Below are 72,089 nucleotides of genomic sequence, written 5' to 3'. Positions count from 1 at the left end.
ATCACCCATTCTCCTGGCTCTAACTGTTTGAGTTGCCTGAAGATTTTCTCTAGGAATCTCAGTTAAATCCTGTTGATCAGTTTTATCCCGATTATCTTCTTCCCCTGAACTATCACCAGTTTTGAACAACCCACTACCTTCGGAGAATTTAGGACTTGAGCGCACCTCGGACGTTGAACCTCTTTTTGAGTAATATTGATCCAAGTCTACGTCCGGGTGGTCACGGTTTTCGGTGTTAGAGTCTATGTTTCCGGTGTCTGAGGGCTCCGTGTTGTCTGATCTGAGTAAGCGTCGTCTGGCTTTCCCTGGATTAGATTGAGGACTAAGCAAAGGTCTACCAGAGGCTCTTGTGTTCATCAACTACAAAGCACCTGCACAAACACCACAAGAAAAACCGTTAACCGCACCAGAAACTACAAAGTAAAACTGAAACGAAAATAAAATCTATCTATTACAGACAATTAACTTCCTCACAAATGAATGCAGGGAAGGGTCGAATCACAAAGCTAAACAACTCCTTAAATTAAGTCCCCGGCAGCGGCGCCAAAAACTTGATGTGTATTTTCTAGTCTTAAATTTATGAACACGAAATACCTAGTTACTGACTACTACACACTTGCGGGCAGTGAACCCGTTCGTATGCAATATAGTTGACTTGGTAAACCGAGGTCGAACACAAGGACTTAGTAAGCAATTGTTACAGTAAAATGATTCAGATTAAAAGGGGGGTTTTGTGACCGAATTGTCACGTTGCAAAGTTAGTGAAGAAAGTCAGTAATCCCGTAGGATTAATCACAAAGAGTATTTGATTGGTTGAATCTTAACACAGATTTAAAAATGAACACCTACTTGGATCAGCTCACATGCCAATCATCGGGTCTAGATATTACTTGCATTTGTTGAACGACTCAAAAAGTAGACAAGATGAACTCCCGTTATACTTGAAACTTTAACTGCTCAAAAGATAATTATTGCTCCCGCACTTAATTTCTCCCGTAAACACTTAAGCCTTAAGTTCCTGAGTTGATTTTATGATTTAATCTTTTGAAAGCTTTCTCCCGAACTGCTTATTCGCCTAATCAGATCCCTCTATCATAGACGTCTACACATTCAAAATGAATTTAATTGTTTTAATCTTTATCGTTGATTTCTCCCGAACTCCAACGATTTCAGGTTAATTATAGACAGATTGACCATTTCATAAATCGATTGACAATGACATAGATTTCTCCCGAACTTCTAATTACAATTATCAATCAATTAATATAAAAGTTGAAAACAATATTTAAATCCAAATAAATGTGGATCTTCGATTAAACATATAAACCTTGTTCAACATTCACAAGCAACATCAATTCGACCCTATGACATGCTTACTACCCAAGCGGGTGGTAAAGATTTAGCTATTCATATTAAAAACACAAGAACAAACATTTAGAGAGGAAATCATATTATACCAATGAATGATGATAATCCGGTAGCAATGATGATTACAATCCAAAGCTGAAAATAGGTGAAACCCTAATCACTTGTTTGCTCCCAAGTATTCCTAAGTCTATGAACAACTATGAAAATTATCCAATAAATCGTCCAAAAGTGCAGAACCCTAACTAATCCTATGTACAAAACACGCGTGTAACGGCCGTTATTGGATAACTGCCGTTACTTTTATACTTAAGGCCTAACGGGAGTTACTGGGCTAACGGCCGTTACTCTTCAGTTGATTTCTAACGGCCGTTAGTTCTCTAACTGCCAGTTACAGGAGAAACCACAAACCACCTATGTAACGGCCGTTACTGGGCTAACGACAGTTACAACTTCCAGATTTCGTTTTCTTCGTCTTTCGCTCGATTTCACCCGAATCTTTCTCCCGTTCTTCCTTAACTCATCAAAATCGACCAATTCATTCGTCTAATAACAATTTCCACCCTGAAAACACTCAACACACCTTCAAAGCATCAAAAGTTGGATATAAAACTATCAAAATGACGAATAATTGGTTCTAAAGTCACGTGGGAAATGGTATAAAATATGACACATCAGTATACTTGAGTTCAATTCTTTTGATGAGAGAGATAATTTCACCAGGTGCATCACTCTTTGATCTGATAAATATCACCCAACAAAATCTGGTGTATTCATCGACCACAACTAAAGTGTATCTCTTGCCAGCTTTAGTTTGAACATTCATTGGACCAAAGAGATCCATATGAAGCATGTGAAGAGGTTCAGTGATACTGAAATTCTGCCTGGTCTTGAAACTGGCTCTTTTCTTTTTGTCCATTTCACACCCTGGACATGGCTTCTCCTTTTTAAAGGAAAACAAAGGTATCCCATCCACCAGTTGCTTTCTTGACAACTTGTTGATATTTTTGAAATTAAGGTGGGATAGCCGTTTATGTCACAGCCAGTTGGTGTCCTCATCAGCCTTGACATAGAAACAATGCTCTTTTGGAGCAGGCTCCATGTCCATGATGTACACATTCCCTTTTCTTGGTGCAATCATAATTACCTTCCAATCCTTGTTAAAAACAGTGCCTTGAGCAATATCGAACAGTACCCTATATCCGTCATCACAAAGTTGACTGACACTTATCAGGTTATATTTCAAACCATTAACAAATGCAACTCTTGTGAACTGGATCTGCCCATTGTTAACAACACCATATCATTCAGTTTTCCCACTTCCATCATTACCAAATGTCACTGCCGGTCCATCACAGACAGTGAACTCTTCCAGCAGGGGCTTACATCTGGTCATAGTCCGGCCAACAGCGCTGTCCAGATACCAAATATTCTTTTTTCGATCGCCCTGCACACCCAAGTAAGTAATTAGTTATTTTTGTGAACCCATCTTTTCTTGATGGGTCCATTGGACTTCTTCTGAGAAGTCCCAGGAGTTTGACTTGGTGTAGAACTGGATGAAGAAACTGGAGGGTTCTCTCCAGCTTCAGGAGTAAAAACAATTGGTTTGAGTGGAACTTTATCCTCCTTTTTATTTTCAGAGTTTGCTCCTTTCTGAGCAGATTGTTTTGTCTTTTGTTTTTGAGGAGGGGTTTTGACATTTTGTTTTTCAACTGAAGAAGATGCAGCTCCTTCCAAATTTTTAATTCTGGCAGTACAACTTTGTACCTGCCTTGACAAACTTTGGAGTTGATTTTCCATTTTTAACAAAATGCTTTTCTCATCAGGATGCTGGCCTATGGACTTGGGCTTAGCGGGGGTTTTAGTCTTTTGAGTTGTGGACTCATTTGACTTGTGAGGTAGAGGATTGTCACCAGATTCCTTTTTAACTGGAGCTTTAACCTTCTTGGCTCCAGTTTTGACCTCAACAGGGTTGGTCTTAGTGGATTCAGATTTGGCAGTGTCAGAGGAATCATAAGGAGTTTCAACTCTAACAGATTCTGGCATTTGGTGAATTGTGGGTAAAACAGCTGCCATCGGAAGATCACCAGATTTCCAGGCAGTTTTTTAAGCATCAATGGTTTTTGAAAAAGCGTCATAATTTTTACCAGATGCTTGTACCCAAGAATTGATAACCATGTGTTCCTTTTCAAGATCAAATTTTAGTTTTTGGTTATCTCTTTCCAATGCCTCATTTTTCAAATCTGACTCTTTAAGAGCCAACTGGACACTTTGCAAATCATTTATTTGACCTTTCATGTTGTTAAATTCAACCAAAACTGTTTCCAAGTATCTTTCACAGTCTGTTCTCATGGTTTCAACAAATAACAAGTCATCATTCAATGATTCAGCAATATCCAGTTTTAGTTCTGAATCTAACTCGACATCGTAATCCCTTACCTTCTTTAAAATGATGTCAACCCATCTTCCAGAAACAACATCATCTTTCACCACTGGTTGTTGATTTTCTAATGCCATGAAACACACATCTCTAATCTCTTCTTCATCATGAGATGAGTCATCAGAGAGTTCCCATTTCCCTTCAGTTTGAGCCATCATGCACTTGTTCTTTTCTTTCTCTTTTTCTTGTTCAAGTGACATGAGAGCAATCTGGGCCTTAAGTTTCTTGTATTTGGCCTTATAATCATCAGTTTTAACAAAATTTGGGACAATAGGACCAGTTTGGTTGTTCATCTGACTAGATCTGCATTCCTTCATGAAATAACCTTTCTTACCACATTTGTAGCAGGTAAGATTAGCCTTATCCAGAGAAATTGAACTGGAAGCATTATTGGACCCATTAAATCGATTAGATTTATGCTTGAACCTATTAAAGGTTTTAGCAATCATGGCTACCAGATCATCATCGTCAGTTTCCTCACAACCATTACTTAGATTTGTGGTTAGGCCAGAGTTCAGTAAGTTGTTTAACATTTCCTTCATAGAATGTAACTGGACATTCTCAGTAGACATTAAAGCAGCACAAGGTTGCCCAATAAAGTTGGCAGCCTTGGAACTCTGAGCATGGTTTAAAGCATCTTGCTCAGCCAATATTCTTGCAGCATCATTATCTTCAGTGAATCTGAAGGCTCCATAGAGGGAAGCAAGAGTATGGCTGTGCAAGGTCTTACCTTGTCTTAAGACAAGAACCATGTGTGCCCATTTGGATGGCAAAACATCATAGAATTTTTCAAGAAGAATATCCTTATCCTTCTCCACTCCCAAGCCTCTAAGTTGATTAATTAGGCCAGTAAATCTGGTATAAGTACCAGTTAAGCTTTCATTGGGAAGAGCAAAGAAGGATTCATACTTCTTGTTAAGAGCAACCTTTCTAGTGACAATGGTGTCATTTCCTCCTTCAAACTGGAGAACTAATTCATCCCACATAGATTTTGCACTAGGAAATAGCACAAGTGTTGGAATTAGTTCCTCAGGAATAGCAGCAAGGATCATGTTTTTTAGTCTGGTATCAAGATCAACCAGTCTACGATCCTCATCTGACCAATGTTCCTCAGATTTTTCCCTGGTGCCTCTTCTCCTAGTAGGGTCGAGGAGAGGGCTAACACCACTGGACATGGGTATATATGGTCCATCCTTAAGGATTTTCAACATATACCTCTCTATCCCACCAAAATGCAAGAGCATTCTAGCCTTCCATGTACCAAATGTCTCACCATTCCCATCGAATTTGGGAACAGGAGTGTTGGAGTAATGTACATGAACATGGTTGGCTCCAGGAGTAGGAGGAGGAGGAGGAGGAGGGTTAGTATTTAAAGGAGTTGTAACATTAGGATTAGATTCATTTGGACCAGAACCATTCTCACCTTCAGCAGCCATCGAAGCAGACCTAGGTTATAGAATTGAAACAATTCAACCTGCCTGCTCTGATACCACTTGTAAGTCCCAACTATTACTAGATGGGTGCTGAAGACACCTCTATGTCAATGTTGAGTGAACTTTGCAACACAATCAATTAATCTGGATATGACCAGTTTAGATTGATTGTGTACCAGGTTAACTGGAGTTAATATATTAAGGTGACAGAATGTGTAAGTCAATGCAATGCAATAATATAAATGGCAAGTATATAAATTGGTGAGACAATATGTAATTTTCAAGTGTATTTTATTTATTGATTGTTTAAATAAAATACAAGGTTGTTGCGGAACCAAGATAATACAAGAATGTAAATATCCTAACAACCCATGAAATACAATTGACCTAAACTTGGAAATTCTCCTAAACAATCGAAACACTTAAAGTTGTGAAATGTTCCTTTTTGCGATTGAGAGAATATTGCACAAGTTCACCAATATTGCAGAATGTATGTATTTGCAAAGTTGTGAAAATGCTTGTGCAAGGACCTCTATTTATAGTCGAAGATTGAGCATTGGGATCTCAACTTCGACGTACAAATATGGTTGACAGCACACAAAAGTATTGTTAAATAATCCTTTGTGTGTGCTAAATAAAGTAAGACAAAAGGTTACTTTATTCAACCACTCCACATCTTTGCACTTTTATCCAGAGACATGATTATTGTCCGGTTAAAAGGATGTAGTGTAAAAGGTCCTCCTCGTAATCAGTGTAAAGCTTTGTAAGAGCATTTACACTAGAAGATTCTCCAGTTGATTGATCTGGTAGATTGTCAACTGGGCTTCGCTGCCATTGCCAATCTCTGTCTTCCATTTGTTGTCTTCGACTTCAACTGGAAGGTCTTCAGATTCTAGTCTTCAGATCTCAACTGGAGGAAGTCATCAGTTGCTAAAACTGTACAATGCAACTGGACTTCTAATATTTCGGATAATTCTGCATGCTCTCCAGATATCGCTGGAGAGCTCCAGTTTATAACATAAACTGGACCTAACAAATTCCCCCTAATTGTCCTGAAATATTGCCAATTATTTTCAAACTTATCTCTATACAAGTTTAAGTTTGAAATACTTGAGTTTGATAAAACCTATTAAGTTTCCAAGACATTTTTATAGATCATCAAATGTCTTGGGTTTAGTTTTAAATATTTGTAGATCTTATCAGATATCTAACTTGTGAGTTACAATCTGGCAACTTGTATATACACAACTTTTACAAAGAAGTTACAAGAAAGTAAATAAAATTACAAGCAGATAGTTAGAAGGAAAACTTAAACAGATGGCCCTTCGCCAGTTTTCCTTCTTTTTGCAACTGATGAAATTGGCTGTTTGTCCTCAAGATCAAGGCCTAATCTTTCTTCAATGTTTTCCTTGAACTTGATCAGATTTTGCAATACATATTCCCAGCCCTTTTCAACCTTGTTCTTCCTCTGCCTTCCTTCCAGCAATCTCAACATTTCCACATGCTTTGAATGACCATACTGATGGACATCAGGGTTCTCAGTTTTTCTCTTAGGTCCACCAAAGTATTGTACCTCAACAACAAAATGTTTAGCACCAGGCTTGATCAAAACTTTAACATCAGTGATCTTACCTCTATTGTGCCTTCGACGCCGTACATCAGACAAATATGTGTGAGCCTCTGATTCATTTGTCAGTTTAATCTTGCTTGTGCTCAGTTTTTGAGTAGCAGCTCGAATATCATCAGTTGTGGGTTCAGATGGTTCTACCCAAGTCCTCAGATTTGCATCTCTTGATAAAGCTTTTTGTTTTCTTCCTTTGGACTTGGGTGGAGTCAATACTTTGCTGACCACCTTCTTTACCTGTTCAATTCTCTTGAGAATCCCTTCTGACCTTATCTCTTTGGCCTTCTCCACCGATACATTCAAACACTTGGCATCAAGTCCAGCCTCATCATCTTGATAGTGTTTGTCCAGTTCTACTTCAAGCATCTCCTTCAGTGCATTGACTATCCTTGGATCTTCTTTGATTTTCTTGTATTCCACAAGTGTCAAGCCAAGGAGTTGAGCATCAGTTACATCAACAAGAGGGGTTGGAAGATTTTTCCTTGATTCGAATTGATTCGCCTTCATTTGTTTCTTCCTTTCCTTGACCAGATATCCCACTCTTGCTAACTTCTGACTTTCGCTTTCAGTAACTGGAGGCAATAAATCAACCTGCCTGCTCTGATACCACTTGTAAGTCCCAACTATTACTAGATGGGTGCTGAAGACACCTCTATGTCAATGTTGAGTGAACTTTGCAACACAATCAATTAATCTGGATATGACCAGTTTAGATTGATTGTGTACCAGGTTAACTGGAGTTAATATATTAAGGTGACAGAATGTGTAAGTCAATGCAATGCAATAATATAAATGGCAAGTATATAAATTGGTGAGACAATATGTAATTTTCAAGTGTATTTTATTTATTGATTGTTTAAATAAAATACAAGGTTGTTGCGGAACCAAGATAATACAAGAATGTAAATATCCTAACAACCCATGAAATACAATTGACCTAAACTTGGAAATTCTCCTAAACAATCGAAACACTTAAAGTTGTGAAATGTTCCTTTTTGCGATTGAGAGAATATTGCACAAGTTCACCAATATTGCAGAATGTATGTATTTGCAAAGTTGTGAAAATGCTTGTGCAAGGACCTCTATTTATAGTCGAAGATTGAGCATTGGGATCTCAACTTCGACGTACAAATATGGTTGACAGCACACAAAAGTATTGTTAAATAATCCTTTGTGTGTGTGCTAAATAAAGTAAGACAAAAGGTTACTTTATTCAACCACTCTACATCTTTGCACTTTTATCCAGAGACAAGAGTATTGTTAAATAATCCTTTGTCCGGTTAAAAGGATGTAGTGTAAAAGGTCCTCCTCGTAATCAGTGTAAAGCTTTGTAAGAGCATTTACACTGGAAGATTCTCCAATTGATTGATCTAGTAGATTGTCAACTGGGCTTCGCTACCATTGCAAATCTCTGTCTTCCATTTGTTGTCTTCGACTTCAACTGGAAGGTCTTCAGATTCTAGTCTTCAGATCTCAACTGGAGGAAGTCATCAGTTTCTAAAACTGTACAATGCAACTGGACTTCTAATATTTCGGACAATTTTGCATGCTCTCCAGATATCGCTGGAGAGCTCCAGTTTATAGCATAAACTGAACCTAACATAAATAGTTTACATTCCACAAGGCCTAATGCTATACAATTCGGACACAGAAGCATCAGGATTTGATGCAACCTGCCGAATATAAGGATAAGTAATATTCCTTAGAGCCTCTTCAGCAGCGTCAATCCTCAACCCCCTTCCAAGAAACCTCTCCCTATTCCCTCCTAGAGTAATCACTCCATCACGCTCCAAACGCAAAGCAAACAAGGATCATGCATCAGCCCAGTTAGCTTCAACCGATTCATCAATGCTCTGATCAAATTCAGGGCTCCACATCAACATACGGAAGATATGAGGAATAACACCAGAGATAATTTGACGTCTGGCACTCCTCTCATCCTCCAATTCTGATTCTAACCTATTGATCAACACAGCAGACCCATCAGAAACAAGAGAAGCGATACGCTCATGGGAAGCATCTAAACTTTGCGTAGCCAGAGATAGCACCTCCTGAGATTAAGCTAGTTCCCTTCGCAGAGACTCAACTGATGCAGAACCAACTGCAGAAGATGGAACATCTCTAAGGGAAACCAATTCCGCCCTATGCCTCTGAACATTTTCTTCCAGATAGTGCATTCAGGTACTGCTTGTAACAACCCTCAATTTTCGACTAGGACAACTTACTTATATTTATCTAGGTATCTATCCCTAGAGGTTTATTAAGAGAATCGACCTTCTAGACATTTAAGACAAGTGGTAATTGCCCTCTAGTTCAATGAAATACCGTGAATGACTAACTATCTTAGAAATGTCATAACCAATAACTATATTCATTCAAGACAATCACAAGCTATATATTGATATCACAAATGCTAATTCGAGCTAAAATCGGTTACACAACAAATGATGAATAAGGATAACATAACTTAATATGGCATTTCTATATGATAACCTAATATGCCAAGTGAAACCACAAATGAAGCCAAGTTACCGAGAACCTAACAACTTATAACTACGCATGTAATGAAAGTAACCTTTTACATCATCAATCTCTACAACCAAAACGATGCGAGTGTTACCAGTATACTTGGATCCCACAATTGATAGCAACATAATGAAAATGACATTTCTAAGTGATGGCTTAAGATAGGAACTTATGTATATTAGTCCTTACGTAGGGATAGTCTTGGCTAGAAATATGATGGAGGAACATAATGGATATATGGTCAAGGAAGCTATAGATGGGAAGTATCCATTTTGGATAGATGAGTATAATATGCGGCATATCAAGGTGAGTCATAGCCCCCTTTCAAACTATTTTGTGTTTAACTATCGGGGTGAAAAACATGATATATAAATTAAATTGCTTATATATATATATATGAAATGATTATTGATATAATTATTATGAAATGAATTTGTTTCGTATGTTCAAGGTGATAATTGTTTTATGATGAGCTTGAGTTCTGTCAACCCGTTTTCTTTCGGTACACTACTATTTACTCTAAAAATGGAGGCCTGTAGTTAGAGAGTTGCGCAACTAGGTTTCGTCCACCCACCCATAAGTGTAACGGTGGAAGGTTGGTTGCCTTTGTGACGACCCTTACTTCCAGTTCGACCATAGTGGTGCTCTAGCTACCTTAAATTTAAATGGTCGTCTCCATGGCACGACCCAATTATTATTAATACGACACTTGATTGACAGCTTGTGCTATGAAATGAATTATATATATATTGTTGGACTTGATAAAATGGTAGTAGTAGTGGCTCAAGCATTACCTCATCAAAGTTCACTTGAATTATGCCCTTGTGGCTAAATGAAATTGATATTATTAAGTTGAATATTATGAATTGAACATACGGTTTGGGTATTGGACCCTATATGGAATCTTGAAAGTTGTTGAATTTGGTGATAATGGAATATTGATAACCGAATGATTTTGGGTATGATATACGATAAATCGATTGATATATTTTCCCTCATAATAATTTTGATAAATGAGAACTTTATAAGTTACCATGGATTCTTCCAAGTCTTGAAATGACATTATAGTATTTGGAAAGCTTGATGGTTTAATATGAGAATTTTGTCGGTCTTATGGTTTGGGAATTTCAAAATGTAACAATAATATACTTTCTAAGTGTTAAAACGGGCATGTACCAAGATTTATATAAAAACTTATGCACTCACCAACTACGTTTTCGTAGTTGACACTTTTTCTTCATGCTTTTCAAGAAATAAGCTTAAGCATTGAGGATTTATATGCTTCATGATTATTTGCATTGCACTTTGGAGTGAAAGATCAAACCTTGTGATAGACAATGGAATCCGCCTTGATCATTGTAGTTTACTATTTCATGTGCTTGTTATTTGGTTCGTGGACTTAATATGTAAGTATGGTGGACTCATTTGTACTTGGAAATTGGTTCACATGTTTGTACATTGTAAATTCTTTTTATCAAATAAAGCTATGGTGAATGTTATTTATAATCCTTTGTTTTGGATACTCGACTTTCTGTACATCTCATTGTTCCGCCTTAGTTGGGGTGTTACAGAAAATGGCATCAAGAGCCAAGGTTATAGAGAACATTGGAGTTCCTACGGGAATTTCAAAACTATAGCCACTTTTCAAAACAATTTTTGTTGTCGAGTCGAGCATGAGGTTAAGTGGATTAGTTTGAGCTTTACATGGTAGGACCCTAATTAAACATAGGGTCATGAATCTAAGTTTAATTATGAGAGAACGATGTAAAACTCACACGTCCACTTGGACTTATGTTCAAAAGGATTCATTTTCAAAAAAAAAAAAAAAAGGATATCTTTATTAAATCCGTTTTTATGAGCATACGTGTTGCATCTAGACATTCACCTAAGCATATATAATGATTCGAGATTTGCTTTATGTAAGGATTATGCTAGTATAGTAGGATTCCCCCATATGTACATTAGAGTTGAAATGAACCTAAGATCAAAAGATATTCATTGATGCATACTGTTATATGCTATAACATGTGCATTTGAACATGATTTGATTGCAATGTGACAGTTTATAATGTGCAATGTGAAAGTTGAAATGTGCAATGTGAAAGTTGTAATGTGCAATGTGAAAGCTTGCAATGTGCAATATGAAAGTTTGGAATGTGTAATGTGAAAACTTTGTGAGAAATGCATGCACAAAAATTTTATGGATTACGATGTTGAACATTGAGTAGCATACACACTCTAAAGTAATATGATTACAATGAGACATGAAATCATGTTGGGTCATGACTTGTTTAAACTGTAAGACAATAAGATTGATTATTTATGAATGAACTAAAAAGGGGATATAGGTATGACGAGTTAATATGAAAATCTATGGATGAGATGGATATAAGAGCCCTTACTTTCTAAGTTTGAGCTATTAGAAACTAGCGTGTGAATATTGCGATGATTATGTAGTCATGCCTTACTATTGAGATAATTATTGCGCACTAAGGTTGAGCCATATAAGGACTAGTGCGTAGAGGATGTAATGACTATATAGTTGTGATGCTCTAAGATTTAACTATTGAGAACTAGTGATTGCTTGATATGATGATAATATGGTTAGTCCTTACTAACAAGATGGATATTGCATGTTGAGATTTGACCGCTTGAGAACGAGTGATCGCCCTAAGAAATTCATTATAAATTAGAAATTTTCTAAGTATGAAAGTTGACATTAAGCACGCATCCGATATTTGTTCACTCGTGCTCTTTTTGAAAATACTCAATATCCTACTTCTTATGACACCGCTATTCGTTACTTACATACGACGACGCGATATCATCGATAAAGCATCTTCTCACCAGCATTTGACGATATACTCTAAGGATTATAGTCCCAAGATATGACGCGACTTGAATGTATCTACACACGACCTTCGTATTCGATCCGAGATGGCGTAAAACATATGGAAATGTGGAACTAGGTCAGAGAATTTCGAATGGCGAGTGGCACTAGGGCCTTATGACGAGGCAACGTCACTAGTCGAACAGACACCCCTACATTCTAGACGACACACTATGAGGAATGTAGCCTCGAAATTTTGTGTGATAATACTATTCTAACACGTATATGCGAACATCTATCTATATTATTTAAGTCGGTGCGGCATATATTGACGTCATTGAAAGTTGGAGTCGAATGAGCAACGTAAGACATAGAAGTGATATCTTCAACTCTCGCAAGGAGTTTGATTAGAGCCTTAATGAATCTTTTGTTTTATATTTCCTATTTCATTCATTCGAAATCAAATTCTATATCCTTGAAATTCTTAATGAATCAAAGTAATGATCAGCACTGCTTCTCTTTAAAAGTTGTTAACCTAACAACATACAACTCACTTACGCAACACTCACGCAATGACGAAATAGTTTCTCTTCACGTAATGATCACTCCGCTCTCGCTGCGACATCAATGGATGTGAAAGACGTTCCGACAGTAGTTGTCAGCACGTGGAATACTTGGGATAACTATATAGCATAGAAGATGCTATTGGGTCACTTACATAACATAGGTTGTGGAAGATATGTTGTATGTCAATCAAAGTACAAATAAACAAATTTTCAAAAGCGACGTTGAATCAATCCATTTAACTCACCTAAGGATATTAATCTGGGTAATAGCTCCAGTTTCATCAACTGGCTCCTTCCCAGGCCTCCGCCCAGGATCAGAAGTCCCAGCTAAATGTAGAAAAAAAGCATACAAATCAGGCCCACGACGATATAAAAACACAAAATCAAGGGAAAACATATACCTTCACCAGTATCTGAAACTAGAGCAACATTAGTAACAACAACTTTATCTCTTATGGGAGAAGCATCAAGAATAATGATGGAAGGACCTGCAACATTACGGTCCGTTGAAACAGACAGGCCACCTCTCACCCTTTGCCTCTTCGGAAGAGGCTTAGAAACGTCAACACCAGCAAACAGAGGACCCTCCCCATCTGAAGAAGACAAGGGCCTCCTACCCACAACCATACCCTGAGGATTCATGGTCACAGCCTCCCTAAGTGTCAACTCTACAGCATAATGAGGATAACATCATATACACAACAACGTAGTGCAATTGTTAAGAAAAGAAGAAAAGAATGATACCTTTACAACACCATATTAAGACAGGTTGTTCAGGAGAACCCTCCCACGACAAAGTAATCCCAGCAAGATATAGAATCACAGGGGGATACATGACCAACGTAAATGGAGACTTGTGCACTAGACGAATCAACTCATTGTCAAGGGAGCGCCAAGCAAGATCATTATCCTCAAACACCACCCTTAGCACCAACCTATTTCTATCCAACACACCCCTGAACATTGGATGAATATATTCCTCACTAAAAAACAAGAAACCCGACCTCCAGTTCAACATATCAGAATCCCCTATATCATAAAATAACCTACCGGGTCTCTCCTCAACCATAACCCATCCATCACGAACGCAAAACTTGAAAAAAATACCCAAACAAAATTATCCGGGGCTCTATTTCAAACGCACGACATACAATGACAAACGACACCATTACGGTGATTGCTAATGGATGAACCATGGATACATGCAGTTCATGGTAATTAAGTAACCCTAACAACCAAGGGGACAGGGGAACTCTAAGATTACCACCGGAAAAAGGAGCGGTATACATACCTACGAAACCAGGTGGCGCATCAAGGATCGATTCTGCCCGACCTGGAACCCTAATCTCAGGATCATCAGGGCGACAGAAGCACCGGCGAAACTAGGCGACATCATCCTCCGTCATCTCTGAATACGTAGTGCTTATGATGCGAAAATGATTGCGATCCATTATGACGATAAATATCGATTGAAAAGCCCAATGAATGATGATGCAAAAAAGGGGAGTAAAAGGAAGGGGGAACAGTTGAGAAAAAGAAAAACTCTGGAACCGTCACTAAATAAATAGGGACAAAAGGGGAGGTTTATAAAACCGGCGCATAATCAACCCTAACCATCGATCAGTTTTGCCCTCGAGATACGCATAGACGAAATAAACTCTTGATGAGATATATACGCGGTACAGTGAAATTACGATTTTACCTCAACAAAGTGCTCCAGAGAAAGAATGAAGCATCTTAACCATAGCTTTCGAAGCCCAGGTTACGCAGGTATGATTTTCTTTATTTTTATTTTTTTTGAAGTCTAATGCGATTTTCTACAGATAGAACCTCCCATCAGACTGGGGGCTTGATGATATACCTATACGGAGCTTTAGCTCCGTATCCGAAGCAAAAGCAGAGACACCCTCGTGCAGGTAAAAATACTTACCCAGAACGGAGCTTGACCTCCGCCTAGTACAACCAATCCGGAGGCCAAGGTAGTAATTACCCAATTCCGAGGAAATATACAAGAAAGATCGGATATAGATCTTTTCCATGATTATTCGATTAAACATATATCGAAGTCCGAATACCTCAAACACATTCAATAAATAGATTACCATAAATCTCCTCAAAAAGGAAAAAGATATTCTCAAAAGAGGAAGAGATTTACCCTAATTCTCCTACCCTCCTCTCCAAGTTTTCTACCCTCTATATAAATAGAGGAAGAAGCCATACGGCACATCATCATATCATACCATCGTCCACACATATAGTTCACATACAAAACCCTAAACCATCTCATAAACCCTTAGTCGTACAAAGTGACTTAGGATAAACAACCAACATTCTCGACCTTCGTAAATAAACCCTTAGCCTCCTTAGACGGCTGAGAGTAAAACAACATCCGGCGTAAAGCGGTCTTCGACCCTCTGACCGGAAGGGAATCGCCAACAAAACACCACAAAACCCACTCACACCTCCGGTTGAGTCATAGTGCGATTATTTGATCAAACAGTTTACAACACCATTGATGACTATCACTCACTAGAAATTCCTGATATTTGTTTTTGTTAGTTTAGTATTATATTATAATTAATCATGAGAATGTTTTGAAGTGGCGGATGGTTGAATAATCTATCTTCCTGGTTGCTCTTCTAAAATGCATAGCGACATTTTTCATTTTAAAATATAGTTGGGTAACTCTAGTTTTCATTAGTTCATCTGCCGTTTGGTGTTTAAATTATTTTGTAGAGACAACTACGTACGTATATACCTTGCCAGATTAACTTCGAAAAGCTCAAACCTATTAACTAAAAAAAATTAAGTTAATGGACCTATAATTAAAAGAACTCATAACAAGAAGATATGTTTTTACAAATTTTCATAATCATGTGTATGTCTATAATAATTATATGCATATATATTGTGAACTTTTTATAAAATCTGTTTGTTAGCCTTTTGGGTTCGATAAAAATGTATTTCGATAACTGATGAGCGTTCATTTTGTGATAAAAACCCCTATCGAAAGGCTTTATTTCAATGCTTAAATGAGTTAATATTCCGGAACTATTGGTAGTCAATGGAATTGTATGTTTATGCAGGTCCACGGAAGATACGAAAGAGAGTAAATGACATCAAGTAACTCAAGAAGGAAGCCTATGAAGTTACAAGACACAAGGAAGTGATTCGGGCGCTGGACGAAGAAGTATGAGTACAAACAGCAGCAACTAGCGCCGCTGGCCCAGAAAAGCCCACAGCCAGCGCCGCTGGTCGGCCCTGATCAACAACCGACTTAAATCACTATTTAAGCCGAACTAACCCTCAAAACCCTAAAAGAGAGTCGATTCAGCATCCCTAACCGCCCAACAACAACCCTAGATCGATTTGCAGATTTCCAAGAAGGTTTGGGAGCTTCTAACACCTTTCGATCTTTATCCTTGGTCTAGATTTTTTATCTTATATTTACTTTACTTTATCAAACAATGTCTTTCATCTTTTTAGACTTTGTTATGCCTTTAATAAGGCTAGGCTAGTAGGCTCAATACTTGTTTGGATCGATGTGCTCATGTAGACGTTTATTGTTTTACTTTGTTTGTTTAGATTCTGTTGAAGTGTGTTTTACTGTTTATCGTAGATCCATGTTTATTAAGAATTCATGATATTATAGGTTCTATATCTGAATATATTAGTTTAATTCTGATGGTTGTCTATGATCATACACTAGGACTAATATGCTAAGATGGAAAACACTAGTCGGTTTATAACTAGATGTAAGGAGTGATTCACTTGTAACAAAGGGATCCAGAACCATAGTAACTAGGATGAATTGAACATGAAACTTAACAATGTCAGACGCGATCCAGTGACTTGTAACCGAGCACTGTGGTCACAGGAGAGAATTATTATCTGGTCATGCTTAAGAGCCGGGTAACTAAAAGATGAACTACTAACACAAACTTTAGGTCATTAATGCTTAAACAATGAATCTAGCGAGAATTTGTTTATAGGGTAGTGTAAGTCTAACGACAACACTAGTTACTTAGGCAAAGTGAATCTAACGAGAATCTGAGCCGTGATTAAGTTTTCAATAGTCTAACAAACAAGTAGAATAGTATTTGGTCATACCATGAGATCGGAGATGCCAAACAAGTATTTTAATTTAATTACTATTATTTGCTTTTCAATATTTTACGTTGTGTCTTCTGACGCAGTTTGCCCCGATAATACCGGATAGTTATTGTTCGGTAGTAGTTTATTAGGAGTTAGTGACAAACCCCCAAAACAAACTAAAATTACACATATTATTAAATTAGGTAGTGCAAGCGTACCTGCGAACGATCCTGTAATTTACCACTAGACTATACTACACAAGACCGGGTTCTTTGCTCGCAAGTGTGTTAGTCTTAGGATAATTTACTTGTACAACTTCATAAATTTAAAAGCTAGAATCAATAATAAAACGCACATCAAGCTTGTTGGCGACGTTGCCGGGGACGCGACGCATTCTTAGTTTAGTAGTGTACTTCGATCCTGCTTTGTGTTTCGGCACAAAGTAGTTACTTTTCAGTACCTAGGTTAAGTCATTTAGGTTAGTAATGAAATTAGGTTGAATTAGGCTAAAATTAGGGTTAGCTTAATTAGGTCGTATTTTCATTTTTCTTAAAAATCAAAAAATCCAAAAATTATTTCTTTTTCATTTTTAGTTTAAGTAGTTTAATTTAGTTTTTCATTTTTAATTTTATATTGGTGCGTTGATCTTTTTCTTGAGTTTTGCAGCTTATTTAGGTAGTTGATCCGTTTGAGATCTGGAACAGTTTTAAGACGCGCTTTGACAAGCCTAAGTAGACTCGGACGTAAGACTAATTCAAAAGATCAGCATCATTACCCGTAGGTAATTCAGCAAACCTTTTCGACTTAGAAAACCCCGTAGGATCAACCGACACTATGTCTCAACCAAACTCCCCTAGAGGTGTAGTAAACGATTTCGACCGACCGATGATGGAAAGGACAAGGGCCGTGGCACCGACACCAGGATCGTCCATAGTCTTACCCAACTTAGGAGATTCTTTTTCAGTCAAAGGACACCATCTTAACTTAATCCAGGACAACCGATATGACGGTCGAGCCAAATCCGACCCCCATAAGCATGTAAGCAAGTTCACTAGTTTGTGTAAAATGTTCAAATATGGTGGAGGCGTCACCGATGACGATGTGCAACTTAGCTTATTTTCGTCGTCTCTCACCGGAGAGGCAAATGCTTGGTTTGATGAGCTCGATGAAGGTACCATCACTACATGGAATCAACTTCGCGAAAAGTTTCTCTCGTGATTCTTTCCCCCGAGTTTAGCTAGGAAAATTCTTCGAGACATCAAGACTTTCAAGCAAGACGAAGGAGAATGACTAGTTGATGCATGGAAAAGGCTTAGGGAAATGATACAGAATTGTCACGGGAATGGACTTAGCAAAGACGATATCATGGGAATCTTTTTCTTTGGTTTAACCAAGAGTTCCCAAAAGGATTTAGACCTAGCTGGCTGTGGTAACATTTTGTACAAGACTACAAATGCCGTATACAAAATGATGGAGGATATGGTGCAAGCTAGCTTAGCTCGAGACATGGGTGATAAGGAACGAGAAGGAAGATCAAGAAGGACCGTGGCTAGCATCGAGAGCAGCTCCGACAATGAGGTAATTCATGAACTTAAAGCTTTATCTAACCGTTTTTCTGCTTTTGAAGATAGGTTGGACATTATGGATAAAGACCTCAAAGTGATTGCACACGGGTGCAACAATTGCGGAGGAATGCACTATACCGAGGATTGTGAAGAGGAGGCTACCTAGCAAGTCAATTATGTTCAGAACCAATACCGATGAGGCTTTCAACGAGGACTATTTCAAAGAAATCCCTGTAATTCTAACTTCAATTCTAGTTATGCTAGAAATAACTTTGGTTCTTTTCAAAATAGGTGGCAAAGAAACAATGGTCAACCCGAGCAACCAAAAGCGGAAAATGAAGTTAAGGAGGATCCGATTGCCAAGCTTACTTACATGATGGAAAGATACATGGACATAAACGACAAAAGGCACAACTCCTTGGATAAGTATGCAAGATTTTTGAATGAGAAGGTTGCAAATCTTGATCATAAAGTGGATATAGTAGTAAGAGATCAACAATCCGCCATCAAAAGTTTGGAGAAGAAGCTGGAGAAGATGATGGAACAGGGTGCTAAGAAGGAGAATGGCCTACTTGCAAGCAATGCACAAGCTAATCTCAAGCCAAACCCACATGGAAACCCTAGCAGGAGTCAAAGGTACCAACCACCGATCGGACGAAATGAGAATCATGTGAACGCCGTGTTCACCGAAGGTAATGACTCTACTGAGGTTTCTAATGATTCTTGTGAAGTTTCAAATATGGTACAGGTCAGACGGGAGCAAAATGAAGGCAAAACGGACAAAAACGCCATTCTGGAATCTGTCCAGGAGATATCAGCGCCACTGGGGATACGCATTAATGCCGCTGGAAACCCTCCAGGTAACAGTCAGAACCGCTGGATACCAACCAACGCCACTGGTGACCCTCCAGGTGCAAACCAACGCCGTTGGGAGCCCCCGGGTTGCCATCCAGCGCTGCCCCGACACAACCAGCGCCGCTCAGGAGTCCGTCAGACCAGTTTCGCATCAAACCTTGTTTTCAGAAGGAGACGTCGAGGTCCAGTTCAGTGCCAAATGCAAAATCAAAGATGGGAACAACTCGGACAGAAGTGAAGAAGTTCAGAATCCCGATACGCCGGATGACGAAGCACAACTGCCGCAAGCATTTGAAGATCTAGGAAGTTTTCTTATCCATTGCACTATTAATAATGAATACTTTTTCGAGTGCATTAGCTGATTTAGGGTCAAGTATTAATGTCATGCCTACTTTGATTTATGAGAAATTTACCCTTTGTTTGCTAAAACCCGCTAACATGAGCATTTGGTTAGCCGATCAGACTTACCGACAACCCAAGGGGATTGGCGAACGAGTCCATGTCAGGGTTAAGGATTTAGAATTTTGGACTGAATTTGTTGTGCTTGATTCGGAAAGTAAGGTAGTGACACCCTTAGTCTTAGGACGGCCATTTTTGCATGTTGTGGATGCCACCATCCATGTCCTTAAACGTGAAATATCTTTGTCTGATGGTCAAAATACGATTAGAGTGTCTGACTCAGAAGAGCAGGATGAACTGGTTAAAGAAAAGTGTCTTAGGATGGAGATAATGAATGAAGATCAAAACCCTAGTGAACAAATAGAAATGACCGTAAGTGAGAAAACCTTACAAACCAAACCTAAGAGGAAGATTTGCTGTGAAAGCTTTATGGAATTAAAAGGATTAAAAGAGAAAATAGAGGAACAATTAAGAAATGGTAGGGAAATGGCAAATAGGATTAGGAAGATCCTAGTAGACATTAAGTGGGAAGAGCGTGTAGCCAACCAAGAAAGAGATAAGATAAATGAAATAATAGCTAGAGAACCGAATGGTAAATTTTATGGTGACCCTGACATATTTCAAATTCCTTGCTACATACGCTCAAACTGTTTTGAAGACACTGCTAATATCTTGCCCATAAGAATTTACAAGAATAATTTGAAGAAATTTAGAGAAAAGGTTAGATGGGAAGATTTAGAGATTAGGTTGGTTGGAGGAGCAAAAATCTTGACCAAAGGAACCATTGGAGACCTAGTGATTAGAATAGAGGGATTGGATATCCCCACTGATTTCTTTATAGTTGAAGATGATTCAATTACTAGAGATCATGTGATATTAGGTCAACCGTTCTTGCTTTCGGTAGGTTCATCAGTCAATGTGAAAGCAAAGAAGATAACCTTGACCATGAGATACAACCAAGTAGTCTTAACTAAGGAGTATATTAGTAAGACCAACCCCTTTGGGACTAGATGCAAAGCAAGGAGCTTTGCATGGGAACTTAAGAAAAGGAGGATAGAGTCACACCTTAGGGATAAATCCGACCTTTACATCAAATCACCAACGGGTACCGGCCCCAGGCCTAACTCGTACTCCTCAACCTAGCTCCTAGACCGAGTCTGGCTGAAGACTCGCTAAACTTAGCGTTTCTTGGGAGGCAACCCAAGCCGTATTTTTATTTTTATTTTTCATTTTTACGAATATGTGACTAGTTGAAACTATGTGATTGTTTTGAATTTTATCATTGTGATATTTTATGAAGTATGTTTTGAGTATCACAGATGCAAGCTATCAACGGATCAAAGAAACAAGTAACTTGTTGCAATCATATTTTGTTTTTATTTTTATTTTTATCTTTTAGCTTGTTATTTTTCATTTTTTATATTTTGATTGAAGTGTGTAGGAGTATATTGCTTTGTAGTCTGGGGGACTTCGAGCATCAAATCGCTGAAGAAATCAGACATCAGAACACGTACAGGAGCCACGAGCGCCGCTAGAAGACTTCCAGCGCCGCTGGGAGTGCATCAGGGCACCCCAGCGCCACTACCACCACTTACAGCGCTACTCACAGCCTAGAAAGGCTCATCCAGCGCCTCTAGCTACACCACTAGTGCCGTTGCTTACTAACCAGCGCCTCTATCAACTCCGTTCTGCACACCAGATCACCAAAAATCCAAAAAAATATCAGAAAAACCCAAAAATCCAAAAAAATTAAAAAATCAGAAAATACCAAAAAGAAAAGAAGATGGAGACGCATCCATGGATCACCATCAAATGGAGACGATTGAAGTTCTCAAAGCTCATCATGTTCAAGTCGCTCCGCAAATGCCATCTTCAACCAACAATCATGCAACTTTAGGCCCGAGAAGTTGCGTTAATCCTGTTACTATTTAATTTTTACGTGTTTTTCCTATTACCCTTAGTTATATGTCTAGTATAATGAGTGCGTTGTACAATTTAAGTGTGGGGGTATGGAATAGGAAAAACCCTTGGTCTAATTGTTTGATTTTGAGCAAGTTTTCTACTACTTATTTCATGCAAAATCTAAAGTTTTATGTGTCTGCATACTATTTTGAGAATATAAGCTTTGCAAGTAGACAAAAGATGACGATAACTAAGAAACATTAGCTTTGGTAGGATGAACGGTTAGTTAGAATTGTTAGCTTAACTATAGACTTGTAGTTGTTCATGCTTCCAACTGGATTAGAGCTTAGACTGAAACTGTATGCGATTATGTTTGCCATATCACACTTAACCGGACTTTAATATGCCTAGCAATTAGAGCTTTCTAGTAATTAGTAGGTATATTAATTGGACTTAATTATACGTGCTTGTGTAGGAACTAGTTTAAAATGTATGGTTCGCCTTAATTCTTGCACTATTTATTGTAAACCAGTTGCTTGGGGAGTAAGATTATGAGTCATCTGGGATCTCTAATAAATGTCTATTGCATGAATAATGTAGTATCTGAAGAAAGACAATCAGTAGATTAAACAAAGTTCAAAGATCTATTAACGAGTAAAATCTATAAAAAAAAAAAAAAAAACGCATCAAGTTATGTCGCTCTGCGTGTGGGGAACCACCGACCTGTCACCGCTGTCTTGATGTGCACTTTTAGTTGAGTTATTTCGCTCTACGCGTGAGGAACCACCGACCTGTCACCGTTGTCTCTATTAAAGATGATAATATCGTATGACTGCTTTAGTGTCTAGCTAGCTAGCATGACTGTAGTGTAGGAGTATATCTAAGTAGTGACTCATACACACACACCCCTTGAAACAACAAATGCCTTGCTAGTAGCTACTAGTTCTGATTGTTATACAAACCTTATATAAGTGCTTAACTAGTCAGCAAAAGGTAGTAAGATTGAGCTGTAAGACATGTGGAAGTATAGAACTGTTTTAGAGGTATTAACACGAGTAAAAAGTTAGCTTTTAGTTTTGATTGACCAATTATCTCGCCTCTAGCTATAGCTTACTGATTTTGTCTAAAGCTTTCTCAAATCGTTTTGCATGACTGTTCTTTCAAATGATTTCAATATAGTAGAATCCTTTAACACTTAAGTTGTCCACTCATCATTGTTTTTATTTTTTCTTGGACTGTTTGTTTGAGGACAAGCAAAGACTTAAGTGTGGGGGTATATGATGAGCGTCCATTTTATGATAAAAACCGCTATCGAAAAGCTTCATTTCAATGCTTAAATGAGTTAATATTCTGGAACTATTGGTACTTAATGGAATCGTATGTTTATGTAGGTTCACGGAAGATGCTAAAGAGGGTAAATGACATCAAATAACTCAAGAAGGAAGCCTATAAAGTTACAAGACACAAGGAAGTGATTCGGGCATCGAACGAAGAAGTACGAGTACAAACAACAGCAACCAGCATCGTTGGCAGCCATGCCAGCGCCGCTGGTGAAGATCCAGCGCCGCTAGCCACTAACCAGCGCCGCTGGCCCAGAAAAGCCTACAGCCAGCGCCGCTGGTGAGCCCACCAACGCCGCTGGTCGGCCCTGATCAGCAACCGACTTAAATCACTATTTAAGTCGAACTAACCCTCAAAACCCTAAGAGAGAGCCGATTCAACAGCTCTAGCCGCCCAACAACAACCCTAGATCGATTTGTAGATTTCCAAGAAGGTTTGGGAGCTTCTAACACCTTTCGATCTTTATCCTTGGTCTAGATCTTTTATCTTATATTTACTTTACTTTATCAAACAATGTCTTTCATCTTTTCAGCTTTGTTATTCCTTTGCTAGTAGGCTGAATACTTGTTTGGATCAATGTGATCATGTAGATGTTTATTGTTTTACTTTGTTTGTTTAGATTCTGTTGGTGTGTGTTTTACTATTTATCGTAGATCCATGTTTATTAGTAATGCATGATATTATAGGTTCTATATCTGAATATATTAGTTTAATTCTGATGGTTGTCTATGATCATACACTAGGACTAATATGCTAAGATGGAAAACACTAGTCGGTCTATAACTAGATGTAAGCAGTGATTCACTTGTAACAAAGGGATCCAGAACCATAGTAACTAGGATGAATTGAACATGAAACTTAACAATGTCAGACGCGATCCAGTGACTTGTAACCGAGCATTGTGGTCACCAGAGAGAATTATTATCTGGTCATGGCTTAAGAGCTGGGTAACTAAAAGATGAACTAGTAACACAAACTTTAGGTCATTAATGCTGAAAGAATGAATCTAGAGAAAATTTGTTTATAGGGTAGTGTGAGTCTAGCGAGAGCACTAGTTACATAGGCAAAGTGAATCTAACGAGAATCTGAGTCGTGATTAAGTTTCCAACAGTCTAACAAACAAGTAGCATATTATTTGGTCGTACCACGAGATCAGAGATGCCAAACAAGTATTTTAATTTAATTACTGTTATTTGCTTTTCAACATTTTACGTTGTGTCTTCTGACGCAGTCTGCTCCGGTAATACCGGATAGTTACTGTTATTTGCTTTTCAACATTTTACGTTGTGTCTTCTGACGCAGTCTGCTCCGGTAATACCGGATAGTTACTGTTAGGTAGTAGTTTATTATGAGTTAGTGACAAAGCCCCAAAACAAACTAGATTAACACATATTATTAGATTAGGTAGTGCAAGCGTCCCTGCAAACGATTCTGTAATTTACCACTAGACTATACTACACAAGACCGGGTTCTCTGCTCGTAAGTGTGTTGGTTTTAGGATAATTTACTTGTACAACTTCATAAATTTAAAAGGTAGAATCAATAATTAAAACCCACATCAATCACAAATCCAATTTATACTATAATTTGAAGAGATTATTTATTTTCAAGTTGGTGGAATAATCATCGTACATTAATTTTAGAAAGTTTGGAAAAACATTCACAAAATTTGCATGTAGATTGGAATTACGATTAACAATTTTTAGTAAAGCATTATATTAATGAGAGATGAGAGATGAGGTTAGTAAATCACGTACCCATTGTGGTTGTAGGTAGGGAGGTAAAACATTGTTCTTGTATGTGATTTGAAACTCGAAATTAGATGATGAATACACACTATAAATAAGCGTACATCCGACGTATCAAGTAATTAAACACGCGCACTAACTATTACATATGCAGTAATATATATATATTTTTTTTTTCTTTTTATGAAAAGTGTAGTCTACTTAATTTGGTTTGTATCAGAGTCTGCCTTCAAATGTCTCAATCTAATGAATATCATTTTTAACTTATAATAAACTCATTTTAAATTACATGTTTAGATTTAAAAAATTGATTCACTATATTTTTATGTGTTTCATAATAATTTATGACTTATTGTTTAACTATTTGTTTGCTCTGGTCTAGTGATAACTGCTACTCCGTATTATATATATTAAAGTATTTGTCCCGGTTTGAATCTATGACGACTCTTGTTTTCCTTTTTTTTTTTCTAACCTTTAGCAGAATTTAGTTATAACCCGACACATGCTGCAATATTTACCTCAATACATTTTTTTGTTAAATGTTTTTTTATTTTCATTTTCATTTATATCTATATTCATATTTTCTTGTTAAATTTTTTACATAAGATAACTATTGTTTTTCGGTCTAACAAGATATAAATAGAAGTAATGGAGCGTATGACTAATTGCTGCTTTTTATCTTGAGGTCCAAGATTAGTAATATCGATTTGTTCTTCATGAACGATTTCTCAATTAAGCCTACTAAAATGTTAAGAAAAGTTGGTGTTAGCACAAGGTATAATTAACTTAGCGATAATTAAGTATTTATAAAAATGTAACGAAAATCGACCATATATGTAACTCAAAATATACTACTGTAAAGTAAATCGATAACCATTATCGATCTGCAACCAAATTAAAATATACGTTAAATCTGTTTACTATAATAGTGATGGAACAGATCAGGCACACGTACGTTAATTTGTTTTGCTGCTCATTTATGGCTGCTATCTCCTGCGTTCAACTGCGTAATTCTTTTGCAAATCTTTAAGTTTACATAGTATTTCTTGGAATGTTGGTCGTGATTGTGGCTCGCTGCAGATCATAAAGAACATTTATAGTCGTAAATCTTCATAATTTGTTCAATATTATAACGGAATCGAAACCTTTAAATTAAACAGAGAATCCAACCAACCTGTGCCAACAACATTCAATAAGTGAAGCCCATAACGGATCGACATCTTTAGGAATTTCTAGTCTTTTATTCATGAATCCTACAGCTGCAATAACCTGTTAGAAAGAAAGCCACGTACATTATAACCCATCTTTTATCTTGACAAGCCATTCGCCTAATGGTATGCAAAGTGACCCAACAATCAAGAGGTTGTGAGCTAGTTACACTCTTCCAAAGTGTCACATATGTGTGAATATCTATATCTATACACACACACACACACATATATATATACTTGGCCGGGCTAATATTAACAATATAGATTTAGGAGTCACTTTTAGAAAGGAGTGCATGTACCTGTATTGGGTTAAGATCATCCCAGGGGACCTTCCCTGTGATGATTTCCCATAATACCACTCCAAAGCTATACACATCCGACCTAACGGTGTAGCCCAAAAGTGATCAAAGCGTATTAGATTTAGATATTGCATTCTCAAAGTCATGGGCAAACAAATTAGACCAAGAAGAAAAAATGATCGTAGATAGGGAGTAGACCTTTCATTTGCATCCTCGCCACGCATAACTTCTGGAGCCATCCATTGAGGCTATGGAAACACAAAGAAGAAATGATATCATCTACCCGAAATCAGTCAAGGCACGATTAATCTGTCTTTATAGTTAAACCTGTAGTTGGTTTGAGATCAAATGTCCTAAATATTGGTTATATAACCTTTTGATGGTCCATAAAATGGATATATGAACCAAAGTATAGAAAGAACATTGCATTGCAATATTACCGTTCCTTTCCCTGACTTTGTTTTCAGGTACGTTTCATACTTGAGACGGGAGAGGCCAAAGTCACCAACCTAAAAGATTATGATGATGATATTAGACAAAAAGCCTCGCATTCACAAAGGTGATAAGTGAAATCCTACCTTCACAGTCCAGTTCCTGTCGACAAGAAGATTTGAAGATTTCAAATCACGATGAACAATAGGTGGGGTGTGATTATGAAGATAATTCATGCCTCGTGCCTATGCAAGACTTGTCAATAAGATAGATAAACGTACTCAAAGTAAGCCAGTTGGTAATGAAAATTTGCATAATTGATACTTACAATATCCATGGCCATATGAAGACGTCGTCTCCAATCCAATTGGGTTGTATTTCTGTTAAGTATCTGAAACAAACTTCCACTGCATAAAAGAGCTTGATTAAAACTTATGATGGTTGATTGAAGAACTATTGAATTATTTTCAACTCTATATATATTTCAGGATTAGCAGGTTTAAGAACCAACCGTGGAAGGAACTCTGTGACAATGCATAGACGTTGAGGTGAAGTTACAGCACCCATGAAAAGCAAAATATTTGGATGACGAAGCCGTTTCATGAGAGAAACCTTCAAAAAGTTAACAAAACAATTACATGTACACTACTACAACTCTCAAATCGAAAAAGTAATATAGACGTCTACCTCCATTTTAAATGATACTATCACAGAATCTGAAAACTCTTGATATGCAAAGAGCTTGACTGCAACATCCTGCATATTTTCGTTTCATTATCACTCTGTTTTTTAGGTCCCTTGTGATTTTCAAACAACGTTTAGGGAAGAGTAAAAATAAACCGTTGGACCATATATATTCTTCACGATAAATTTTAATGAGTGTACTAGGAGTTGGAATCATACCGATCCATACCACAGTCCGTGATATACAGTCCCACACGAACCTGCCAAAATATACACAGGGAATGTTTAGAATAATGTAAAATACCATATATGTTCTGTCAAAATGTCTAAAATACCTTTTTGTTACCTTGCCCAATTTGTTTTTTGGTTATTAACTCTTCCCACTGGATTTCATAATCCAGGCTGTCTGTCTTCCCGTTGACTTTGATATCATTAACATCTTTGATGCACCTGCCACTACTCGTGCTACTTGTACTACTTACATGTATTGAAGATAACCACAAACCTGAAGCCTCGATCTTATTACCATTACTTACGCACAACTGGCAGTCTAGCTTGGAAGAGCTACTTTGTGGACCAGGTTCGTGTCCTTGATGAACGTTATTCCGATGCCATCCAACATGACCAAGTTTAGCATCAACAGGCTGATCATTTCTTTCGTTTGCTTTCCATGGAATAACCATTCCTTTTTTACCCATCCAATCCTCTTGCTTTGGAGATAGAACCTGCTTCCGGATCCCAGGTTTGTTTTCACTTTCTACAACAGGATTTATCACCGGCTTTCTGCTATAAGACTCTTCTAGTGTATCCATTGAAAAAAATACTCCGAATGGAGATGGAGCAATATGTCCCCGTGGGGTGCTTCCTTCACTTTGAAGTGAATCATCTGAATTATCAGAGGCGGCAACATCAAAATTCCGGTAGTTCTCCCCTGTCTTCATTTTTGATTTCACCTTTAAAGCCTGGTAGTTTATGGTTTTCATCATAACAAAACATAACATTTGCATTAGATATATTAATCCTTGTACACTATATAGTTACTATATCACCCAACTGCATAAAAAGAACTACTGTCACAACTCTGATTTTATTTCAAGAAACCATATATCAAAATTCTAACTTTTTTCAAACCATCTGTATATAAAGTAATCTATCAAATATATTTGACTTGTTTAATTAGTGCAGATGAAATACTAACCAAATTGGATATCTTCGAGATAATTGAAGTCTGCAGAGGCTGCTGAGGCACACTAACACTCAGCTCTCCAACCTTCATTACTTGATACGGACGTGAATCACTGGATAAACACATAGCCCCGATTAGTCTTCTATGTTCATCACGATATGGAGTATTGGCACAAATAACTACAAAGTTTTCTCCGGCCTTATTCTTTATAGGAAACTCTCCAAACCAACTTTCGCCATTCACTGTTCGTTTTAGGATAAAATCTGAAAATGCAGCGTCTTTAGGTTCTGCTAAAAGCTCTGTTGGAGTCCTCCCCATAACTTCACCAGCTGTATAACCATAAATACTTTCTGCACCTCGGTTCCTGTAGTAGAATATATAACCAAAAGATCAAGAATCCAAAGCAAAAACAATATATCTTAAAATCAGTAATCAATCCATTGGCTCACCAAAAGATTATCCGATGATAGACATCATATATAAATACAGACTGACCCATTGACTCCAAAATATTTAAATACTGATTTTCGTTTAGCTTCATAGCAAAATAAGGCTCTACAACGACTCCTCCAATGGCTAGTTGGCGAGACTGATTGGGACATGCTGAGGAAGGGCTAGGTTTCGGCTGGTTATCAGAGAGCCTGCGGAGTTTGGATATTTGTTGTTCCAAGAGATTATGGCGTTCTTCGAGCTCTTGTATCCTTCTTAACAGCTCATCGGCGGAGGCTGTTTTCTTACTTTTTTCCATTTTTACGCACTTCTACACAATCAAAAAGAATACAACACCACTGATCAAGAAATTGGTTCTTTAAACCTTGACCCTACGAAACAACCCAAATCACGTAACTAATAGTAATAATTCAACATTAATTTCTCTCAAAATTAAAGATACACACAGTGATTCAAGAAAGTGACTTTTTAAACCTTAAGTTACAAATTTGGAGTAACCCGAATCGGTAAACATAAAAAAATTCAAGCTCTCTCACATATAACACACACCTACACATGCAGATGTACAATTCATCATCCTCTGCTCACTAGTGTCAAATTTAATCAATATTATCAAGTGGAAACATATATACATAGGTTCTGGTTCAAATAAAACAAAATACAGATAGAACAACTTTTTTATTTATCTGAAAATCGTTTTGCATCATGAAAATCTATAAAATAGAGAAGGGCGGGCAAGAGCCTCCCCACTCTTGCAGAAATGTGAAAATCTATAAAGTACTTCTGCAAGGCTCAATGATCTCTCTGCATCAATTGCTCCAAGAATCTTGGTATGAGTGTATATATATGTTTGTATAGAATTATATTGACACAATCAACATAAAAACATGAAAGTTATATATACCGTTGTTGGACCCGGCCATTTCATACAAATCAATTAAGAAACTACAAACAGACAGAGTACTGATAATAAGTGTTAACTTACAGAGAGACACATGATGATCGATATCTATCTATCTATATATGGAATTATTAGCTTCCTCCTGATGATATATATAGTTCATGCATGTTCCCTTATTTTGGATTTATTTAGCGTATCTTTTTAGATTTATTATATATTTTTGCATATCTATACTACATAATAATAAAAGGAAACACCCACCATTTTGAAGAAAATTTTTTTTAAACAGTGATTTGGGGATGGTGTTTTGTCAAACAATTTTTCGAAAAAAACAATTTATGAAACAAGGTAAACCGGCTTTTGAAAAGCCGGGTTCAAAAAAGTGGGCTCGAAACCGGTATTTCAAAAGCCGGCTTCGAAAAAGTACACCCGAAACCGGCCTTTCAAAAGCCGGGTTCAGAATGTGTCAGGTGAACGGTACAAGACGATGACAAGAAGACGACGAGCTACAGTGGTCGAAGGCTCAAACTTCGAAACCGGCTTTTCAAAAACCGGTTTCGAAACTAGTATATATATATAATTCAGCTTATGCTTCTTCTTCTTCGTAAAACTATATATAATATAACTTACTTATAAAAGTATATCAGTATATATATATATATAACGTACTATTCACCTGACACATTCTGAACCCGGCTTTTGAAAGGCCGGTTTCGGGTGTACTTTTTCGAAGCCGGCTTTTGAAATACCGGTTTCGAGCCCACTTTTTTGAACCCGGCTTTTCAAAAGCCGGTTTACCTCGTTTCATAATTTTATTTTTTCGAAAAATTGTTTGACAAAACAGTCTCCCCAAATCACTGTTTCAAAAAAAATTTCCATTTTGAAAGTTACACAGGAGAAAATGTTTAAACTATCATTCCCAAAAAAAATCTCCACTTTTCATTTGTAGTCATTTCCACACACGCAACTCTTTTTCAATGTCTCTCTTTCTATCATTTGCACCCTGTTAACGATATTAACATGCAGATACCACGATGATAATATAGATATGATTAAGTTTCAAAATATTTGTCCTATTATTATTCCCACAAAATATTTATATACTTTATATAGCATTGAATTGAACTAATTTAAAAATGTTATCATATTTTCAATAAACTTTTTAAAATGCAGTGATGACGATATATTCTTGGGCGGTGTGATCCTTAAGCGGTGTTCAACTATATACCTTTCAAAAAAAATATATAAAAAGTATTCTCAATTCATATTCATACATTATCAAATATCAGTTCTCACTACTATTAAAATTTAGATTTCCATTTTTGAGAAGTGAATAACACGTCAAAGTTTTCGTGTGACCGGGTAATAACTAAACTATGAGAAGTACTCTATACATTTAAGTCCCAAAGAAGAGTACCCGTGTGATATGTTCGTGGCAACAAGTGACAGTGGCGGACAAGCGGCGATGGGGTACTGGCAGTGGCAGAGATTGGTGGTGTCGACAGCAACAAGTAGTGTAGATTATAGATATAAACGGATAGTGTAAATGTTGTGATTGTATATTTCATTAAGGGTATTATAATATTTAAAATAGATATCATAGGTATTTCAAGTAAGTATATTTAAATTGGTAAATAAATAAAAAAACATTTTAAGGTTATCAAAAATGAAAAGAATAAATGTTTATTATGTAATATAGATATAGATTTAAATTAAACACTTTGTTAGATATAGAAAACACATCTATATCTATATATAAAAGCCTATCGAAAAGTGCTCACGTGGCGTTCTCTTAGCCCGCCACGTTAGCATTTTCCTACGTGTCATCACGATATCGATCTAAGAAACACGTCAGCATCCACGTAGTCATTTTACCAGTTGATGTGGAGTGTCCACTTAGGCATTTAAATGATTAGATAATTTATGTTCTATTATAAATACCGGAATTAGGTATAGAACCTGCGACCTCCGGATTTGAATACGTAGTACTTTGCCACATGAGCCAAGATGACTTTTGTTTCATTTTGGGAAAACTACAGCTATTAAACAAACTAATTACTCATTAATAACATCAATACAAGACATACATATACATATTTTTTATAATGGGAATAAATGAACCCTTATCTTGGATTCCATATTACGTTGGTATATTAGAATTACACAAGATATAACCTCAACTTTTAAATTACATGAATATTATATATAATTTTTCAATGACAAACCGAGGATCATCAAAGAAAAAAAATTTTTTACCCTAATCATTGTTGTTGATTTCTTATCGGTATGCTTTTCTTTTCTTTTTTTATCTAAAAAACCATTTCCTATTTTTCTTTTTTTTATTAATGGGTTTTAATAAATACAGATCTCAATATGTATATATTTTTTTAGTCAAAAAAATTATTGATTTATAAAAACGCAAAATCAATGTTTATAACTCTAAGCAATATTTTTAGTCAAAATATTTTAATATTATTTTAACATTATTTTTTTTACAATATAAGGTCATTAAAAAAATATTCATTGCCTTATTTAGTTCTTAAAAAAACTTAAAGTTGATTAATATTTATAGTTATAGAAATTTTAGTATTCTTTTAGTACTATTTATTGTACAATATAATATCATCATAAAAATATCCATTGTCTCTATATAATCTTAAAAAATTAGAATAATTCTAAGCAATACTTCTCTTCATATGTAAAGCCAATATCTTGTGAAGGATTTAACATCAATTGTCATTCATATATTTTATTTTAAGCTTAAATTTCTATAAGAAACAGATTTTGATGACTTAATAGGTAAACAAACTACAATTTATGGTTACTTAATAGGTAAACAAACTCTAACAAATAAATAAATTGATATAATAACTTTTATTATTATAAAACAACTTATTGAAAGTTTTTTTAAGTGTTTTGGATATTTTTGAAATATATTGGTCCATTAAGCTTGACAATTCAAGATTTTAAATTATTATGAGCAATATTTGTATTGTATATATCGTGTAAATTTAATCTCCTTTTTTAATTATATGTTTTTTTCCAAAATTTAATTTCATAAATTTTAATAAATGATTCTATTTCTTTTTTAGTACGAGTATATAAATTAGTACATATGTCGGTTTTCAATCTATTTATAACATATACATGGAACCTAATGAGATTAGTATGTGTTTCCGTTGGTATATTTTTCGAGGTTATATTAAAAACCATCTTATTTTAGATCAATTCCACAATAATTAAGTGCTATTTATTTTATAATATAGTATAAAAGTAGTATAGATATATCTACTTTCTATCATCAACTATTTATAAATGATTAATTCACACAGCACATGACCACATGTGTATATAATCATGTTAGGTATATATAATTATGTTTCCATTTACTCAAGTTCTATTAGTGGCAAAGACATAATTTTAGTTCAATTAGTGTATAAATTATAATACATACCAATAATTTAAAATTGAGTTAGAATGAACGTATGAGATTCTAAATGTATCTTTTGGTGGAAGGTCAGTTAATTTTAAATTACACTAATACTAAAAAACAATAATGAAAATATAGAACTTTATACACATTATAGGGTTGTTACGACCACCTTTGGCCTCCGTGTAACTCTGCCATCTTTTTTGGTGTATATAATATATGAGAAATCAATAAGAGATAAAATAGCTCGGGGCAACGCCCGGGTATCACCTAGTAAATACTATACCGTCTCGTTTGATTAGAGTAATTAGTACTGCAAGAATATAGATATATAGAATCACACAGTACACAGAGTATTAAGTACTACAATCATCAGGTTAATAGGCTACAATAGAATGCATGTGTTTTCTCTCTCTTATAAACAGCTATGAAGTATCAAGTCAATGGGTTGACCATTAATAGGTCAATACTCAATAGTTTTAACTCGAGATATAACTGCAGCAAAAATGTAGCAGTTTAATTGCTGGCTGTAACCAATCTAACAAAAATACTTCTATCAATTCCCATAAGTTGCACTTACTGGTGCTATTATATGTCCACTACATTTGTCGGTCATAGAATACAACTAGTCATTTTATCTGTGCGTTGCGGCAAAACACGTTTTTTAACAGCTAAAGTTTTGGATCAAAACCCTAAGAGTATTAAATTTTTTATGCGAACGTAAAACGTAACAATGATGCAACACTCGATAAGAATTGTAAAATTATGAAGTTCGAAGGTGATAAAAAAAAACAAGCAAACGAAAGAAAGATACCCATAGGTAAAACGGTAAATGTGTGGAAGTTGTGCCGTAAAAATATAATAATCTAAAAGTTTGGTGTTAAAAAATGTAGAATAAAAAGTTGGTTGAGGTTAAAAGTTAAAAAATAAAACTTTAGGGTAAAATAAATAAATAGTTAAAAATAACAAAACTTATGCATAATGCTTAAAAGCTTGTATTATTATAACTTGTACATAATGTTTCAAAATTTGCACTGTATTATATAAGTTGGTTTTTAGTTTAGTTATATAATATAAAGGCGGAATATATACGTTTCACTCATTACGAGCAAAATTTCATTTATTCGCATTTGCTTTAAAAAAGTGTAAAGAAAATTCTTAATATATTCACATTTAAAAATGTTTAAAAAGTATACACATGTAAAAATGTGAAATGGAAAGAAAAAATTCAAACCTAAAAGTGTGAATAAATGCCAAACATAATCACACTTAAAATTGTGAAAGTGAAATTGTAACATCTAATTTCTTCACACAATTCTTGTTTGAAAAAAATTGGTGTTACAAATTAATCCTTACACTTCTAAGTGTGAACAATTGATATAGTTTTACATACTTGAAAGTGTGAATTTTTTTACCTCACATATAAATGTGAAAAAGTTATAATTTTTTAAATTTCTTTATACTTTTAAATATGAATCTGAACAATTTTGTTGTTCTGTTGGCTGTTGAAAAACAAAAAATTGTGTTGTTTTGTTGGCAGTTGTTTTGTCAAAATCTGTGTTTACTTGGCGATAACTTGCTGCAACAAAACGAAAAAGACAATGAAAGACTGCAATATTTTTGGCTATTAGTACCTGTGGGTTGACATCATCGGTGATGCAAAAGCATTACTGAATGAACGAAGACAAGTAAAAGAATCCCCCTCTTTTCTGTAGGTTTGTTTATTGTATGTTAGCTAGGGATTTTTTTTGCCAATCCATAAGCTATATTTAGGGGCAAGGGTGTAGTCGCCAAGTTTTATCGGCAAAATGGATCGGCAAACATTGGTTATTTGGCAAGGTTATAGCATGTACATCGGCTAGTATCGGCAAGTTACATCGTCAAGTTTTGGCAAGTTACATCAGCTAGTGAACGTTGGGAGCTTTTTTTTTTGACCATTTTTTTTGTTTTTAGAAAATTGGCAAATTGGCAAGAAAACCTCTACTACACCACACTTTTTGGCAACCAATTGGCAAGAATTGACTAAATTTTGGCTTGTACACCTGGCACTTTCTTATTAAATGAAACTTTGCCAAAACTTGTCAATTTGTCAATTCTTGACACTACACCCTTGCTCATTATAGGGTCTTTGGGGTTGAGTTTTGAAATGAATTTTCAGATTATTACGTTTGGTAATTGTAGATAATCAGTTTTTAGTGGTTGGGGAAAAAGTTTCAAAAATTGATTATTTGCGTTTAAAAGGTCATAAAACGCAGATTTCCAGAAGCAACTATTCCTACTCACTGCAAGGAAACGCAGATTATCTAAAAACCACTTTCCCACCATTATTATTACACCAATGCACTTATCTACCCTCAAAAGTAAATTAATAATTTTCTTGTAAGTTGGTGATAGAGTCGATCTATTATCCCTCAAGACTCCGTTTAGAAAGTATTTTCTTCAGTGAGGCATCAAAGCCGTAGTCCAGCAGCTAGCATATTTGCACCAATTGAGGTCCTTGATGGAGTCGTTAGTCAACTGTCATGAGCAGACTTAGATATATACGTGTATGCCCAAAGTTTTCAAGTTAATCACGATTCGGGACTTGTGAACCGTAAATGTATGTTTTTTTTTTAACTTTACCGTATAATGGGTGAAGTCTTACACGTACTTTAGACAATTAATGAGATATTGACCATGGACCGTTACAAGTATTCGGAGGGAAAAACTCCAAGATTATTTTGTCATCCCGAAGGTCACAAAGCAAAACTATGAGAATGGATGATCTATTTGGACATTGGCAGAGGTGGTTCAAAAGTACTAAGAGACTAAGCGATCGCTTTAGGCCTCCAAAATTGTAAGGCCTCAATATTCTGTATATTAGAATTAATGTTGGGATTTTGTACTAAGTATCATTATCTAACTTGCATTGCGGTAACATCTTTGGCTTTTGCATTAACATCTGCATTTCTTTTATTACTAGTAGTTGAATAACAAAAGTTGAGCTACTTTTTTTTTTTACTTTAATTTATATGGTAATGAACTAAGCCCCCAAAATTGATTTAGTTTAAGGCCTCCAAAAACCTTGAGCCGCCATTGAAAATTGGCTATTCTATTGCTGCAAAGGAGATTATTGCAATAGGCTAATGTGGTGTGTATCATTGATTTGTTTTGCTACATGAAAAGTGAGTTCTCAATTATTTGTAGCAGATCTTGGATGAATCTATAATAGGTAGATTATTTCAAATTATTGATTTGTAGTTGTATTATTGTTTGTATCCAACACCTTGCTGATGACTTTATATATATATATATATATATATAAATGGCCGTTCAAAAAAAAACTTTAAATAAAATCGGGAGTGCCTTTGACGAGCTAGACTAGCCATATAATGATTGAGGTATAAATTCTGAAACTTTTAATGTCACTCAAAAGTTAAATGACTTAAATCAGATTTAGTGTCTTTGTTGTCCAAGTGTTCCATCAAAACACAAATTTGTAAATTACACAACTTTAAATAACCTTCTAACTTTATCCGTCATATAAAAAGAAAGTTAATTACATTTTCCGTCCTGAAGTTGTCAAACTTTATCCGTCATATAAAAAGAAAGTTAATTACATATTTCGTCCTGAAATAGTCAATTTATGCAGATATTATACTAGAGTGAAGAAATAACACGAATCATCTCTAAAGTTGTCAAATTTTTTTCAATTTTTACTCCGTGACCAAACGCCGTCTATTTTGGACCGTTAAACGAGGGGCAAGTTTGTCATTTCACCATGTTCTTCTTCTAAAACACCTTTTTCTTTTTTTTTTCTTTTTCAGATCTAACACAATAAAACTAAAAAGTTATGTGATTGAAGCTTGTTTTTCTTGTTGTATCACGACCACCCACCACTGAAATCAAAACTACACAAATTAAAATAACTTAAAAACCCAATTTCATTACAAGAATTGCATAAAATATTGTGTAGATTGAAGCTTATAGATCTGAAGTGGGTATGCTTCAAGAAGCCAAAGTTCATGGTGAAGAAGAGGTAGTTATGTAACATTCACGAATTTTGACCTATTTGACAATGTGATTAATTGTAACACTCGTGGTAATGAACCCGTTGATTTTCGTTAATTATGCAGGTAACATTTGCCTTATCTTTTTGGATTCATCCTTCATGTATATAACTCGTGTTTCTAGTATACTAAATGTGGCGAAATCAGAAAATAGACTAATTCTCGGAGTAATAGTCTAAAAGTGTTGGAATCCGAAAAATAGACTAATTCTCAGAGTATTAGTCTAAAGGTGCTGAAATTAAAAACTGGCACCCACACCCCCCTTTATCTTAGACTTAACCTCCTCTCATCCATTTTTCTTATCTTTCTTTTTCTCTCTACTTTATGCAAGAACACACACTCTTGCATCTCCCTCTCTCTCTCTAGAAAATCATCATCACTTAATGCTATTGAAGCTAGATTAGTGAAAGAATCAACATCATTATCATCATTACTATATCATATCAAAATTTTGAAAGTAAAAGTGCAAGAAATCCTTCCATCTTGCTCAAATTCGGGTTTCACTCTTTGAAGGTAATTTTGGTAAGTAAAACTCATCTCAAATCTACCATTTTATGTTTATAATCATGTTTCAAGTCTAACCTAAACAACCCTTAGTCAAATTTTGGTTCAAAAGCTTAATGGGTCGATTTTAGGGTTGGCAACTTGGATAATTTAGGTCAAAATCGGATTTGAGGCTTAATTGAAGTTATGGAATGACTTTTAAAGTATGGGTTAGTCTCATACACATTACTATACACATTACTTATGTCAAATTATGCTCAAATCATGTCTTGACATCCTTCAAATCGAGGTCTAGGTCGAATTAGGGTTTTGTGAGGTCAAAATGGGTCAACATCGAATATTGAGTTAAAGTGATGTTATGGAATGAAATTATGAAAGGGGTTATGTTTGTTATGATTCAATCATGTTGATTATATGTCAAATTGAGTCTTGAACCTCACAAAAATCGGAATTTAAGTGTCGGATTAGGGTTTGGATGTTCTTGGTCAGTTTTGACTTTTTAGTCAAACCATTCTTACCCATGTTGTTGCTTGCTTCCTTCCTTTATGTCTTTAACTCGTTTAATCCTTGTCAAGTCGATTCTTAACATCCTTTTAACCTCGTATCAATCCAACAAACATCATTTTGATTCTTATGATCGAACGAGTCCCGAATAATGAAATTATGAACGTGTATTGATATGCATATATGTATAACTATAGGTTGGGATCGTGTGACGAATATTGTGCGCTTGTGATCATTCTTAACTTGTTTTTGCCGACAAAGGTGAGTTTCGCAAACCCTCCCTACTCAATTGAGATTCGGGCTGAAAAGTGTACGTGCTTGTTATTGTTGTTTAATCGTTTGATTGATTGTTTGATTAACGTATTGACTTGTTGCTCGGTTAATTATGCTTCCGTTTATGAGTACTTGTTGTGGTTTGGGTAGTTGTACATACATGGAAGACGGTTATACCTTCAATGAATAGGAGATGTGGTGGGAAGGCTGCGGGTGACCCTATATATAAACATCAATGATTCCATGAAATTAGAATCGTAAGAAGTGTATGTGCATTTTGTTGTTGCTTGATGGAAAACGTTTTGATATGGAACGGGACATAGGACATTGCATGATAATATTTCCCCCTATAACGTATTATAGATTTGTGATTTGTGACGCATTTGAAATATATGTAAGTCGTAACGTTATATGACGCATTTGAAATATATGTAAGTCATAACGTGATATGACGCATTTGAAATATATGTAAGTCGTAACGTGATATGACGCACTTGAAATATATGTAAGTCGTAACGTGATATGACGCATTTGAAATATATGTAAGTTGTAACGTGATATGACGCATTGTTTATCATGTAAGCCGTGCCGGTTTATTGCACATTATTTATTATGTAAGTTGTGCCATTATAACTATGATTGAACGTAAATGTTGACTTATATTGATTTGTGATAACGTGAAACCCTTTTAGGGTTTCCTTGGAACGTGATTAAGTATTTAAATCCTCGTATATCATTAACGGTTGTTATCCTGACACACTTGTTTCCTATTACTTGCCCCTACGAACTCACCAACTTTATGTAGACGCGTGTTAGTACACTTTTCAGATGAACAGGTTAGCTCATAGATGTATTGGATGGTTGATTGCTTGATCATGCTAGACATGGACTTGGACTTCTTGGATCCGTGATTCATTTCCCGAATTAGGGGTTATGCTTATGTGTGATCTGGATACTTGCATTATTGAATGGTTCATATGGATTTACTTGATCTTTTTTATGCATTTAGACTTACTCTACATAATTTCCATGTAGTGTTGTGTTTTTCTTGTGATAACCCATGATTCTGCCTTGTTGGGGTGTTACAAGTTACAAGTGAAGAGTGGAATTTATATATGTACAATTATAAACCAAGACGAAAAACACTAAGATCCGGCCACCCCATCACCACCACCGCGATTGAGCCACTGCATCACCTCAACCATCAAAATCTGGTCATCCCATCACCATCATCACCATCACTGCAACGACCCAACCACCCCATCACCGCAACCATCAAGATCCAGTCTCCCCATCGCCATCGCCACTTCAAAGATCCAGCTACCCCATCACCACCACCAAGAGCTAAACGTGTGTGTGTGTGTGTTTTGTAATATTTTAATGTATGCCATTTATAAAAGAGAAATATAAATATTAAGATATGTGTAGATTCAAAAGTATTCTACTCCTTTTATGTATTTCTTGGTTAGTGTGCCATGAGCAAAGTTGAATTTTTACCAAAAATGGTGTTTATATAAAAAATAATTACTAAAATGGTGTAACTTAAAAAATATTTACCATTTAGGTGTTTTAGTCCAAAAAACTTTTCAACTTACGTTATTCCTGATATTTAGTATCCGACTAAAATCCCAATTAACAACCAAACAAAAACCCTATTTCACTATCATCACCATTGATCCTCCATTGATGCTGCTACTGCAATTGAAGCTACTATCATCAATCTTTCAATAAATCATCACAAAGGGAAGTATTGGTGAGTTCAATCATTTATGATATTTTGTCTTACTTTTATAGTGTTACCCCACCCTATTTTTCTTTAGTTGTCAATCGAAGGAATCAACTTTCTTTAAAAAGTTGTTGCCCCACATTTTATTTTTTCTTTTCTTTATGCTTATACCAATTTCAGTAATGGTATGAGATATGTAGATTTGATTGTATTCACATTCTATTTTTTATCTCTTAATGTTGTCGTTATTTATATATTTATATAGATGATGTGAATATATTTATGTAGATGTTGTGAACATTTCCCTTATTGTTCATAATTTACATAGTAGAAAAATATATGGAACCCAAGTTTGTTACCCTATTATGCTATTGGGGTGGCACTATTGGTGATAGCCCAGAAGGTGTAATTTATGATAAGCCTCCAAATAAAGCAATTAAGGTTCATTGTCGCATAAAATTCAACGAGTTAATCAATCGAGTTTATTAGGCTACATCTATGAATCAACAACTACACAATATCAAAGTTATATGTAGATATCCATCGGTTGGTATTGGAAAAGTGATAAAATATATTCCTCTTCACATCAAAGACAATGATGACGTTGATATTATGTTTGATGTTTTTATTGTCCATGAGGGAATATGTAATCTTGATTTGTATCTAGAGATTGAGGACAAATAGCAAATTCAACACACGCAGATGGTATGCAGGTATAACTATTTATGCACTAGTAATAGTTATCTTATATATCATTTTTAAGTTTATAAATCTATTTGTAACGTTGTTGATTTAGTTACTACATCACTTGTAGAACTCAGGAATCAAACTTGATAAAAGAACAAAGTAGTCAACTCAATGGTCATGTAAATGTCGTATCAGAGATGATTCAGAATGAGGATTTTAACATAATATCCCAAATTGCTGTAGTAAATAATGCGATGGTAAGTGGATTTAACACGGAAAATGAAGCTGATGGGAATCACATGTTTGAAGAAAATGGAACTGGAGATGAAGATGAAAATGAAGTTTATAATCACATGGCTCAAGAAATAGAAGGACAAGAAGGGCAAAACAGAGATGGAGGAGCAAACGAAGCACCACATGATAACAAATGTCAGGTACCATCATTTTTCACTAATTTGGAGGGAGTAAATATGGTCACTGATGGCAATTGGATGCACTCAAACTCTGAGAGTAAAAATGATTTCATTCAAGAGTTAGGGAAAAATTCTTTCAGAGATAAGAAAGAACTCATTAGAGCTATCAAGCTCCACTCCATCAAAACACATAGACAGTTTACGGTGGTTGAAACGCGCCCAACTGTTTGGAGCATAAGGTGCAAGTTACATTCAGAATCTGGTTGTAAATGGAAAGTTCGTGCAAGTAAACACAAAGATAGTGGATATTTTGAAATCACAAAGTATACAGGACCGCATACTTGTTTAAATCCTAGAATTACTCAAGATCATACCAACCTAAATGCAAGTTTGATTGCTCAAGAAATTCAGCATCTTATACAAGTGCAACCTGATATTAGTATTCCTACCTTAAGAGCCGAAATAATTGATAAATTAGGTTATACAGCTTCATACAAGAAGGTGTGGGTAGGAAAGCAGAAGGCAATTGAACAAGTTTTTTGAAATTGGGATGAATCATATAATTCTCTACCTAAATTTCTAGCTTCACTTTAAGCATTCAACCCCGGGACGATAGTTGAATGGTGTATTTCTAGGCCTGATAATGAGGAGCACGTAGAATTCAAACGTGTTTTTTGGGCTTTTTCTCCTTCTATAATAGGATTTGAACATTGTCGACCCGTCATTAGTTAAAACACATGTGGTGAAAGAACGAGAAGGCATTTTTTTGATATCTGATCAACATGTTGGAATCCTAAAGGTAGTTACTGAGCAAGGATCTCCTTGGTTAGAACCACGTGGCTTTCATAGGTATTTTTAATTAGTAACTCATATTTATCATATATATTTAACTATATTCATGAGAAATTAAGTTATGTATCTAACGTTTAATTTACTTTTAGCTGGTATTGCTTACGTCATTTCATCCAAAACTTTCATGATAAGTTTCGTAACTCACAACTGAAAGCTTTAGCTTACCGTGCCGGGAGTCAGAATCAAGTTCGCAAGTTTAACTCCACAATGATAGAAACTGGAAATCTAAATCCAGCAGCTCGTCAATGGCTTGAGAGACATTCATTTGACAGATGGACACTTTCACATGATGGAGCAAAGTGATACGGCTTGCTTACTACAAATTTATCAGAAATTTTTAACAGCGTCCTTAAAGGTGCTCGTTTTTTACCGATCACAGGTTGTGTTCAACTTACATTTTATAAACTGGTACAATTTTTTAATGTGAGGCGTCCTTTGGGATCTAATGCTCAAGAAAATGGAGATCCATATACTCCCCACGTTGTTGCAAAACAAGTAGCCTTAATGTCCAAAGCGGGTGCACATACCTTGAGATCTTTCAACCGAGAGAAAGGAATATTTGAATTGATTACTCAAAAAGGAAGAAATGTGCAGGTGGTTAATTTGGAAGAAAAAACTTGCACGTGTGGTAAGTGGGAGATTTATGGGTATCATTGTTCTCACGTCTTAAGTGCATGTACTAAGCTCTCTTTGAACAGTTGGCAATATATTGATAGATATTATTCCATTACGGAGTATTGTTCTACTTGGGAGTCTCAATTTTAACCATTACCTCACGAAGATTATTGGCCACGCTTATCATCTGATGTAAAGATGGTTCCAAATTCAGATCTAAAGGAGAACAAAAAGGGTCGTCCTCGTTCAACAAGGCTACGAAATGGAATGGACATTAAAGAAGGGAAAAAGGCTAACCTCTGTGGTATTTGCAAGAAAAGTGGTCATAATCAAAAAACATGTCCTTCTAGACCTAAGAGAATGGATACTGATCCCTAAAAAGTTTGTTACCAAGGTGATAAATTAGTTTTCTTATAATCTTTTTTATACCCTTTTAGTATTCTGTTATAAATTGCTAGATAATTAGTTTGATGGGCATTTGTTAAAAATTGAGTTTGATGACTTTGTTATTCATTTAGGAGTGTGCACCGTGATTCACGTGTAGATACTTTTGGCGGCTTGGGCTCTGGATTTGATATTTTTGGCGGCTTGGATGCTTGGATTCAATGCTCTAGCTTATCTTTTGGTACCTTCAAAAAATGGAACTCGAGATGGATGTCATGTGCTTGATCTTAGTAACATGTTTCATCTATTTTAATTTTTTGTAAATGTTCTATTTACTTGATTTTTGTTCATGTTTACACACATGGTATTCCTTAGTGATGATAACTTTATGTTAGTAATTTGAATGAAATTATGGAATTTTTATATATGTGGTATCATCTTTATTATAGATAAGTGCTTATACATGAAAAAATATTGAAAAAATATGGAAACTCATGATCTGAGAACAATGAAACATATAAACTCCTATTTGGTAATTATTTTTTACTCATAGAACACTTGTATGGTAATTATTTTTACAATTACACCTATTTGGTAAATACTTTTTAAAATTATCATAGTTTGGTAATAAACTCGAGCAAAGTCTTTAACATTCTGTCCTTATACACATTTTTCTTTTTTTAGGGCATGTTTTGGGCCAATATATATGACAACAAAATGTAACTCTTGTTATATGAAATGATGTTGATGTTTTGCTTTTCTTTTTGTTTTATTGTGTTAGAATAAAAAAGTAAAATAAGAAGAAGAAAATGTGTTTTAGAAGGAGAACATGGTGACATAACAAATTTGCCACTCATTTAACGGTCTAAATAAACGGCGTTTGGTTGCGGAGTACAAATTAAAAAAAATTGACAACCTTAGGTATGATTCGTGTATTTTTTTTCACTTTAGCATAATATTTGCAAAAAATGACATTTTCAGGGTCGAAAAATGTAATTTACTCTAAAAAGAATAAACCAGTTATATATAGGAAATGCACGATATAATTGTTGGAGAAACAAAATTGGCCAATGTGATTGCAAAAAATCCATAGGCAGATCAACGACTAACAAGCTATTCTCAAGCACCAAAATTACAATTTTCATCCAAAGAAACAAGTCAGATGGTTCAGACACCAAAAACAACTTTTATACTCTCTTTCAATCTGAGTTGGAGAGAAGGCATCAACACATCATAGACCTTGGCACCTTGCTACCAAAAAGATTCTACATGTTTATATACCTAGCGTTTCTCTATTAATCACATCAGTAATAACACAACAGGTTAAAAAAGACACTAATTCCTAATGAAACTTGGGGAAATATTCTAATTATATGAATATTTTTACAAGTTGGAGCGAGACAATTAACTCTCTCACTTGTCACTTTTTAAATGAAGGTAGCCACATACTTCTGCAAACAAAAAAAATTACAGAAGTCAATATCCGATACATTACAAGTCTTCCTTCTCGTGTATGCAAATGTTTGAATTTTGTTTTCAAACATAGTTAACTTACAAAAATATACTGTAAAGTAAATCGATAACCATTCTCTGCACCCAAAATTTTGAAATCAGTCCAGGTAATAACCATGTTGGAGGTATTAGTCTTTTGATCTATGCTTTCGCTTCTTACTCCTGATTTGGATACACAATTAGAAAGTAATTAGATAAATGGCAGTGGTCAAACACACCTATAAGTCACTCATAAGTTTCCATTTTGAAAGCAAGTATCTAATGTAAAAATAAGGGAGAAAGAATAAGATAGTACTTGTCATGTGAACCCGGATCCCGGCAATATTTGAGCTTTCGGTCAATATGTTTCATCTCTGCAGCAGTTGGAGTCGAAAGTTTATCTACCTGTAGAATCAATCATTAAGAAGTCGAAGTAAGCTTGCAGGAAACAGATTTATATAACTTCTTTGAATACATTTAATTGAGAGAGATATATGGGCAGTCAAGCCAAGTAGGTTGGATAACAGGCCGAAACAGGTTGTGGTTGAGCGAAATTAAGCAACTTGCGGGTTTAAATGTTCCAGGTCGTATAGGGTAGGGTTGACCAACGAAAACTCTTTTGTCCACTGCTTAAAATTGTTTTTAATAATTTACGTCTTAATAATGATATCGCAAACATAACTCTCATAATAATCCAATCTGAATGTTTGAATTACAAATAGGTCTAGAAACTGAATGCCATTCATACATAAATGGCTCAAACTAGCCCTTGTAGTTGATAAGAATTACTGCCTCAAATTGAAATCTTTTTACATTGATCAACATTAGCATGTTTAATATAGAGCTTGGATAATCCTCATGTGACATAGACCCGGGCATCTATACTTACCAGCTGGTCAATAGCATTCAGATGAAGAGTGAGCTCATGAGCAGGTCTCGTTGGATGCTGACGGGAAAGAATGTTATTCATATATCTGCATAAAAAAACACTTATTAGAAATGAAAATAGTAGCAATTAATATTAACACAATCTAGAATTATATAAATGAATATGGAGACAAACTAACCTTTCAAAGTCAACCACTTGATGCTCTGCGTTTGCTCTACGCAAAGCAGCCAATGCCAGCTGCATCATATCACCAAAAATGAGCAATAGTAGAAAGGAGTATAAACTTTTATCATCGTATGTTGTGTTAAATCTCGTGTTCATAATATCTACACACTCTTATATGATAATATCCACAACATATTCAGAAAAAAAAATAAAATACAATATCCGACGTTATTCATTAAATTTATTCACTATTTTTTCTTTCAACGAAGACCCATTTATTCCTCGCTAACTATAAATACCTGGCCAGGTGAAAACAGTAGAGGTGCCTCTGTACGCATTGTTGTATCTGCTACCATCTTTGCTGTCTCGTGTAAATCCTATAGCAAACACACATATAACAATACACTCAACACCTAATGTAAAACCCATTATATATTCAGAACATATTTACATTATAATCAATCAAAAACATATCATAGTTAGAAAATCCGGAGAAAGAAGTAGCTGGAACCTTCAAATGTTGAAGTTGGCCGTTGTGTGAATAAATAAAATCCTAGTATGACAACACCATATTCATACATTAGCAAATCTTGTTTTCTCTTTTATAATAACATACTTACAACGTACCCTATATATTAAAAGAACAAGAAACAAAATGAGCAACCGACCTCCATGTCATTGATAAAACCATCAATTGAGCGGTAAGGTGAATAGACGATAAGATCAAATCCAAGTGACTGCAATGAAAGTGAAATTTATGTTTAAAACAACAAGAAATCCAAGAAAAGTAAACTGAAAAAGGAACAGCCATGCGACTCATTTCTTGCCTGAAGAACAACGATCTCATTATTGAGAATCACTTGATGATCCTGATCAATTCCCTTACCAAGCTCTTCAGCTGATACATGGTTTTCTTCGGCTTTACATGCTGTATATATGCAAGTCAACCTGTTTATATTATATACATATACGGGTATGGTATAAGTTTGTTTTTATAAAAGAGAAAACAAGAATCGCAAACTAGGTAAAATTAAAAGCTTCACATGATATCTTTCGGATGATGCTCCATCACCGACCACTGCAGGTAAAACCTTTTGAAATATATGAGAGCTGTTGCCTACAAACCACGATAAATGTTTCATAATACTAATTCAAGTAGTGAAAATATACAAATGTTGAAAAAATAACTATAAATACCTGTATTTTTGGAGGGAATTTAAAGGCATCACACACATCTTGAATTTTGTACTCATAAAATGCCCGCAAAAGTTGTTCTTCATCTACCTTAAGTGGTTTTGAACGAGAATGCTTCTCAGCTAATCACAACTCAAAGTAAAGCGCAATCAGCTAAATAAAACATTTTGTTTACACAAGCAGCGTGAACTTATTGTGCTTAAATTAAATACCATTTTCTTTTGCATCATTTTGAGGCTCGGGATAGGACAAAGAACCATCAAGATCTACATCCACCCTTGTTGCTCCATACTATGGAAAGATCAGATAACCAGTCAGAGAACAACAGTTTATTTGAAATTTCAAGTCATACCAAAAATGATTCTATTTTTCGACCCTTCTTACACAGTCTTGTAATGTTTTGCCAATTTCTACATAGTTTCTGTAATCCATTACTATCACCATTATTTCATACGTGTACATTTATTGTTTCCGATGTTACTTATTAATTCCTTTTGGTGAGAACAAAACCTTGTCACAAAAATAACCAATCAGCAAGGTTCCTACATTTTATAAAATTTTTACATTGGCTTTTTACATGAATCGGGTTTTTATAAAATACAATTATAAAAACATACAGGTGAACAGACTTAAGGTTCCGCATTGGAATCAGAATTCATGACGATTTCTCAGCGTTACTAACGTTTTCCTACACATGGACTCTACATTTCATACAATACCAAGCAAATGCATTCTTGATAGAAGATAATCTCGAAACAATAAACAAAACAACGAATAAAGACAAGGCGTTATCGAAATGCAATAAAGTAAGAGTTGTCGAATACCTTCTCAAGCATCTGTTTTGCTCTATGATTAGCAGCCTTGTGTTTCTCTTTCTACACAAAACAATTCCCACAAATTATATTTTAAAAAAAAAACGAAATTCCTTTACAGCAATCAATCGAGTACAGTCTACAATTACGAAACGATACGAAAGACGGTTTGTGTTACCAATTCTTGGGGGGTGAAAATCCACTTGGCTCGGTGAGTAGAAGTTAGAAAATCAGCCATTTTTAATACTGAAAACACAAATAAAAAAAATACAAAACTTATACAGCATTCATAAAAAAAACATGATAAAAATGCATTAAAAAAACAGAGCAAATTGTAAATCAATCCTGCTTTCTCTAATGGTTTTTGATTCCATCTCATATGTGAGTATTAATCATTTGGGTTAATTACCTTTTGATCTCTTCCCCTCTGATTAATGAACTCTGTTTCGATGATCTCGTGAGTTTCCAGATCGTTTGGATTTGGTTGTAGGGTTTTTAATTTTTAGGGTTTATTTTGTTCAGGGTTTTTTTTAGTGGGAAATAGGAAAAAGAAAGAAAAAAAGAAAGGTAAATACTAACTTTTTAATAGAGTTTTTATAAAAAATATATTTTTTTATTTAACGAACAACCATTGTTTTAAATACCGATACGTATCGGTCATTATTACCCGGAATATCGGATATTGGGTGGTACCCCGATACAACTATCCCGCTATTTTGTTCGGTATTTTCACTATTCAATGCCGGCCAGTATTTTCGGTATTTTCCGGTATTACCAGGGTATTTTGATTTTTTTTTTTTGAATTTTTTTTAAAATTATATTTTTATATTTTAACTAGAAGTTTTTTACCCGCACAATGTGCGGCTGCTTTAAAAAGGTGCTCAATAAAGTGAGATTTGAGTTAAAACTTGCTTAAAAAAACATTTAATGAAACGCTTAATAATGATCGTAAAAAAAACATATGGACGAACAATCTATTTAGTTTCACTTAATTAAATTAGCAATAATGTATTCATTATCCAATCATTAAACTAATTGTTATATACACTTGTTTTGAACTAACTCTTCGTTTACCATCATAATATTTTTCTCATCATCACAATGAAAAATTGTATTGTTAAAAAACAAAAGAAAAAAGAGATTATATTAACCATTATCATAAAATTCAAAAAAAGATAAAAGAATTAAACCAAAAATTGTACATAATTTCCATAGTGATATGAACGAAAGAGTTAACATAACTCTTTCAGAAAGTTATGATATTATACAAAGTTCTTAACTCATATAAGATGAATATAATTTAGTGGTGATAAAAAAGCTTATAAACTTTAAATATTGCCACTAATGATTAATGCGATGAGAGTTCCAACTAACCAATGGCCTGAGCAAACTTTCATATAATCAACATAAAAAAACGAAAGAAACCTCATATAAATGTTGAATAAAAAAGATAATGAAATATCATTAGGTATAGACGTGATTTTTTAAACTAAAGAGAAGATATCATTTTATCTAATGAGAAGATCTTAGATTCTTACAATATATATATTTATTTATTTTAACATATATACGTTCATTTGTTTTCTAAATATATAGTTTATTTAAAGAAAAATATGGAGTTGACACATAAGATAAAATCTTATGTGGCAATTTTTCAAATTAGTTTTAGATTGCAAGAGGACTTTAAAATGCTTGGTTAACTATTGTTTTATAAGAGTTATAGATAGATGTTGTGTTTTGTTATTTGTAAACTTTAAAACTTATATTTTGTTATGAAATACCTATTTGTTATTATTTTTTAGTGGATTGTACTTGTATTTTGAATATTTTCATTAAATTGTAACAAGATTTGTAAGATTTTTATAAAAATAAAAATATAAAAATTAAATTACCGTGTCGGTACGTACCGGCCGGTATACCGGTAATACCGGTACCGGATACCCGACCGGTACGACTAAAATACCGGTATTTAAAACATTGCGAACAACCAAATCAGTTAATTTTTTTTTTTTTTTAAATATTCAAAAGCTTTTAAAGGCTAGTAAGGTATTAGCACATACAAAGACAAATGTGGACTTATACTGAGACGGGCATTATTTAGACATCGAAAATACATCATTTCAACAAGTCTATGCAGAGTTTTGACGATCTACATGAGAACTATAAGAAACTAGTAGTCTTGAGATTCTTAATTTGTAGCAAAACGTAGGGAATGAATAAGCTTTCGTTTCTGACTTTCCAGATTACCCACTTGAAAGCTAAGATGATTAAATTGAGGGGCTTCTTTTTTTCAGAACCAAGTTGTGGAGTCTTGTGTAGCTCGAACAGGTCTTTGATAGAGGAAAGTTGTATGTGCAGGAGCCTTCACCAATTGACCGTATAGGCCCGAAGAGATCTTGCGAAGTTGCATCAAAGAAAAAGATGGAATGCGATCATGAGACCCACACGAGACAGAATTCCATGACATTTGGGATGTTCCTTCTTAACAGATTGTCGCTTGTGGGCAGTCAATTCATTTCAAGTCTCTTGTAATAACACGATTTCTGCTCTGTATTCGATCTCAACAATGGCGGATGTAAGTGTGTGTGTTCTTGGTGTGTTTAGTGTGTGTATTGAGAGAGAGTATGTATGTGTGTGTTAATTATGAGAGTTGTTCTTGAAATAGTTATATGTACATGATATATATGATGCCTAAGGAATGAGGAGTATTTATACTATAAGTCCTTACACATGCTAAACTTTATATTTAGCTCCTCATCCTTAGTTATCATATATCTATGATTTAACAACAAGTAAGTCCACAATCTTAATTACAATTTATCACTATTTTTGGATTTCTAACATTCTCCCCCTTAGTGATATATTGTAATGGATGAAGTACGTGTTAATTTGTCTTGTAGGAATGAAGTAGATGAGCCCGGTGGTGAAGACAATTGGTATGATGAAACAAGACTTCAAAGATTTCTCATTGTCTTTGGAGAGCTTGAATCAATCTTGGTTGATGTGCAAAAATCGAGGTTTAAATTTATAAACTAAATCTACCCACAAACTCACTACTACGCACTCACGGGCAGTGGACCCGATCGTTTATAATTTAGTTAAGAGGTAAGTCTGAGTTCGTTCTCAGGGACTGTGAAATGATTAGTTGCTTGTAAAATGGTTTGGAAAACGGGTGTTGCTTCAAAATTCCTTTTGACAATTAAATAAATTGGTTTGCAAAATAATTGCATAAATTTAAAAGAAAATTCAGACAATATAATTAAAAGTCATCCACCTTGACTTCCCTTAACTTCAAATGTGATTGCATTTGATGAAGAACAAATTCTCTAGAGCTTTAAAGATAGTCGAGACAAGATTAAGCTACTCACGTGGTACCACCAACCGTGAACAAAGTATCGAATCACCTAACTACTAGTAGAATTACCCAAGCCGGTACCACCAAGATCAAGACAATTCTTCTAACAATCAGTTTTATCGACTATCAAATTATCAATTGAACTTATGTAACAATAACGTGGTACCACCAATACACATTCATTTATATCAAATTATCGATATAAATGACGTTGACAAAATTAATCTTTTCTTAAAATGATATTCACTATCATACCATGAACTAGTGATAATTACTTATAGACAAGTAACCGTTTTAAAATCACATACACATTCAACTGGTACCACCAATGAAGAATCATATGCAACCAATATCAAAATTAATTAATGAAAAGAATTCATATCATCAAGATCACAAAACAATGATAATTAAATGAACCCTTTTTGAATTAAATATATTACAATCACATTATCAGTCTAGTTTCATCAAGGTGGATGATTAAACAGTTAGCCACTCATGATCAATTCACAATAATGAATAAAATAATAGAAGAGAAACATGATGTACCAATTGTTTGAAGAAAATAAAATGCAAGACAATAATGTAGATACGATCTAGATGGGTGCCCGTAATATCTTCGATGAGTCCGCCTAAGTGTTTCACTTGATTGGAGAAGGAAGAATCCTGATAGAGCAGTTCCTAGAAAGAGTTTTGAATCCTAAATTTTCGACTTAGGGTTTCCTATTTATACTCCCCAAAAATCTGATGCAGAAACAAAGCAAAGTCTGTTTCCCCGTGCACCCACTGCAGCGCAGTGGGTCTTGATTTCTCCCCACTGCGCCGCAGTGGGGTATTGGTCGACTTGACTTCGGCTGTCTGCGGCGCAGTGGCTCGTGTGACCACCACTGCAGCGCAGTATGAATCCACGACCTCTTTTCTTCTTCACTTGATTGTGGCGCAGTCCTTCTGTTTCCCTCCCCACTACGACGCAGTGGGCTTGTATAGAACCAACTTGTTTCGGTCTCGATTACTTGCTAAGCTTTGCCGTCTCGTCCATTCAAATCGACTCTCATCAACATAACGTACTTTCTGGCCAATAATCACCCGAAAATGTACCAAATGGACGCGTAACCTGTTTAGAGCCTGTAAACACTAACAAACACCATAAACGCGCCAAATGCATACAAAAACGACTAAAAACATATATTAAAATGGTCAATAACGATGTGGGTAATGGGTATAAATTAGTCACATCAAATCCCCCCACACTTGAGCATTGCTTGTCCTCAAGCAAATCTAGAATTTAAGAAAAAGTAATCCTTGACAACCAAACTATCAAACACATGAAAAGTATCAAAAAGAAGCAACACCAAGCATGTCAAATGACAGAAAATGGGTGAAGCAGTTTTAATTTTAAATGAAAACTCGAAATGTTTGACAATACCTGAACAATCCGCAAGCCACGATAATCAACTAAGCATAAATGAAAACAAACGATCCTATCAATATCATTCTACTCCAACAAACTTACTTTTGGGGTCGAATATATGAAGAATCACTCATAGCTCAATTGTGATGCGTACTCTTTTACCATAGGCTTGAACCAGGATCGTCACTCCACCATTAAGGCACAAGGATCAAGTACATTGTCAAAATAGGCATTAAGGGTGGATGTAAAGTTAAACTGAGGCTATGTATATGAATATGTAAACTTGAATTGAGGGATGAAGGTTGATGATAATTGTGAAAAAATGAAACTGGATATAATGTATATGTTAAGTGTACAAAATAGTCTAATATAAACCCATAACATTGATTGCCAACAAACCACCAACCCAAAGCTGCCATCCCGCGAACACAACCCCAAATTAGCCAAGCAAAACCGACACCATTGTGGTGTATCAACTTCAAACAACTTAAATCCACTAGGTCTTCCATATAAATATACAACAAATCTTCTAAACATATAAAAATTCGAGAAATACTTACTAGTAGCCCAAGTTCTTTTTCTTCCTTTTTTAATTTTTATATATTTTTTTTTTCAATTTTTCTCTCTTTTTATTCTTTTTGAACTACTTTTACTCTACTAGCAAGTACCCTCTTACAATGATGAATTATGTCTAATTACTTCACATTCTTCGTTTAAACAATCCAAGATATCTTCAATAACTTGACCAAATGACATATCCTTATAGACAAGAATAACCTTCTAGACAATTCATTGAAGCTCTCCTAAACTACCCAAACAAACCAATGACAATCAATGATCCCCCATTAGACTATCGGCATAGTAAGGTATAGTTTACAAGTATAAATGGGAATTTACAATGGAGTTGTAAAGTTACAAGGATGTGTAAGTGTATAAATGTACAAAGAAAAGTGAAAAATTGTATGTATATGTTTATAAGGTTGTATAAGGGTATGGATATTAAAAGGAAAATTGAAAAGAAAGAAAGAAAAAGTATGGTCAAACCTAAATGCCAATTCGTCATCCAATGTACTCGTCACGATCACCAGGCCAAGTTCTAGAATCAACACATCACCAGTATACTCTTATCAAGCAAAGAACCCGGAAATGGCTTAGGATTACCTCAAACACGCACATCTTAGTGCAGGGCCTCAAAATGACAACCCTTACCCCTGAATAAATCCAAGAGCCTAAGAGAGGGACGTATTTACGAAGCAAACAAACCAAAACCGTCACCTGACACACTATATATGAAATGATGAAATCTCACAATTGGGTGTTTTAGATATATATGAGTATGCAAGTAATGTTATCAATCCCGAAGGACTAGCTAAATAACCGTTCAGGACACACTTCGCCAATTAAAAATTTTTGTCAAGGAAACAGTTTGTAGTAAAATTGCTTAATAAGTAATCCATTAAATGTCAAAAGCAATTTCCCACAAGGACAAGTTCAACTCAAGTTTAAAAATCAAATCAACTTCTATTATCCCGCCAAATTGATAGCACCAGTTTCAAACATGCACATCACAGTTAAGAGTTCAAAAGAGAAACTCAAACCCCTAGATAGAATCCAAAGGCCTACGAGAGGGACATATCAACAAAACTGGAAATCTCAATGACAAAACAACAAAAGTGATATACCCGGTAGCTTAAACCTATTTGCCACCCCCCCCCCCCCACACTTAAGATGGACAATGTCCTCAATGTCCATATTCGGTCAAACAAAGGTAAATAGGGGTAAGCGACATAGAAAAAATAAAAGCACATACCGGAATGAGGACACATTTCGTTTTGAAACAAGTTATCGACCCCGTGTCACAAATGGCACTTCCGAAATAGGAAGGACACTTTGGTTGGCGGGATAAACAACTTGTGCCAAAACGGAAGGTACGAGAGTAGAGTGTGCAATCAAACATAGCAATACAAATAAGGCGCTGAACTTACTGCTAGCATATGCACACCATAACAATCAACAATTTCGCCATAGAAAATAGATGGGAAGGGAATCTAAAGGGTTCCCCCCACACTTGAGTTGCACTACAGCTATCAATTACCTGCTCACTGTGCATCAGAAAACTCATCAAAATATCAAGCATCCAATTATTATATCGTTAATGCAATCAACCAACAGAAAAATAAAAACAACCATACATAATGTTTCATCACCCCGTAGGGCGGATACAAACCAACCAAACGAAAATTAAAAAGTACGGAAAAGGAAATTGTTCAAACAAATAGTACAACCGAACCAAATGGCTCCCTCCATAACTGCAAGAATCACTGTGGTGGAGGATGTGGTGGGTAATGTTGGTAACCAGGGAGGTTACCGTAATCGAAGAAAGAACCAACCACCTGCTCAGCAAACGTCGGCTCAGAAGCTCCAGTCTGACTCACGTCCATACCTGCATAAGTACCTGTATAAGAACCAAAACGAACCGGCATATCCGTTCCCAAGGCACCTGGATCATGACTGGGAGGCTCCTCAACCACATGCTCGGGAGGAAAGTAGAAACCTCCACCAACTCGCTGATGTGGGATAAACATGACGGGAGGACGATAATCTGGAAGATCCATGGGTGGGCTAAAATCCTGCCCTCTCAACTGCGCCTCCCACATGGGCTGGTAACGGCGCGAATCATACATGACTCTCCCAAGTCCAGAACCCATCATAGTCATATCCCCACCAACCTACTCCCTAAAACTATCCATACGACCATGGAAAGCCTGCTGATCAGCATACATCCTCTCTACCACAGACTAAAGAGACGTAAAGTTAATACCTGCTGGAGCTCGCCTCCTAGGTTGCTCCTGTGGAGCATCCCCCATCTCAACATCCTCAGCTCCCTCCATAACTGGAGGCGGTGCAACAAACCCAGTATCATCCAGCAGCCTAGAGTTCTCCGTCTGCATCATCTTCTTTACAATTTTGGCCCTTACCAACTCGGCCTCAGTCAAAGTCTCCTGAAAGATAGGGGGCGAAAGATCGGTCTGGCACTCATCAGTGTCAAAAATGCCCATGCGCCGATATATCGTAGTAACAAAGTGCCCCAAAACCAGCTCCGCGTCAGAGTGGTTCCACATCTTATCTAACACAACAATGGGGGCCAAAGCAAACCTCCTAGGTGCCCCCTCAGCAAACAACTTCATCAACCAGAGATCAGTCTGGTACGCCTTGTCCCAGTGAGTGGACCGCTGTACCAGAAACGTGACAATCATGCGATGAAGCATCCTCAATCGCACACTCCTGATCTTAGAAACATTGCCTAGCCCCCCAGACGGCCAAACTTCACCACCAGTAATCTGAGTCCAGTACTGAGGAATGGACTCACCATCAAAGGCCTGCTAAACATATAGGCCCTGTCTCAACAAACCTCGAAACTCGCTGCTCTTCAACTGGTCCAGAGTGTACATCCCAGTATAATAGCCAAATTGGGCAATAGATATCTTCCTCGCAACACCTCCACAGTGGAAGGTCACACAGCGCTCCTCAAATATATCCTTCACCTTATTCAACTCCTTCGTCACCTTCAGAGTTGAATAGAACTCCAAACACAATTCCCTATACACAGGCTCCCGGTTGTTGAACACATTCTGCCACATATCACTCACAACCAACCTATCCCCAACCTGAGCCTCTATGCTAAACCACCTATTAATGTCGGCTTGAATGCCGAAATGCTGGGCGGCAATGGGAGCAAGATATCTAGGTGGACAGACCACCTCCTTGTGGATGGAGTACAAGCACAAATTCCAACTGTCCTGGCCAAAACTTGAGTGTTGGCGCTTCGACTTCCTCCCGAGAAGCTTTGGCTTGTTTCTGGGCCGACCCTCTTCCTTGGCCCTCCTCGATTTGCTTCCTCTTGTCGGTTCCTGAAGCATCCTACAAGCACAAATCATAAGACAAATAAACATGTTAAACTTGGAATACAAACCAGGAATCGTATTGAAATCAAAGAAAATTCGTTCAGGAAAATGCCCCACTGCGGCGCAGTGGGCATCGATACCCCCTCACTGCGCCGCAGTGAGGCTAAGTCCCAAGTTGGCCGAGGTATACCACTGCGACGCAGTGGCCTGAAGTAACCCTCACTGCGACACAGTGAGGTTCTGAACACGTGCGGGTCACAAGCTTTGGACTGCGGCACAGTGGAACAAACCCACCACCACTGCGTTGCAGTCACCTTGAGGTTCTGGGCAAGTTCATTGTGTTCATCATGAATTTCCAGACAAAGGGTGCAATAATCCAACTAAATAGCAATCTTTCAACAATTTAGCATTATAAATCCTTCCATTAACCTCTCCCACACTTGTTCATCAAAAAGCCCCAATTTTTTCAAAACCCTAGGTTTGATTTAGACTCAAATCCGGATGAACAAGTGTTAGATTCGTGAAATTGAACACTACATTATCATCCTTACCCCTTAATTAACAAAACCCACCAACTAATTCAACAATTACACACAAAAATCTAAAAATCAAAATTAAAAGATTAAAAGGAAAATAAACAAGAAAAACTTACATTCTTTCCCATGGTAGTGATGGATAGTTGATAATCTAAGAAGAGAAAGAAGAAGAATGCAAGAATTTGGTGGATAAGGGGGGAATTTTCGGAGTTTAAATGGTGTTCTTGAGGAGGGTTTTTTTTTTTTTTTTTTTGCCTTTAAAAGAAAGAGATAAGAGATTTGGAAATTTGAGTTTGTGATGAAAAACCATACCTTCTTTCCCTTTTTACTTTAAACACCCGATCCCTTCTGACCAGTCAACACGCCCACTGCGGCGTAGTGGGCTAAGGCCTTCCTCACTACGGCGCAATGAAGCTTTGAGAAACTTATGCCGAGCATTTTGGCTGCGGCGCAATGGATTCTTCACACCCCCACTGCGGCGCAGTGGGGTGATGGTCAATATAGGCCGTGGAAATGGACTGCGGCGCAGTCAGTTTTACCACCCCCACTGCGGCGCAGTGGGGTACTTTTCTAGTAAACAATATTTTTTTTGGTTTTAAACACTAACTTACCTCAATCCGCTTCACGCCACATTATAACCTGCACATTCTTGACGAAACAAATTAAACCTATCTAACGAAACGAAAATCAATTTGACAAAACAAAATTAAACACGGGTTGCCTCCCGAGAAGCGCTTAATTTATTTACGAGTCGTGAGCTAGACTCGATCACCATTTCAAGTTTGTGAATCAAAAATGGGGATTTCTTCAACCATCCCCTCTTCCTGTTCTTCTTCCAAATACAATTTGAGCCTATGACCATTGACAATGAAAGACCCATTTCCATCCCTTTTAAGAAGTTCGACATACCCGAACAGATACACATGTTTAATTACAAAAGGACCTATCCACCTAGAAGTTAACTTTGGTTGTTTGATTTTAAATTTCGATAAAAACAACAAAACTTTTGCACCAACCTTGAACTCCTTTCTACGGATCCTTTTATCATGGTAAACTTTGGTTTTTTCTGTATAAAGTCTTGAATTTTCATATGCACCTAATCTAAGCTCATCGAGCTGATGAAGCTGCAACAACCTAAGTTCACCGGCCTCCGTCATGTCTAGGTTTTGTGCTCTAATTCAATTAGTAAGTGACAAGTCTTACCATAGAGAAATTTGTATGGCGTAGTGCCAATAGGCGTCTTAAAGGCGGTCCTAAACGCCCACAAGGCGTCATCCAACTTTTTCGACCAAACCTTGGGGTTATCCCCGACTGTTTTCTCTAGAATTCTTTTCAAAGACCTATTGGTGTTTTCCACTTGACCACTGGTCTGTGGGTGATAAGAAGTTGAAAAGTAATGATGAACACCATACTTCTTAATAACCTTATCTAGTTGATGATTAGCAAAATGTGTTCCATGATCACTAATTAAGGCTCTAGGGCAACCAAACCTACTGAACAACTGTTTCAAGAACTCAATGATTACCCTCGCGTTGTTTGTAGGCAAAGCCTTGGCTTCGGCCCACTTAGACACGTAGTCAATAACAACTAGGATGTACTGAGACTTGTTAGACGGTGGGAATGGTCCCATGAAGTCTATGCCCCAAATATCGAAAACCTCACATACCTGAATCCCTTGCTGTGGCATTTCATCCCGTTTTGTGATGCTTCCTTGGCGTTGGCAAATGTCACAGGTTTCAACCAACGTTTGGGCCTCTTTGAAGATTGTCGACCAATAGAAACCTGCATCAAAAACCTTTCTACCTGTAACTGACGGACCATAGTGACCTCCGGTTGGCCCGTAATGGCAAGCATCCAAAATCTCTCGAGTTTCAGCTCCCACACCACATCTTCTGACCATACCATCTGCACAAATTCGAAACAGATATGGATTATCCAAGAAATAATGCTTAGCATCCGATATGAGCTTCTTCTTCTGTTGACCCGAGAAATCATTTGGTATTTCACCTGCAACCAAATAATTAGCAATGTCAGCAAACCAAGGACCTTCATCAGAACTAGAAATGACATTCAAATATTCATCAGGGAAGTGATCCTTAATCTCCCCATCCAGAAGCTCCTCCCGGTTTGGGTCCTCCAACCGGCTCAAGTGATCAGCTGCTAAGTTCTCGGCACCTTTCTTATCCTTGATTTCGATATCAAATTCTTGCAACAATAGAATCCATCAAATCAGCCTAGGCTTTGCATCTTGCTTAGAAAACAAATACTTCAAAGCAGAGTGGTCAGTGAAAACAACAGTTTTACTTAGTACTAGATAAGACCGAAACTTATTAAATGCAAAGACTACCGCAAGTAACTCCTTATCTGTAGTGGTATAATTTTGCTGGGCGGGATTCAAGGTTTTACTAGCATAGTAAATAGTAAATTGGCTTGAAATGCTTATCATCACTTTTCCCAAGCACAGCTCCAACAACATAGTCACTCGCGTCACACATCAACTCAAACGGTAAATTCCAATCTGGTCCAACCATAATGGGCGAGTTGGTCAACTTTTCCTTCAACACCTGAAAAGCACTTAAACAAGATTCATCAAAAACAAAAGGAACGTCCTTCTCCAACAAGTGGGTCATCGGACGAGTAATCTTAGAGAAATCCTTAATGAATCTCCTGTAGAAACCGGCATGGCCAAGGAAACTACGTACCCCTTTCACGTTGGAAGGCGGGGGCAACTTGGCTATCACATCAATTTTGGCCCTATCCACTTCTATTCCGGCTCTAGACACCTTATGACCTAGGACAATTCCCTCGGTCACCATGAAGTGACACTTCTCCCAATTCAAAACTAGATGAGCCTTTTCCTAGTCAACATCTTATTTAGGTTATGCAAACAAGACCTAAAGGAATCCCCGAATACCGAGAAATCATCCATGAAAACCTCCATTGAAGTTTCAAGCATGTCCTGGAAAATAGCTATCATGCACCTTTGAAAGGTGCCCGGGGCATTACATAAGCCAAAAGGCATTCGCCGGTAAGAAAAGGTACCAAATGGGCATGTAAAAGTGGTCTTTTCTAAGTCTTTTCAACATTTGATCAATAAATGGGAGGGGAAAATGATCCTTACGGGTGGCATCATTCAACTTACGGTAATCTATGCAAACCCGCCAACCCGTGACAGTCTTAGTGGCCAAAAGTTCATTATTTTCATTTTCAATGACCGTCATGCCCCCCTTTTTGGGAACACAGTGGACGGGACTTACCCAAGAACTATCAGCTATCGGGAAAATGATCCCTGCATCTAAAAGTTTAATCACTTCTTTCTTAACCACCTCCTTCATATTTAGATTAAGCCTTCTTTGTCTCTGGACAACGGGCTTAGCATCATCAACAAAATCTATCTTATGCATGCAAAAATCAGGACTAATACCTGGAATGTCGGTAGTCTTCCAAGCAAAAGCCCGCTTATGAGCTTTGAGCACGGCCAAAAGAAGATTTTTCTCGTCACTCGAAAGTGCGGACGAGATGACAACGGGTAAAGAGGATTTACCTGCCAAGTAAGCATACTCCAAGTGGGCAGGCAATGGCTTGAACTCCAGATCAGTAGGGGGTACATCAACCGAATTTGGCACCTTTAAGAAAACGAGCTCCTCATCAACTTCTGTTTCCATGAATTCCTAAAATTCTTGATCCAAAGCATCATCAATCACGTCAATCCTGAAACAAGATTCATCAGTCGAGTAAGAATGCTTAATAGATCGTTCAACATTAAACACTATCCTATCCATACCCACACCTAATGAAATTTCCTTATCTTTCACCCGGATGATGGCATCCGCGATGTTAAGGAATGGTCTTCCTAAAATCAAGGGTACCTTAGTGTCTTCTTCCATTTCTAGGATCACAAAATCAACAAGAAAAACTATATGACCTACTTGGACAGTCATGTTTTCAGCAATCCCAATGGGATACTGAAAAGAGTGGTCAGCTAGTCTTATACTCATACGAGTAGGTCTCAAAATACCGGAAGCCAACTTACTCCAAACCGAGTAAGGCATCAAATTGATACTTGCACCTAAATCTGCTAATGCCTTACAAGTCAAAGTACGAATGGAACAAGTTATAAGAAAACTCCCTGGATCCTCAAGCTTAGGCGGAATCTGTTGATTCTGCAAGATAGCAGAACACTCAGCATTGAGATATGTCACCTTCACCTCATCCAAATTTCCTTTGTCTGTAACAAGTTCCTTGATAAACTTCGCATAGTTTGGCATTCCCTGTATCAAATCAACTAAAGGCACATTAATATGAACATTTTTAATCATGTTAACAAATTTATCATATTGTTCCTTCAATTTGGCCTTCCTGAACCGCTGTGGAAATGGAACCTTAGGCTTATATGGCTTAGCCTCGGGTGTCACTGCCGGTTCTAGTGGGGTAACCGGAGTCTTCATAGTTAGTTGATCTTCCATCCCAATCTCCTCATCAACATCTTCAGCTTCTTCATTTCCTGTATCCTGCACATCTGAAACATAACATTAGGATTAGGAGGAGGGGCATAGGATCTACCTGTAGGAGTAGTAATGGCCTTCGCTTGCTCCTGACAAACAGGCGGTGGAGTGTACTTCTGACCACTGCTGGACCCTTGATTCTGCTTCGGATTATGCTGAGTATTACTAGGCAAAGCACCCTGGGGCCTAGTTAGAGCAGCCATCCTGCTTTCAAGATCCTTAAAGTTAATATCCTGATTTTTGGCATTCATCTCCACCTTACCATTAATCCTGTCTAGCCTCTCGCTCAACTCCCTAGTATCCTCCCTTATATTCTGGATACTTGTGTTTGTCTCAATCTGATTACTCATCATCTGCTTCATCATCTCTCTCAACTCGGCATTAGGATCTGTAATAGAAGAGGAAGAACCCGATCCTTGGCTTTGCTTAGTCTCCTGCTGCTGTGGCTGACTTTGATAGTTGCTCTTTTGCCACCTGTTACCAGGAAAATGAGAAGTATTAGCAGGAAAAGAAGAGTTATAAGAATTGTTACATGATGACCGATTCTGAAAACCGGTGTTTCTCTGAAAACCTCCTTGCTGATTCTGAACAAAATTAACATCTTCAGGTCCCCGGTTGGGACACTCTTCGGAATAGTGTATGTCTCCACAATGATCACATCCATCAGCTAGCACCTTCACATCTCGCTCTAGATATCCAAATCTCGATTCTTGGTTAGCAAACCCTTTATCCATCCTTGCCGATAAAGCTTGAATCTCATCAATGACACTAGAACTATTGCTTCCATCGGCCCTTGCAACCTTATTTTGCTTGAATCGGCTCTCGTTCTTCATAAACCTCTTATCATCCATGGCCGCATTATCCTTCACCATTCGCTCCAAAATGTCAAAACCTTCATTTGGAGTAATCTTGCTAAAACTCCCACCAAAAGCATATCCCATTTCTCTTTTAGAAGCCTTGGTCAGTCCATCAAAGAATAATTCAACATACTTCTCCTTGGTCAATTCATGACCCGGACAATTCCTCAACATTTCTTTAAACCGGATCCATGCATCTACCACATCTTCCCCATTTTCTTGCATGAAAGAGCTAATCAAGTTTTCCAATTGCCTTTGAGTTCTAACCGAGTAAAACTCACCAATAAAAGCTTCCTTGAGTTGATCCCAAGTGGTAATCGAATTCTCGGGAAGATCATTAAGCCAATCTTCGGCTTCCCCGGTAAGAGTGATAGGAAAGGTTTCAAGTTTCACGGCATTCATTTGGTTTTGGCCATATTGGTAAAGCCGTGCCAACTTCTCAAACCTCTCCAAGTGCTTATATGGATCCCACTTCTTCTTTCCATCAAACTTTTGCTCTTCGATGCTCTTTAGATGATTCGGTTTCAAATTAAAGTTTTGATCAACCGCCGGTGTTCTAATGGCGGAACCACGAGCCGAAGGAATATTGCGGGCTCCGTCCCCATATTTGATGTCATTCAGATCTCTTGGTGGATTGTCACCCATCTCTTCTTTTACAAGTGCAAGGTCAAAGAACTCCTCTAGATAGAAGCCTTCTTCGTCCGATTCCAGTGGTGTTGTGTAGTTGATTCTACGTCTGGGTGGAGTTTTTATTGGACTAAAAAGAGGTCTCCCCGAAGAACGCAAAATCATCAACTATTAAAATATCCTGCAAAACACAACTAACACCACACGTCAAATGCACCTGTGATAATTCAATAAAACAAGTCTAAACTAATAAAGCAAATAACTTCCTCACGCGTGAGGAAGGATCAAACCACTAAATAAACAACTAAATCGGCACACAATCCCCGGCAGCGGCGCCAAAAACTTGATGTGAAAAAATCGAGCTTTAAATTTATAAACTAAATCTACCTACAAACTCACTACTACGCACTCACGGGCAGTGGACCCGATCGTTTGTAATTTAGTTAAGAGGTAAGTCTGAGTTCGTTCTCAGGGACTGTGAAATGATTAGTTGCTTGTAAAATGGTTTGGAAAACGGGTGTTGCTTCAAAATTCCTTTTGACAATTAAATAAATTGGTTTGCAAAATAATTGCATAAATTTAAAAGAAAATTCAGACAATATAATTAAAAGTCATCCAACTTGACTTCCCTTAACTTCAAATGTGATTGCATTTGATGTAGAACAAATTCTCTAGAGCTTTAAAGATAGTCGTGACAAGATTAAGCTACTCACGTGGTACCACCAACCGTGAACAAAGTATCGAGTCACCTAACTACTAGTAGAATTACCCAAGCCGGTACCACCAAGACCAAGACAATTCTTCTAACAATCAGTTTTATCGACTATCAAATTATCAATTGAACTTGTGTGACAATAACGTGGTACCACCAACTGATATAAATGACGTTGACAAAATTAATCTTTTCTTAAAATGATATTCACTATCATACCATGAACTAGTGATAATTACTTATAGACAAGTAACCGTTTTAAAATCACATACACATTCAACTGGTACCACCAACGAAGAATCATATGCAACCAATATCAAAATTAATTAATGAAAACAATTAATATCATCAAGATCACAGAACAACGATAATTAAATGAACCCTTTTTGAATTAAAAATATTACAATCACATTATCATTCTAGTTTCATCAAGGTGGATGATTAAACAGTTAGCCACTCATGATCAATTCACAATAATGAATAAAATAGAAGAGAAACATGATGTACCAATTGTTTGAAGAAAATAAAATGCTAGACAATAATGTAGATACGATCTAGATGGGTGCCCGTAATATCTTCGATGAGTCCGCCTAAGTGTTTCACTTGATTGGAGAAGGAAGAATCCTGATAGAGCAGCTCCTAGAAAGAGTTTTGAATCCCAAATTTTCGACTTAGGGTTTCCTATTTATACTCCCCAAAAATCTGATGCAAAAACAAAGCAAAGTCTGTTCCCCCGTGCACCCACTGCGGCGCAATGGGTCTTGATTTCTCCCCACTGCGCCGCAGTAGGGTATTGGTCGACTTGACTTTGGCTGACTCCGGCGCAGTATGAATCCACGGCCTTTTTTCTTCTTCACTTGACTGCGGCGCAGTCCTTCTGTTTCCCTCCCCACTACGGTGCAGTGGGCTTGTATAGAACCAACTTGTTTCGGTCTCGATTACTTGCTAAGCTCTGCCGTCTCGTCCATTCAAATCGACTCTCATCAACATAACGTACTTTCTGGCCAATAATCACCCGAAAATGTACCAAATGAACGCGTAACCTGTTTAGAGCCTGTAAACACTAACAAACACCATAAACGCGCCAAATGCATACAAAAACGACTAAAAACATATATTAAAATGGTCAATAACGATGTGGGTAATGGGTATAAATTAGTCACATCATTGGTCTTGGACTTCTTGAAGTTAAAACATAAGGTAATTCTCGATGTTCTTAATTGAACAGAGAATAAAGTGTGTCTTGAACTTTGAAAATGGTTGATTCAAGAATCAGAGTTGTCTTTTGAAATGCGGAAGATATAAACTTGGCGTTGGTTCTTCAATCTTCGATTCTTGAGTGAAAATTGTTTTCTTGGAATAAAGTATCAAAAACTTGTACTCTCCCCCTTTATGTATGCATATGACCATTCTTGAACAAGTGTAAATGAACAACTTGAAGATCTTGAATGAAATCTGTTGATGAAGACTCTTTTGAAGCTTTACTTCTTGGTTTTGAATCTTCCAGTCAATTTTCAACTTTTCGTAGCTTTGATCTTTGTTACATTTAACTTGAACACTATGGAGAGTAAGTATTTGAATGAAATTTGGATAAATCTCTTATGAAGTGATCATGCTCCCCCTCAATTCATGAGTATAAACATTTTTGGAGCATCTTTGAACATTTGTTCCATCTTGAGATAATATCCTCTCATTATTGGTCTCATTCTTATCTTTGTAATCATCTTGATTTTCCTTTTCAAGTCAAGAACTCAGTCGACTAAAATCCAGTGAAAATCTGAGCTCAATTGACTGAACTTCCATTGATCCCATACATCCTTAACTCTAAATATTTTCTCTTATCTTCATCCCTAACCTCCATACACACACTATAGCCTTCTTACTAACTCCATGTTTGCACAAATCAAGCTCAAAATTTTTCTCTCAATCAATCATAATCGTTTTCTCCCCCTCATAATGACAAAGTTGGGAACCAATGTCATTATGCAATCATTGATTGAGAAAATGTCACAAGAAATATGACAAACTAAAACTAGACACACATGGAGAAATATTAACCATTAACGTATCAACCCAAACCATTAGCCCAACCTAAAGAATCCTAAGGTTAACTAAAAATAAGGTTGAAGTTGTTGATACAAATGTTATAGAATGGTGTTGGTGGTTTTTGTGTTTGTGAGATGAGAAAAGAAACCGGATAAGAATGATCCGTTAACATATTCAAAAATCAAAAGGATTAATGAAATGACCGATAGAAATGTATAACATTTTTCGGATTTCCTATGTATCATTGATACATGCACAAAGTAATGTTCTAACATAGTTCAGTCTACGGCTTTTCAACCACTAGATTGCTCTAAAGAATATAAATCATGGTTAGTACAGCCGAAGCGTTCGATAACCACAATCTATTATCCTTAAAGACTTTTAGGTAAAATCCGAGGTCACTATTAGACTTCTCGTTCACTCAATAATCACATAAATGCAATTATGAGACGTACGTTCAATGTTGGAAAAAAAATGTTAGCATTGGTAGGATTTCCATTTGATCATCGTGGAATATCAAAAGATATCACTACAAATGTTCCGGCTATTTCACAAAGATAAGCAATGATATCACAAAGATATGACTCGAATGTGTCCTAAAGAAATGAATAATGATCAAAAAAATGATCAATCAAGGTAGCTCTAGACACAACGTGATTAAATGAAGTCGGGGACTGGAGCAGAATGTCGCCCTTATTCAATATCAACATCTTCCAAGTGAAGAGTCAATAGAAATGTGAAAATCTCCGTGAGAATCTCTGTTAAGAAATACTTGAGTGGTTAGGTAAAGATGTGCATCGCTTCACTGGGTCCATGAAGTCTTTATCAAGATATCAACAAATGACATCCGATAGAAACGTGTTTTACCCGGCGATTTGAGAAATTTAGGGAAGGGTATCATTTCTTTTAACCCTTTTTTCACAACATATCACCATAACCTCTCACTTTTCGACTTTACTCCCTCCAACCTATTTGCACGAAATCATCATCACTCAAAATACCCTTACTATCTAATAAAAGAATTAAATACTCCGGGGTTAGAACTTATCGGCGATGAAGAAGTTCATGGAGTGAACGAATCGCTCATGTGCAAACTAATCACCGAACTTCAATTGATGAAAAGTCATTTTGAAAACATCAAACGTGCGTATGAAAAGATTTAAAACACATTTGAAGTTTTGAAAATTTTGAAATCACAAACTTCCCCTTAATCTATGCAAAGGTATATCAAGATGTTTTTCATAGAAAGGTAGAGCAAAAATTGGTATTTGTGTAATCAAACAAATCTTTGTTGTGATATATACAGAAAAATTTGAAAGTCTAATGTGAACAAGATTTTAAGAAACACAAAGTTTTGCTTCAACAACAATGTTCATAGTAAGACTGCTAGGGAGTATACAAAGGCGTTCAATCCTTCGCATCTTACATCAACAAGTTGGATGCAAAATAAAACATTTAAACACATTTAACTCAATCAATTGTTCAAGATGAGACAACTAGGGAGTACATAAAGGCGTTCAATCCTTTGCTTCTCATATCAACAATTGAGAGTTTTGAAAAAAAAATTGTTTAACAATTGAGAGTAACAAAATCTTTTGGCGGGAAAAATAATTTTTGCCTAGTATTTTCAAAAGAAATCATGAAAGCCTCTTTTGAAAATAAATAAAACAATGAAGCACGGGTTATACACAAAATATGTATAAGCCACTTTGAAATAAATAAATCTTTGAAGCACGGGTTACATACATAGTATATGTAAACCTCTAAGATATAAATAAAACTATGAAGCCCGGGTTACATACATAATATATGTAAGCCTCTTTAAAAAGAAAAAAAATAAAGAAAATCTTTTTGTTATTTTTCAAAATTTTATATTTTTGTATTTGAGTTTTGTCTTTTCAAATTTTGTATTTTGTTTTTCAAGAATGTATCAAGAACAAAATAAGTTAAGGTTCAAGATTTAACATGCCAAGCTTGGTGAAAAGAAAATTAAACCTCTTTTCGTCCAATGGTTTGGTGAACAAATCAGTTAGTTGCGTCTTCATCCATAACACTTGAGCACAACAACTAGCCGTAGCCACATATTCAGCTTCAGCTGTTGATAGTGACACAGAATTCTGTTTCTTGGAAGACCAACTCACAATTTTATCACCTAAAAATTGTAAAGTACCGGAAGTGCTCTTGCAATCAAGCTTACAACCTGCATGATCTGCATCTGAATAGGCAGTTTGATTGAATCCAGTATCCCTTGGATACCAGAGACCTAAATTAGGTGTACCCTTCAGATAACGAAATATTCGTTTCACAACTTGAAAATGTAAATCTGTTGGAGTAGCTTGATAGCACACATACATGTTGCAAACATTATATTTGGGCGAGATGCTGTAAGATACAACACCGAACCAATCATACTTCTATATCTCTTTTGGTTAAATGGTTTCCCATTTTTATCAGCATTAATATTTGTTCGAGCAGCCATTGGGGTAGAGATTAAAGAACATGTAGTCATATCAAACTTTTTCAACATATCATTAATGTATTTACCCTGTGATATAAAAATACCATTTGGTAATTGTTTGATTTGAAGACCCAAAAAGTAGTTCATTTCCCCAATCATGCTCATTTCAAAATGATTAACCATTAGAGATGAAAAGTTTCGGCAAAATGTTTGACTGGTTGACCCAAAAATAATGTCATCAACATATATTTGGACAAGAAGAACATGTTTACCTTGTTTACGAATGAACAGGGTAGGGTCTATTGTGCCTTTGGTAAAGCCACCTTTAATCAAGAAAGTAGTTAAGGAATCATACCATGCGCGGGGTGCTTGCTTAAGACCGTAGAGAGCCTTGTCTAACCTGTAGACATGGTTTGGCCTTTTAGAATCAAAACCTTCAGGTTGTTCAACATAAACTTCTTCTTTGAGGTCACCATTCAAGAAAGCTGTCTTCACATCCATTTGAAACACAGTAAAGTTTCGGAATGCGACATAAGCTAAGAAAATCCGAATGGCTTCCATTCTTGCAACTGGAGCAAAAGTTTCGTCGAAGTCAACACCAGGTTGTTGGCAATAACCCTTTGCAACTAGTCAAGCTTTGTTCCTTACTACTACTCCATTCTCATCCTTCTTGTTCTTGAAAATCCACTTTGTTCCAATAGGTTCATCTTTTCTTGGATTTGGAACTAATCTCCATACTTTCAGTCTTTCAAATTGAGCGAGTTCTTCTTGCATAGCTTTAACCCACTCTGGATCACGAAGAGCTTCAGAGACAGTGATATGTCCATTTATATGCATATTCCCATATCGTTTCTAAGTTGTTTTAAGCTTAATTATGTGCAAATTATATGTATATTCGATGCTTTGATGGTGTTGTTAGTGATTTCAGGCTTAGAACAGGTAAAATGGTTAGAAACAGCTTTCGGAGGACTAGAAGATGCACTAGGATGGTTCATGGATGCATACGAGTAAAGACGGAATGAAAACTACAAGTTTTGGCTGAAAACAGGCTAGGTGCGTCGCACCTGGTATAGTGGTGCGGAGCATTTTCTCATCAGAAACTTGGAAGTTGTTGAAAAGCAGGGAGGCGCGACGCACCAACCCTATGGTGCGTCGCATATCGGGCAGAATTATTTTTGGAAAGAAGGCCAGGTGCGCCGCACCTGAAGCTTGGTGCGTCGCACCTGTAGGTCGGTTTGTGAAGACTCTTTGCAAACTCTATAAATACAAGACCATAACCCTCCCATTCGATACACAATCACTTCTAGTCGATTTTAGGGTTCTTTGGGGCTATTCTCAACAGCTTTTTCGTCCATCAAGGTCTAAGGGTTGTTAGTGAGCTTCAAGGCATTCGGTTGTCGATTTTCTTAGCGTTTACTTGTTTTCTACACATTGGTACAATATGTTCTTCTATATTTTTACTCTTTGTGCTTTGTTTTTGATTATGAGTAGCTAAATAATTCGTCATCCATTGAGATGAAGTGATACATTGAATAATGGTTGCATAAATCTTTTGAATTCAAGTTGATTTGATTTAACGTTGTGTCGTAATCTTAGCTAATTAATTCTTTGTTAGTGTTATCTAAATAACCAAAATAATTAGTTGGCTAGGAAAGTTATGAAAGGCGTCTTAGGGTACCGGTCTTAGTAATGGAACTAGTTAATTAAGGGAATTGAATAAAGTAACGAACTTGACGGGTACGGGGTGAGTCTTTGTTTAGTTCTCGGTTATAAAATCAACATAATTGAATTGGTTCTTTAAATATATGCAACCTAAATAATGTGTATCATGGAGTCGAAGTGGATGATCTTCTCATCCTATTTGATTTAAAACAATTTTCTTTTCGATAAATTCTATGGAATTTCTAACTCTTTCAATCAACTAACTTTCAATTTTAAAATCAAGATGACGTGGTGTCTTTAAAAACCAAACTCTTTCTAAATTACTTAAAACTCGCTAGCTCTTATTAGTCTCCGTGGAATGAACCTTTACTTACTTTAATCTATATTACATACGAACGGGTCCACTGCCCGATTGTGTGTGGTATTCGATTTGGAATATTTATAAGAATTTTAATTTAACTAGATTTTCACACATCAGACAGTTTTGGGTTCGATGTTGCTGAAAGAAAGTGCAACAAGACACTTGTTTACTGAAGTACGAGTAGATACCCCGGCTTGTGGATCTCCAATAATTTGATCAGTAGGATGATTTTTCAGTATACGTGACCATTTGCGATCATGAGGAAGAGGATCTTGTTGTTGAAAATCTACATCATCATCATTGAAACCTGAGTTTTGTTGAGAGATGGAATCATAGCTTGGTAGAACAGCTTCCTCATAGGATGGATGATCGAAGTCAAGTGGCACATACACATTTGGAGTGTTTATCGGATTGGTAGTCTGAGTAAACTGGGTAGGTTGTTCTTGAACATTCACTTGAGAAGAAATATTAGGAGAGGGTGGTAAAGAAAAATCATTAGAAGAGGATGAAGAACTACTACTAGAAGATGTAGCACCTTGCTTAGAAGAACTTGATGATGATTCATGATTGTTGTCAGGAACTGGATTATTTGTCTGAATTGGTTCAACGATGATTTAAGGTTCTTTATCATGAATCGGTTTAGAATTGTAGAATTCTTCAAAAAGAATATCTAATTCATCACTTGTAGGAGTTGGAAACTTCTTGAATTTAGATGCTAAAGTAGAAGTCCTTGATGAAGTACTTGAAGCACTTGGATCATTACTTGTTGGTAACAAACTTTCTTGTTCAAAGATCATGCCCGACATCTCATCAAACCAAACATTCATTGTTTCTTGAATTGTATTTGTTCGGCTATTGTAGATTCGATAGGCAATTGATGTCTTGGAATAACCAACAAAGTAACCTTCATCACCTTTCTTCTCGAACTTTCCAAGATTCTCCCGATCATTCAAAGTATAACAAACACACCCAAAGATATGAAAATAGTTAATGTTGGGTTTGCGTTTGTTAACAACCTCATAAGAAGTCTTCTCGAAATGCTGATTGACTATGGACCGATTCTGAGTGTGACAAGCAGTGTCAACAGCTTTAGCCCACATATTGGAAGGCAACTTGGAATAAGCAAGCTTTGTTCTTGCAGCTTCCACTAGCGTTCGATTTCTCCTTTCAACAACACTGTTTTGTTGTGGGGTACGAACTGCAGAGAATTGGTGAGTAATGCCCTTGGATTTACAAAACTCATCAAAAACGGCATTCTTGAACTCAATACCATTATCCGAATGGATGTAACGGACTGGAAGTTGAAGATTTACTTGAGTAGAAGTGATGAAATCGATCAAAATCTGAGTTGTTTCATCTTTGGAGGCAAGAAACTTGACCCAAGTATATCTTGAATAATCATCAACAATAACCAAGATGTATTTCTTCCCATTTCGACTTTGTACTTTCATCGGCCCACAAAGATCCATGTGAAGCAAATGAAGAGGTGCTAATGAATTTGGAGATTTCTTAGGTTTATGAGAAGCTCGTTTAATCTTCCCAACAGCACAAGAAGGAGAAACATGCTCACTCTCATACTTATAGTCCGACAAGCCTTCAACAAGATGCTTGTTGACGAAAGTATTGATGGTTGGAAAATTTAGGTGAGAAAGCCTTCTATGCCACAACCAAGAATTCTTTCATGTAGCTTTCGAAATGAGACAAATATTGTCGGTTGGTTGGTTGTCATCAAGGTTGACGGTAAAAAGGTTATCATCGCAGTCGCCACACAGAATGTCAACTCCATCTAGAGTTTGGATTTTGCAAAAAGATTGTCG

At 36.3% G+C, this 72,089-nt stretch overlaps 2 protein-coding genes and 1 long non-coding RNA gene across 4 annotated transcripts; 1 reads left to right on the top strand and 2 right to left on the bottom strand.

The window, feature by feature from the left end:
* Positions 1–25,480: 25,480 nt before the first annotated feature.
* LOC122591441 (probable serine/threonine-protein kinase DDB_G0281745) lies at positions 25,481–29,249 on the bottom strand. The gene is made up of 13 exons (XM_043763710.1): positions 28,951–29,249; positions 28,514–28,865; positions 27,662–28,277; positions 27,535–27,575; positions 27,319–27,387; positions 27,143–27,243; positions 26,960–27,038; positions 26,778–26,876; positions 26,640–26,708; positions 26,398–26,447; positions 26,200–26,281; positions 25,864–25,958; positions 25,481–25,763 (listed from the first exon to the last, which is right to left on the bottom strand). The coding sequence occupies exons 1-13, from the start codon at positions 29,247–29,249 to the stop codon at positions 25,676–25,678; spliced, it is 2,040 nt and encodes a 679-aa protein (XP_043619645.1). The 3' UTR covers positions 25,481–25,675.
* Positions 29,250–41,885: 12,636 nt separating this feature from the next.
* LOC122594603 lies at positions 41,886–43,714 on the top strand. The gene is made up of 4 exons (XR_006323046.1): positions 41,886–42,287; positions 42,380–42,918; positions 42,989–43,299; positions 43,424–43,714. It is a non-coding gene; the product is annotated as an uncharacterized LOC122594603 (long non-coding RNA).
* A 691-nt stretch (positions 43,715–44,405) lies between these two features.
* On the bottom strand, positions 44,406–48,385 carry LOC122593264 (cyclin-H1-1). 2 transcript variants are annotated; one of them, XR_006322809.1, is made up of 15 exons: positions 48,250–48,385; positions 48,019–48,086; positions 47,853–47,903; positions 47,241–47,319; positions 47,032–47,150; positions 46,878–46,951; positions 46,662–46,782; positions 46,503–46,571; positions 46,346–46,387; positions 46,134–46,211; positions 45,848–45,906; positions 45,670–45,754; positions 45,097–45,185; positions 44,845–44,963; positions 44,406–44,740 (listed from the first exon to the last, which is right to left on the bottom strand). XR_006322809.1 is itself a non-coding variant. In XM_043765651.1 (14 exons), the coding sequence occupies exons 2-14, from the start codon at positions 48,076–48,078 to the stop codon at positions 44,930–44,932; spliced, it is 960 nt and encodes a 319-aa protein (XP_043621586.1). In that variant the 5' UTR covers positions 48,079–48,086; positions 48,250–48,385; the 3' UTR covers positions 44,406–44,929. The 2 variants fall into 2 exon arrangements, 1 of the variants encoding a protein (XP_043621586.1); XM_043765651.1 differs by having other exon boundaries at positions 44,406–44,963.
* Between the last annotated feature and the right edge of the window lie 23,704 nt (positions 48,386–72,089).

Source organism: Erigeron canadensis, chromosome 3 (genome assembly GCF_010389155.1).
Source record: "Erigeron canadensis isolate Cc75 chromosome 3, C_canadensis_v1, whole genome shotgun sequence".
NCBI lineage: Eukaryota > Viridiplantae > Streptophyta > Magnoliopsida > Asterales > Asteraceae > Erigeron > Erigeron canadensis.
Note: the sequence above shows the minus strand (reverse complement) of the source record. Positions and strands in the feature narration are given on the sequence as shown.

Coding starts and splice junctions, on each gene's coding strand:
- LOC122591441 (XM_043763710.1), bottom strand. CDS start 29,249: ATGGAAAAAAGTAAGAAAACAGCCTCCGCCGATGAGCTGTTAAGAAGG. Junction 27,039..27,142: donor GTCACAGAGTTCCTTCCACG/GTTGGTTCTTAA, acceptor TCTTTTATGCAG/TGGAAGTTTGTTTCAGATAC. Junction 25,959..26,199: donor ATGATCTTAACCCAATACAG/GTACATGCACTC, acceptor TCTTTCTAACAG/GTTATTGCAGCTGTAGGATT.
- LOC122593264 (XM_043765651.1), bottom strand. CDS start 48,078: ATGGCTGATTTTCTAACTTCTACTCACCGAGCCAAGTGGATTTTCACC. Junction 46,572..46,661: donor ATGAGATCGTTGTTCTTCAG/GCAAGAAATGAG, acceptor CTTTCATTGCAG/TCACTTGGATTTGATCTTAT. Junction 46,212..46,345: donor GCCAACTTCAACATTTGAAG/GTTCCAGCTACT, acceptor TGTTTGCTATAG/GATTTACACGAGACAGCAAA.